Genomic DNA, 66,453 nt, shown 5'->3' on the forward strand with positions numbered 1-66,453 from the left:
TTACATTTAAGGTTAATATTGTTATGTGTGAATTTGATCCTGTCATTATGATGCTAGCTGGTTATTTTGCCCATTAGTTGGTGGAGTTTCTTCATAGTGTCAATGGTCTTTACAATTTAGTATGTTTTTGCCGTGGCTGGTACTGGTTTTTCCTTTCCATATTTAGTGCTTCCTTCAGGAGCTCTTGTAAGGCAGGCCTGGTGGTGACAAAATCTCTCAGCATTTGCTTTCTGTAAAGGATTCTATTTCTCCTTCACATATGAAGCTTAGTTTGGTTGGATACGAAATTCTGGGTTGAAAATTCTTTCCTTTAACAATGTTGAATATTGGCCCCCACTCTCTTCTGGCTTGTAGGGTTTCTGCAGTGAGATCTGCTGTTAGTCTGATGGGTTTCCCTTTGTGGGTAACCCAACCTTTCTCTCTGGCTGCCCTTAACATTTTTTCCTTCATTTCAACCTTGGTGAATCTGATAATTATGTGTCTTGGGGTTGCTCTTCTCGAGGAATATCTTTGTGGTGTTCTCTGTATTTCCTGAATTTGAATGTTGGCCTGGCTTGCTAGGTTGGGGATGTTCTCCTGGATAATATCCTGCAGAGTGTTTTCCAACTTGGTTCCATTCTCCCCGTCACTTTCAGGTACAAACATAGGTTTGGTCTTTTCACATAGTCCCATATTTCTTGGAGGCTTTGTTCATTTCTTTTCATTCTTTTTTCTCTAATGTTGTCTTCAAACATTATTTCACTAAGTTGATCTTCAATCTCTGATATCCTTTCTTCTGCTTGATCAATTCAGCTATTGATACTTGTGTATGCTTCACAAAGCTCTTGTGCTGTGTTTTTCAGCTCCATCAAGTCATTTGTGTTCTTCTCTAAACTGGTTTTTCTAGTTAGCAATTTGTCTAAACATTTTTCCAGGTTCTTAGCTTCCTTGCTTTGGGTTAGAACATGCTCCTTTAGCTTGGAGGAGTTTGTTATTACCCATCTTCTGAAGCCTACTTCTGTCAATTTGTCAAAGTCATTCTCCACCCAGTTTTATGCCCTTGGTGGCGAGGAGCTATGATCCTTTGGAGAAGAGGCATTCTGGTTTTTGGAATTTTCAGCTTTTTTGCTCAGGTTTTTCCTTATCTTCATGGATTTATCTGCCTTTGGTCTTTGATGGTGGTGACATTCAGTTGGGGTTTCTGTGTGGATGTCCTTTTCGTTGATGTTGATGCTATTCCTTTCTGTTAGTTTTCCTTCTAACAGTCAGGCCATCTGCTGCAGGTCAGCTGGAATTTGCTGGAGGTCCACTCCAGACCCTGTTTGCCTGAGTATCACCAGTGGAGGCTGCAGAATAGCAAAGATTGCTGCCTGTTCCTTCCTCTGGAAGCTTCGTCCCAGAGGGGCACCTGCCAGATGCCACCTGGAGCTCTCCTGTATAAGGTGTCTGTCGATCCCTGCTGGGATGTGTCTCCCAGTTAGGAGGCACAGGGATCAGGGACCCACTTGAGGAGGCAGTGAGTCCCTTAGCAGAGCTCAAGTGCTGTGCTGGGAGATCCACTGCTCTCTTCAGAGGCAGCAGGCAGGAACATTTAAGTTTGGTGAAGCTGCGCCCACAGCCATCCCTACCCCCAGGTGCTCTATCTCAGGGAAATGGGAGTTTTGTCTATAAGCCCCTGAATCACACTGCTGCTTTTCTTTCAGAGATGGCCTGCCCAGAGAGAAGGAATCTAGAGAGGCAGTCTGGCTACAGCAGCTTTGCTGAGCTGCGGTGGGCTCTGCCCAGTCTGAACTTCCAGTGGCTTTGATTTCACTGTGAGGGGAAAACCACCTACTCAAGCCTCAGTAATGGTGGACGCCCCTCCCCCCACAAAGCTTGAGCATCCCAGGTCAACTTCAGACTGGTGTGTTGGCAGCGAGAATTTCAAGCCAGTGGATTTTGGCTTGCTGGCCTCCATGGGGGTGGGATCTGCTGAGCTAGACCATTTGGCTCCCTGGCTTCAGCTACCTTTTCGGGGGAGTGAACGGTTCTGTCTCACTGGTGTTCCAGGTGCCACTGGGGTGTGAAGAAAAACTCCTGCAGCTAGCTGGGCGTATGCCCAAATGGCTGCCCAGTTTTGTGCTTGAAACCCAGGACCCTGGTGGTGTAGGCACCCCAGGGAATATTATGGTCTGCGGGTTGCAAAGACCATGGGAAAAGCGTAATATCTCGGCCGAATGCACCATCCCTCAGGGCACAGTACCTCATGGCTTCCCTTGGCTGGGGGAGGGACTTCTCTGATGTGCTTCCTGGATGAGGCGACACCTTGTGCTTCCTGGATGAGGCGACACCCCACCCTGCTTTGGCTTGCCTTCCATGCACTGCGTGCACTGTCTAACCAGTCCCAATGAGATGAGCCAGGTACCTCAGTTGGAAATGCAGAAATCAACCACCTTCTGCACTGATCTCGCTGGGAACTGCAGAGTGAAGCCGTTCCTATTTGACCACCTTGCCAGCCCATCTAGAATAAGTTTTCTTATCTTTGTATTATATCCAATAAGCTAGATTTAGTGGTCAATAGTGATTTTTGGAATGAATGAATAAATAATAAATGTTGCTTTTTTTTTAACTGCACTATAATTGTGTAGAAGTCATGTAATTTAAAATTTATATGTGTTAAAGTGTTGGGTAAAATATTTTTACTCTACTTTAAATATCTAAGTTATTAAACATAGCTGGCTGCATTTATTTTATTAAAACTCACAAAATAATTTTTATAACTATACAAATTAAAGGATCATCTACATATTGTGCCTATTAAAATTTTACTTAAATATGATTTTAGTTTTTTATAGACAGAAGTATAAAGAATGCTTCAAAATCTTAATCATTTAGAACTAAAATAATGTCTGGTGTCTTGAAATCCAGATTTACATATGTGTTAAAGATACTCAAGTCAAATCACGGAATTGAGAGGTAGAGTTGAATGCAGTTTTAATAAATATGCATTAGTTCCTATGTGGCTATTCTTGCTGGAGTAGCACACTAACACTCTACAAAAATCTGTTTTATAAAAAGAAACCTTTGGAAGTAATAATTATATAAATTAATAAAAAAATGAATAAACATATGTAATGTAATAAACATCAAATGATTGATCAGTGGAGATCCTGGATTCTAAGACAATGAAAATATTAAACAGTTTTCTCAGGAAAAACATTTTGGGACAACTATATATATATATATTTATTTATTTATTTCCCTTTTGGGACAACTATATAAATATATATATATTTATTTATTTCCCTCCCTATTATCTCAGGGGCTATAAGGTAAAGAAGAAATAAAAATTGAAAATAAATGTACATTGACTAAGAATTTAACTGTTGAAACTCAAACACCTATATCTTTCATATATATGTACATATGTGAAATATATAGCTATGATAGACATATGTACACACACATGTACACACATACATATATAGTGGCTAAAGATATCTTTATTTCAGATATATATATTTCCATATATCTTTCATAAATATTATTGACATATATTTCATATATGTATGTACATATATTCACATACACATAGCCCTGATTTTATCTTAGCACATACATTTATTATTATCTTACTTTGGAAATATTGGAAATAAAGCATCAGGTGTTTTTTAGCACATGTAGAATTCAGCTAAAAGCAAAAGCAATGGAAACATTTTTCAAGGACAAATTTACTAAGTATCATAGCAATGCCACTTATTTCCATTTAAAAAAAGTATTATTTATACATTTACTATTTGGGTTAATTAAATTTTTTGCCCTGATGAAGACCTGAAGCAATTTCAGGATAGAATTTTTAGAACGGAGAGGAACCATGAAAAGTTGAAATGTATGAACAGAGAAGTTTGCTAATTCTAGACACTTTCATATTTAGACATTGTGTTGTATCTGTGCCTCTATACAAGATACCCAATCTTTTTTTTTTTTTGAGACAGAGTCTCCCACTGTTGCCCAGGCTGGAGTGCAGTGGCTCAATCTCTGCTCACTACAACCTCTGCCTCCCTGGTTCAAGTGATCCTCTTGCTTCAGCCTCCTGAGTAGCTGGGATTACAAGCGTGCGCCACCATGCCTGGCTAATTTTTTTTGTATTTTTAGCAGATACAGGGTTTTAGCATGTTGGTCAGGCTGGTCTCGAACTCCTGACCTCGTGATCCACCCACCTCAGCCTCCCAAAGTGCTGGGATTACAGGCGTGAGCCACCACGCCCGGCCGATACCCAACCTTTCAAAACCTGGATTTCCATACAGAAAATATACATAAAGATGCCTACTGTATTTGGTGAGGAAGTCAATGTGAAAATTAGTGTAAACGCTATACAGTAGATAGAGATTGATGCCCTCTTGGTCTTTTCATAATCATTATCACAGGAAACACAATGCTTATGTTGCTCTACCTAATTCTATTTTTTCCATACAAGAAAATTAGAGCTGGTCACTGGATTAAATTGTGTTTGTTACCTTCCTATTCTAAGTATCCTTAAAAGAATAGGAAGGTAACAAACACAATTTAATAGATATATAGATAACATCTATAAGACATATCTTTAATAGACATGTAGATAATATCTCTAAGAGATCTGGCAGCTTCTCTTCTAAGTAATTAACCTGCACACTTATGGTTTACTTAAACAATATAACATTTTTTGAGTATGGGGAGATTTGAAGCACAAGACTTGATGGGTATACGCTTATAAGTACTATTATTCTATTGAATATTGTTTTTTGGTTTGAAGTAAAATGTTAATTGAATTGGGAATAGTTTTGGTAATAAAAAGATGCTTCTGAATGAACATTATGAAATTTGATTGATTCAATAAGCTTGGTCTTAAGTACTCACATCAATGCTTTTAGCTTTTAAAATAAATTGTAACAATTATTGCTTAAATTTAACATTGATGAAAAACATTTCTAGCCCATGGTTACCATTAATGTCTATATAGTTAACAAAGACGTGAGGAGTTAGCTGCACTGTTATGTGAAGGCTCTTTAAATTAGGTCTACTGTAATGAACACACACACAAGTATTTCTATAGCTCTGAAAATCGGAAAAGGAAATGGCAGTTCTTTAGGATCACTGTCAGCTCTGTTTAAGCCTAGATTCCTTTTCTGTAAAATGGGGATGATAATAATGATATGCCCCTTATTGTTTGTTTTTAGAACAATTGAATAAATGATCAATAAATTTTAGCAATGATTATTATTATACACACACAGGTACTGTGCTATCCTCTATAAAATTGTAGGATGGATGAGATGTAATAATTATCCTTGTATAAATTTCCCATTGCTGCTGAAACAGATTACCACAAATGTAGGGGCTTAGAACACTAATTTATTATCTTACAGTTTTGTATCTCAAAAGTCTGTTGCCGGTCTCATGAGGCTAACGTCAAGGTCTATATGGTGGAGTTCCTTTCAGGAGTCTCTCCAGCAGAATCTGTTTCCTTGCTCATTGAGGTTGTTGGCAGAATTAATTTATCTGCAGTGGCAGGATTTAGATTCCTGTGTTCTTGCTGGCTGTAAACTCTGGGTCATTATTAACTTCCTGAGGCTGCCACATTTCCGGCTTTCTGATTTCTTCCTCTATCTTCAAAATCAGCAATGATGGAGGGAGTCTCTCTCATGTCAAATCTCCCTGACCCACCAGTCAAAGTTCTTAGCTGTTAAGAATTCATGTAATTACAGTGGACCCACCTGTGATAATCCACAATCCTCTCCCCATCAGAAGGGTGGAACCATCTGCAAAGGGCCATCTGCAAAGTCCCTTTTACTGTGTGACATAACACATTCACGGATCCCAGGAACTGGGGCATAACCTCTTTGAGAGAAGCATTATCCTGCCTACCACAAACCCCAACCTTTTCTATATCTGGGAAAGTAAATAAAACAAGTATATAAAACCACATAAGGCCAAATGTGCATCTTGCTTTAAGAAACTACAAATTCATTGTTCAATATCTAATTAGAAGGGAGTAATACAACTCTTCCTTTTATCATATATCATTAGAAAGCTTTTATACTAGGATTTTCCCCTGTATAACGGATTGTTTTCTCTTATCTTGGTCTCCTTGTTCCTCATCGATTGTTGTTCCTGCAGCACTTACTGAGCAGCGAAGATGAAGTGGAATGGCCACTTTACAGGAGGGAAGTCATTTCCCATACTCAGAAAATACAACTCTTAACCTCGTGGGCTTGGGCATCCTGGGTATTTGTTCAGACCATCAACTTTAAGGCTTTAAAAAACATGTTATCTTGTGACATATTTGTATAGAAATGCTCCTGTTCCTTCTTTATTTACCCTTAAGAGATTATGATCAGAGGTTAGTTATGTGACATTGGTTCTCTCCTCTGTGGCTGAATTCTTGAGAACATTGCCAATATTAGAAGACGTATTGTATTTCTCATATCTTATTTATTTTTTTCCTTTTCATATCTCTGTCATTATCATCTGATGCCCTTCATCATAATCTAATTCTATTCTTCAACTCAATCACTGCAGAATGGTGTTTTTTCCCCTGACCTTTATCTAGCTGTACAGAGTTTTTCATTCTTTAAGTATAAAAATATTTCCTCCCACTACTTGAGTATTCTACTTCTAGACATTCCCAATTTAAGCACCTATATGTATCTTCATCTCTTCCTTTCTGATGGAGTTTCACAGAAAAAAAACAATAGTAAAGAATTCTGGCCTAGATCAGACTGGTTAATAGCTAGTTGGTTTCATATGAGCAAAACGATAGCTTGTAAAGTGCTAAGCTTGTGTCCTAAAAAAGACACGAAGCCCTTCTTTAGCAGAACATAAGATAAAGCCAAGGTAAAATAGAACATTGTAGAATAGGATTTAATGAATTAATAAAAAAGAGAGTAAGTCATACAGACAGAGGACATAAGGAATGGTGTGTGAGTACATGGGCTTGGGAATCAGACAACCTGGGCTTGGACCCCAGCTCTACCACCTGCTACTTGTTGACCCTGGACAGGTAACTTAGTGCAAAGCACAGATTTCCTTAGAGGATAAAAGGCTATAAAAATATCCATCTTGGATAGTAGTCATGAAGAGATGATATACATAAAAACTTGGCATATGCTAATTGCTCAAGAACTGAGAGTTTAATATTTGCTCAGACATCATCTAAAAGGACTGGACCTACATCTGCAGTTAACTGCACAATGGAAGAAATGGCCCCTCCTGGGCAGCCTCATGGGTGGGGTTAAGAGACAAAGCTTGGGAGTGTAGCGTGTTGAGCACATCTGCTCAGAGGTAACATTTAAGCAGTAAGTCTTGTGTTTTAAATCATGTTATCAGCCTACATGCATTATCTCTTTTAGTCATCAACATAATTCTGTAATATAAACACTGTAAAATATTTTATAGAGGAGAAAAAACTCCTATGTAATAAGAAGAGAGATAACTTGTCCTAGTACACACTGCTAGTTGGAAATAAACCAAACAAATGAACCCAAGTTTTGCCCCCAGAACCTATATGTTCATATTTCAAACTAAACTACCATCTTTCCTGGAAAGCAACCTCTTCTCCAGACATCTCTATTTCTCTCAATAGAATGAACTTCTTAACAATTTATTTTTTAAAGTTAAATGTCATAAAATAGGCATATGTTGTAGATATAACCAAATTGAAGTAGCATGTTTATCTATTAGAGCACAACTTCAAAATGGAGAGATTTAAACAGCTGTTTCATCAGCTCTTGGCAGGGCTCAGCTGCATGCCTCTTCTGCTGCTCACATGTGTAGTTTCTCACGCAGTTACCATCAGATTGGGCTGAAGCTGCCATGGCTCCAGGTCTAACTTCCTCATGCTCCTCCCAGGGGCTTCACTCTATGTTGTTGTTTTAAATAATCTTTATTTTTTAAGAACAGTTTTCAATATACAGAAAACTTGGGCAATACTACAGAGGGTTCACACATACCCCACACCCAGTTTTCCCTGTTACTAACATCTTGTATCAGTGGTGTACAAGTGTTGCAATTAATATGCCCATATTGAAGCACTGTTATTAACTAAAGTCCAGAGTTTTTTTGGTTTATTTATTTTTTAGTTTTTACAAAATGTCCTTTTCTGTTCCAAGATCTCATCTGGATACCATGTCACATTTAGTTGTCATGTCTCCTTGGGCTCCTCTTGGCTGTGACAACTGTGGCCTTGCTCTTTATGTGGTGTCTTATCCTCCAGGACCACACACACATGCGCGTGCACGTGCGCGCGCGCGCGCACACACACACACACACACACTGTAGTTTGGATTTCTTACTTACTGGCCAAAGGCTCTGAGATGAGGGAAGGAGAAGATGGCACATTCTAAGACCTGGGCTCCAAAATCCCAGAACAGCAATTCCTCTGCTTCATCTTGGCCCAACCAGTCACAGGCCCAGCCTAGATTCAAAGGGGAAGACATAAGTCCCAGCTGTTGATGGGCAGAGAGGCCTGTGTCTGCAGGAAGCATGAGCAGAATAGTGAGATTGTCAAGGGTCATTTTAGGGTCAAGCCACACACAGATGCCCGGAAAATATCACCATTTGTTTAGTTGATTTTAAGCAGAGAATGATGAAATCATTATAAAAAATTGAGAACAAAATGGCATATTGATATTGAATCCAAATTCTTATTTAAGCTATGTACCTCCAAATCAGTGGTTGCCATAGGGTATCACATCGTAACACAAATACCTATTTCTCATGCAATTGAATCACTCATAAAAATGTTTAATGTGCCATGTAATAAATGTAGTAATTTGTTTTCTTTAGTAAATATAACAAATGTGTATATTTAAAATAAAATTAGTCTTCCATTGCCATAGAATTCGGAACTGTGGCCTTTTTTTTTAAGTTTAGGTTGTCTCCAAGCATAAAAATGGAAATACTGATCCTGTGACAACACAGCCTGAATTTTCTGCTTTGCAGATGCCAGATTTATTTTTAAATGGTGTGAATCAAATCTGTGCTGAGAGGCCAACTTCAAAATATAAAAGAAAAATTGGCAATGGGAGGATTGTGCTGGTTTGGCTGAAGTGAAGCGCTCTACAGCATTTCATTCTAGTGGAGCGTCTGACTGTGAAAATCTCTCCAATTGTAATTTTCTTTGGCTTCCCAAAAGAGGATTATGAACGAAAGTCAGTGTTGCAGGAAATGTCACCTGTCCTTTGAAAGAAAATAATAAATCAAAATAGCTTTTGTTCATCATGTTTAAAATGAAAAAAAAATGTTGATCCACCTTGGAGTCTTCTCTCATTTCTTGACAAGGCAGTTAAATAAATAAAACAGAATTTTTTGTAACTGTTAATTCTTGCTCATCTCAAAGGGGGAAAAGGGAATCTTCATTCAATACATATTCATAAAGAGAATATAGAAGACCAGAGACAGAGACAGAAAGAGAAATGAGATGAAGAGTGAAACAAGACCCTGGTAGAGTTCCTCATGTCAGATATTAACTTAAGAAAGGTATCTTTAAATTACAGTTTGTTTCTTTGATAGATACCATATTACAAATTCAAAAATGTGAGGTAAATAAAAAAAAAAGAAGAGGAATAGATAACTATTCCTGAAAAATTCTAAGTGCTTGTATATTTTGCTTTAAGCAAATAAAGACAAACTTATCAAACAAATATAACAGAGCTTGAAATTATCTGAATTCTTTTGCCTTAACAATTTTTTTCAGTTATGTTAGCAATAAACATTGCCTGTGATGAGTACATACCACTTCAGAGAAAGAAAAAGATGTTTCTGGCTTATTGCATGGACATCATGGCCATGCTAACACCATTTCTTTAAAAGAGTAATTGTATGTATTAATCTGAAAATATAGAAGAGCATTTTAATAGTTGATGCCACCACCATAAACTCAATTTCTTGTTGCTGTTGTTATAATCATGTACTAATGATAACATCTGGAATGTTAATGTGGTGACAAATTTAGAAATAGCCATAGATTGCAAAGCTGGAAGATAATGGCTTATGGCATTTGCTATCTAATGTTGCAATGATACGATTTCAGATGTGTTAAATAAGCCAATATGTCAAAGAAGCCAATAAGCCCATCATAAAAGCTATGTAGAATTTTGATAGAGCATTATATCATCGCTGTGCATTTTCTAGTATGGTTTGGGTTGGTATAGTACAGGCAAATTTTAAAGTGTAGTTTTAAAATTAAGAAATACTGCAGCTGGGCATGGTGTCTCATGCCTCTAATCCCAGCACTTTGGGAGGCCAAGGCGGGAGGATCATGAGGTCAGGAGATCAAGACCACCCTGGCTAATACAGTGAAACCTCGTCTCTACTAAAAATACAAAAAATTAGCCGGGCATGGTGGCGAGCGCCTGTAGCCCCAGCTACTCGGGAGGCTGAGGCAGGAGAATGGCGTGAACCTGGGAGGCGCCACTGCTGCAGTCATGGGCGAGTGTCAGCTCAAAAAAAAAAAAAAAAAATTGATTTTACTTCTTGATTTTAACTGTATAAAACTATAAGTCAAATATAACTGGAAATTTTCATTTGAGCAATGTAGAAAAAGAAAACAAACATTCTCTTTTTTTTATCAAGCCAGGTTTAACATGATGACTCTCAAACAAATACCAACACTAGGGTATATGGCACAGCCTTAAGAGTCTTTTTCTGTCCTTTTTCTGGCACTGAAGATGAGAGTACCTTCTTTATGATTGTACTGTGATCATATTGAGATAAACCACAAAATAGGTATCAGGTTAGGAGAAAATTAGCATTCTATTTAAATTCTGACTTTGAATCAAAGAAAATTAATAGATGGAAAGATAAATACATGAATATACAGATAGAACCCTTAGCAAACATTTGTATGGTTTCACATTGCTAGTATGTCTTTATTTCTTCCTTGTTTCAGATTTCCTGGTATAGAGAGCAATTGTTTTTTTAAAACAATTTAATGCCCATTTTAATTTTAACTTTTTAAATTTTTTATTACTGAGTTTTAGGGACTATTTAAATTTTGTATTAGCTATTAACTCTGCGTCAGCTTCTCAGTTGTCATCCTATCTGAATTTTCACTGACATCAAAAGGACTCTTTCCGTTGTAGAAGCACTAGTAGATCATCTTCTCCAAACTGGATACATGTCCCAGAGTTTTTCAGCACTTGTGCACATAATCTACTCACAGCACCCAGTAAAAGTCCAATAAGTCAGTGTTGACTGACTGCTTCCTATCTAGCTCAAAAATGGGGAGAAAATTAAACGTGTTTTCGGTACATTTCCCAGCTTCAATATTTTAACTTCTCAAAGGAGCTTAATGTGCTTGGAAATGGTGTACGACATTTTAATTATGCTACCAGAAGAATCTGAGAATAGTGAACATATTGAGAAACAGGGCAGAACGCAAGAAGAAAGTGGCACTGCTTTAAAGCCAAATGATCTGATGCTTACATCTTTCAACACTTTGGCCCAAGTTCAAGACATTAAATCTAGTTTTTCAAATGCAATTATGTATGGAAAGCACCAAGTATAGTCATGCCTGACAATAGCAGGGGTCAGGCTGAGGGACACACCATTCTTTGGTCAAAACATGAAAGTTAACTGCAAAATCCATAGGGACAAAAAGAAATATTAAACACACAGTTTTTGAAATAGAGCATTTTGATGTCAGTATGTTTCTTTTATCTTAAAAAACCCAATCATTTTGAAATTCTCTGAGTATTATGCAGGTAAAGAAAAAATATGCTTTCTCAACAATTAGGAAACACCAGGCCTAACACCAGGATATTTAGACACAGCTTGCATGACACTTTTAGCTATCACACTAGCAGGTGACATGACAGAATATGGAAGAACTGTAGCTCCTCGTGACGTGATTTCTGTGGTCCTCCTTGTTTGAAACAACCTAAACTTAAAAAGTATATGACTTTGCCAAGATGAGGTGAAAACCTTTTTAAAGTGAAAGATTGCATTAAATCAGTAATTTGGCATCACATTTGAGAAGAATGAACATGAATAATTTTTTATTCTGATGAAATTGACTTGTTCATGCAGATGTAATGAACACTTGTTTGTTAACAAGTTATTAGTCTTTATGAAGAGCTACTAACATTTCTGTTACGATTGAACAAAATGTTATAGACATTTGGGGGTCACTTTCTTCCAGTTCTCTCCATTCTCTTGCCCTTTTTCTTCCCGGTTTCCTCCAATTCACTTCCCACCCATCCTCAAGAGCCTATAAATTGGCATCATAACTCTAGACTAAAATAGTGTTCTGAGAACTGAATGCTCATCCTTCACCCATTTTCTCACACTGTTTGCCAAATACATTTTTTGGCATCTGAAATTAACATTTCAACATTAACAGAAATTGCTGAATATTTAATAACATGTTTAGAACTGTGCTTGCAGTCGCTGGAAGCCATGCATGAGTACCAGCCCCTGATGAAACTGTCCAGCCTCATGCGAACTGACGGCTTCCATCAGAGCTGTGCTGCCCATTCTCATGGCTAATCTTCCCATGAATAATTAGGCTGCCCTGCTACTTAAAGTATGGCGCATTGGCATCACCTGGGAGTGTGTTAGAAATGCAGAACTACTGAATCAGAATCTGTATTTTCATAAGACTACAGGTGACACACGTGCAAATGAGAGAGTGAGAAGCATTGGCCTGGATCTATCCACCCTCCTGGAAAATAGACCAATGCCGTCCCCAACCCACTGCTCTCTTTCTGGTGCTTGTCTGAATGGCCTCCTTCACATCTCCTGTCCTTTTCCCCTGCTCAGACCCTTCCCTTTTCTAGGCAGCACAAAGAGGCCAGTTGCACACCCCATGGGCATGGAGAGACACCTGCCTCTATCCCATGCCCCTGTTGTGAGCACCACACTCACAAGGATAATAATGTTTAAGGATTACTTCAATAATCTAAAAAGAAAAATTGATTTTCTTTCCCCATTTTGAACCTCATCATTTTCTACATAGCTAAAATAGTTGAAATTCACTATTAAATATTTGTAATATGAAGATTTTTTTACAAATATTACCACATTGTCTTCATGCCATTGTCTTTATACCATTCCTATGAGAGCGATCAGCAGCTTTATCCTGACTTACAGGTTTGGAGTGGACCATAAATAAATTGGGAAGGTATCGTAAATTAGCTTTTCCAAACTGGAATCAGTGTCCTGTCTTAAAGTCTGCAGGAATTATAGGACTCGAGGAAGAGAATCATTGGTGGTTTGGGAAGCTCTGACAAACAATTAAGTAGAGAATGATTTAGTACACAGCTCAGTTCCTGAACATTCTCATTGCTGACTCTGGTTACAAAAAAAACTTGCCAAGACAAAAATGTTACTTCTATATAAATCCCTCTCATTCGAACTTAAACATAATAACTAATAATATCCAGAATGATGACTTGAATTATATAATCAGTGTTAAGTGGATTTTAAATACAGAAAATTTCATGAACTTTCATGGCTTTAACTAAACATGATTTGAATATGGTAAGGATTTTTCTATGTGTATATTACTATGCAGTGTGGCTCTGACTCTGATTGCATTCAATATTCCATCTGGTTAAACCATGTTTACTCATTTCTCCCTTCACTAGATGCTCTTCTCGAAACCTTCCCTCAATACTCCTATGAGGAGCCTTTAAATGCTCTGAATCTATTACAAAGATAAATGCCAGGGAAGTCAATTGTAACAAACCTTGAAATAACCTAAATATCTATTAGTAAGAAAGTAATTAAATTTAAAGTGTTGTATACTCATGTGATGTAATATTTTGCGACTGGAAAAAAGTAAAATAGAATACAGTTGTTTATTTGGAAAAATGTCCATATATGTTGCTAATTTCTAAAACACAAAAGTTTCAGAATGAAGTGTATAATGGTTGCACTTATGTTAAAACTCTATATGCCCATAGCTTGAGAAACACGAAGGTAAATAGATTAATATCTACAGCTATAGATAGATTAAAACAAAGAAAGGTGGATGGATAGATGGGTAGAAAGACAGATAGGAAGTAGACATGAAGATATTCATGAGAATTTTTGAAAAAGAATCAAAAGATTCTGATAAGTAATGTTAATTTCTGGGGATTTCAAATGAAATGTGAGAAGAGACTTTCACTTTCTTCTAAATACTTTTATAGAGTGTTTGAATATTTTGTAAATGCGTATTACACTTAAAATTTTTAATTATTAATTTTCCTAGGTATGTGACTGAGTATCCCATTTTTCTAAGAGATAGCTTATTATTTTTCTCTCTCTTCTTTTTCCTCTCCTCCTTTTCCTCACTTCTTACTTAGCTCTTTAGAAATGCAATTATAGCCTTTTACCTCCCATTTACCAGGCACTCCTTACAGGGCAAGTTCATCTCCAGAGCAGAACCCTCGCCCATCAGGAGGTTGCCTTGGGAGATAATAGTTGATTGACAACCCAGCATATGCCTGCTAGAGTTTTTGGCCACCTTTACAGCCTGTTTCTGCCCATGAAGAAGCCAACTCGATGGCCTGGTATTTAAGGCACCAAAGTAAGTATGCAGCCCTCTTACCTGCTCCCTTCCATCTCCCATAGGTCCCCCCTATAAAAGGGCCCACTTTCTGCTCCAAAAGGGAAGCAGTACCCTTATGGTAGGAACCTGTGCTTCTTCCCCGCAGGTAGCTTTGGAAAAAAAAAAAAAAAAATCATTTTCTTTATACCAGATCTCACTCTTTTTAACTGGACTCTGCAAGCGGCAAGGGACTAAACCTGCATTTTGGTTCCAACTACAGAGTAGGTATATATACTTATGGGGTAGGTGAGATATTTTGATACAGGCATACGGTGTGTAATAATCATAAAACAGGGTATCCATCACCTCAACCATTTAACTTTTGTGTTACAGACAATCCAATTATACTCTTTTAGTTATTTTTAAATGTACAATTAAATTATTATTGATTATAGTCACCCTGTTGTGATATCAAACACTAGATCTAATTTATTCTTTCTATCTTTGTACCCAGTAAGACACTTAAATGTTTACTGTTATATCTTTTCAGAGTACCTAGCATTTGCTTTGTATCCCAAATATTCTGCCTGTCTCATTGCTAGACATTTGCACTGACTCAGTCGCTTATTCCCCAACTAGTCATCTTAGCTATTTCTACTCACTGCCTGTTGTCTGAAATAGCTTCCTACCTCGATTTTGCCTTTCTTTGCATTTTCAAACTCTAAAGTTTACTTCTCCTAGGAAAGAAACTAGTTATATAAATGTGGGTAATCATTCATTCCCATCTACTGAGCATAACTTCAGACATTTTCCCTCTTAGTCCAAAGACCAATTAACTTTATTTTTAAATTAAATATAGGTTGGTGCAAAAATAATTGCATTTTTTGCCATTGAAAGTAAATGGCAAAAACAGCAATTACTTTTGCACCAATCTAATATTTAAATTACATGCTTCCAACATGAGGCACATAACCTTCAATAAAGATATTTTCTCTAACAACCATGCATACATGTTAAAGATTCAACAATGGGAAGAACTGTCTTGGAAGAATCATGTTATAGGAAAGAATAGAATTATATTTACATTCCTAATTAAGGAATGTAAATATAATTTAGAATACAGTCTCTCAAGAGAATTGATCCTGTACTTAGCCAATTATTACCATAGCATCCCGGTTGCTTCAGGAATATTATCCAACTTCTAAACTGTTATCCTTTGAATTAAATTGGTATTTTATTAATTTGCAGAGGACTGGCAGATTCCTTGAAACCTGCACCCCACCCCACTAGAAATTTCCTCTTTAGTAACCACTTCATTGCAGGCATGCCACAGCCGCCCCTCCATCCCTTCCCACAGCCCCACTAGGCTTATGACTTTAATAGAGTCGTCTGCTTCTGGGTTATCTGCCTCACACTGTGATTGCCTCACTTCCATTCCATTTGCTTAGCATCTAGCACTGTTGCGCATAGAGGTGGGCACTTAATAAATGCTGCCAACCATGTAAAGGTAATGAGAGCAGTTAAATTGAGCAGCTGAACTCCATTTATTCAGAAGTGCTTGTTGCAAATTTACTGTGTACATTGTGTTATATGTTAATGGGAGGCTGTAAAATGATTCCATTTACTCGTCATTGCAATGAGGCCGTTGAACTGGATGATCTCTACAGTGAATTGCGCATCTAGTACTCTGTGATTCTAAATGTAAATTTCCACATGACAGAACAAAGTTTCTTTCCTTGATTTAAACTTATGTATGCAGAAATACAATATTTGTATGTAAAAATACTAGAAAATATGAGCAAATATTTAAGTAGTATGAAAAGTGCTAATGGAATCTAAAGTAATTTGAGAGAGATGGGTGGAGAATGCTTTTTGGACAAGGTAGGTCTTTAGCAGAGTCTTTAACAATGTGATGAATGGGACTTAACAGAGTAAATTTGAATTAATTCCAAGTAGTGAGTGATTGGAGGAGAAATCCAATGTTCATTCTTGTCCCTTCCACACCCAGAAATGAAACCATGACCCCTTTACTTAGAGGCAGGATGATTTGCATTTACAATCAGTGATAGACAATGCAACAATTGACAAAATATAAAGGTAGAGTTGCCATTTAGTGAACCCTAAGAAATGCAGTAGTGCATCTGGCACAAGGGGGAAGGCTGGAATTTCAGAATGGAAAGAACTGGGGCTGGGCGCGGTGGCTCACACCTGTAATCCCAGCACTTTGGGAGGCTGAGGCAGGCAGATCACAAGGTCAGGAGATTGAGACCATCCTGGCTAACATGGTGAAACCCCATCTCTAATAAAAATACAAAAAATTAGCTGGGCATGGTGGCGCACACCTGTAGTCCCAGCTACTCAGGAGGCAGAGACAGGAGAGTCGCTTGAACCCAGGAGGCGGAGGTTGCAGTGAGCCGAGAACGCACCACTGCACTCCAGCCTGGGTGACAGAGCGAGATTCCATCTCCCAAAAATAAATAAATAAATAAATAAATAAATAAGAGAAAAGAAAAAAGAACTGGGGAGGAAAAGGCAGTGGTGTGAAGAAGAAAAGAGAGGAGCTCTGTGTGAAAGCTACAGACACCCAGGGAAGACCTGAATACCTCCACTTCACAGCTCTGCTTTTACATGATGCTGGTAGAAAAGAGATCTAGAAAGAGGCATGTTAATTTCTCCACTCTCCAACTCAACTCTGTACAACTGAGATTTACAAAAGATAACTCGAGTTAAAGGCTGCTTAAAATTCTAGGTCTTTTATGGTAAGAAGCTGGACATGGATGGAGGAAATGGTAGCCAGGGACTTCTCTGGTTCAGGATGGCTAATCAAGATTGTTTCCTAGTCAAAAAGACAAGAGTGAAGAAAGCAATCCGACTTCCCCCCAAGAGCATCCTAGCAGCCCTACATGAGACTAACTCCAGGAACAGAAACAAATCCAGTGAAGCAGTCATGCTCATTTAAAAAATTTTAAAAATCTGTAACATCTTTCAAGAAAACACTAAATTTGTTGACCCATTTTCAAGACTTTGTCTTTAATGATTGCTCATAAAATTTTAGAAGCTGACACAAACTAATAGAAATAGGTGCAACTCAATATACCCTATTCTTTACTACCACTAACTGAAAACCTGAGTGAGCCAAACTCTCTTTTTTATACTGGATTAAATAGACATTGTTACTTTCTCTGCCTCTCCAGAGACAACTCAAAACTGAACATAAGCTACAAAAACTTAACATTTTCAACAGAATGCAGTTTTCTTTTGTGTTAAACCTTCTAGATATTTATTCTCTAGCTTCATTTGTTCACCTGCTTGCTTGGAAAAAATGATTTATAAGAAGTCTCTCGGCCAGGCGCGGTGGCTCACGCTTGTAATCCCAGCACTTTGGGAGGCCGAGGTGGGCAGATCACGAGGTCAGGAGATCGAGACCACGGTGAAACCCCGTCTCTACTAAAAATACAAAAAATTAGCCAGGCGTGGTGGCGGGCGCCTGTAGTCCCAGGTACTTGGAGAGGCTGAGGCAGGAGAACGGCGTGAACCCGGAAGGCGGAGCTTGCAGTGAGCCGAGATAGCGCCACTGCACTCCAGCCTGGGCCACAGAGCGAGACTCCGTCTCAAAACAAAAACAAAAACAAACAAAAAAAAAAGAAGTCTCTCTGGCCAGGTTGCCCAATGTAGTTAGCAAACTAGCAAGATGAAACAGCTGAGGCTATCCATTAGCTTCCTAATTTTCCAAAGATCACCTTACAAAACAATTAAAATTCATGATGAATTATGAGCAGGACTATGGTGTGTCTAGAATTAGAGGTCATAATTTAAGCCCCCAAAAATCTATGATATTAGACAAATTATGAATTCTGAGATTTGTTAGCAGCATACTCTGAAAGGAAGGCACAGATTCTCCAGTTCAAACCCTTTTATTAATATTACAGATGTGGAAACAGTTGGATTGTTCTGAGTGAAAATTCCCCCCTTAATTGTGACCTTAAAATTATACTTGATGTATCTGTCCTGCCAAATGCGTAAGAGCTATTATGACAAAAAAAATAACAGAAAAGCAGAATATTTCTTCTAAATAGCCAAAATGGGTATAACATTTCCATGTGTACTAACCTAGCCGACATGTGACATTGTTCTGGGCCAAGTGAAGGTTTTGCTGATTTATTTTTTGTCTCAGCACTTCTCATAGAAACTCATACAGAGACCATGATTGAACAAGTTTCTTTCAATGGATACATATGTAACAAACCCGCACATTGTGCACATGTACCCTAAAACCCTAAAGTATAATAAAAAAAAAAAAAAGAAAAAGTTTCTTTCAGCTGTGTGATTTCATCGACCTGACCTCCTAAGCCTCTCAAGACTTTAAGAACAGGCCGGCCGGGTGAGGTGACTCACACTTCTGGTCCCAGCACTTTGGGAGGCCGAGGCGGTAGATCATGAGGTCAGGAGTTCAAGACCAGCCTGGCCAACATGGTGAAACCCTGTCTCTACTAAAAATACAAAAAAAATTTAGCTGGGCGTGGTGGTGGGCACCTGTAATCCCAGCTACTCAGGAGGCTGAGGCAGGTAATTGCTTGAACCTGTGAGGTGGAGGTTGCAGTGAGCCGAGATCGTGCCACTGCACTCCAGCCTGTGCAACAGAGTGAGACTCCATCTCAAAAAAAAAAAAAAACAGGTTGATGTAATTCCTTCCTAGACAAGATTTCAGTTGAAGAACTACTTGATACCGTTCATTTGGAGCTGTTCTTTGTCCTTTACTTGTAATAGACTTAGATGGAGTTGGCTTGGCAGGTTATAAAACTACTACAGGGACAGACTACTGTGGTGGTTTTTGTTGAATAAAACCTGAGAATCTACTTCCTAAGATTCTACTGTAGAGATGTATATCTGTGTATATGTGTGTGTGTATATATGTATGTGTAAAATTATACATAAATAATTTGTGTGTGTGTGTGTATATATATATATATGAAAAAACATTTTGAAAGCTTTCCCAGCGGGCACAGTGGCTCATGCCTGTAATCCCAGCACTTTTGAGGGCCGAAGCAGGTGGATCACGAGGTCAAGAGATCGAAACCATCCTGGCCAATACGGTGAAACCCTGTCTCTATGAAAAATACAAAAATTAGCCTGGCATGGTGGCAGGCACCTGTAGTCCCACCTACTCAGGAGGCTGAGGCAGAATTGCTTGAACCCGGGAGGTGGATGTTGCAGTGAGCTGAGATCGTGCCACTGCACTCCAGCCTGGTGACAGAGCGAGACTCCATCTCAAAAAAAAAAAAGGGTTTCCCGTGATTAAATAACAAGCAAAATACTATTTTGTCTTATAAATTTATTCTTCTTTCTATCTTAAATTTTAGGCCTAAATGACTGATCCTCAAACCACCTACTTTCACAAATGCTATTAAATATGTTCACGTTTCCACTCACATATATCATGATTTTATAATATATTTTAATTGAAGTCCTCATTCCTTCTTTTAATCATTCATCCAACAAAAGGTAGAGGACCACTCTGTGCTGGGCACAGGCCTGGGCTCTGAGGGTTCATCAGAGGCACAGAGCAGACATTTCACTCCACAATAAATATCCTAACACACCGTAAATGAGTAAATATAAATGAGTAAACTATATACACTATCAGAAGGTGATAAGTACTATGGAGAAACATACAGTATAGCAAGTGGGAAGGGGACAGAAAATCTGGGGATGTTGCAGTATTAAATAGGGTGGCCAGCCGAAGATATCAGTGAAAGGATAACATTAGAACCCAAAAAAATGAATGTAGTGAGGGAGTAGTGGGAAAAGTGGATTTCAAGTAAGGCACCAGCAAATGCAGAAGTCCTGAGGCAGGAGCATGTGAGGCTGCAAGCCACTAGACAACCTAAGGAGAGATGTCATACGGCCTAAAAATGGACAAAGGACATGAGCAGCCACTTTTCAAAAGAAGACATACGAACAGCCAACAGGCATATGTAAAAATGTTCAACATCACTAATCATCAGAGAAATGCAAATTGAAACCACAATGAGACAGCATCTCACGCCAGTTAGAATGGCTATTACCAAAAAGACATAAAATAACAGAGAAAAGGGAACTCATACACTGTTGGTAGGAATGTAAATTAGTTCAACCTCTTTGGAAAACAGTATGGTTTAACGTAAACTTGAGTAGAATCACTCTTGACGACTGTGTTGTGAACAGGCTGTTCCGGGATAAGGCTAAGAGGAGGTGAGACTCGTAGGACTCTAAAAGGCATGACAGTATGCATTATTTTTCTAAAGGCTGTGTGTTAGTCCATTTTGTATTGCTATCAAGGAGAACCTGAGGCTGGATAATTTATAAAGAAAAGAGGTTTAACTGACTCACAGTTCTGCAGGCTGTGCCAGTATGGCTCCAGCATCTGCTTCTGGTGAGGGGCTCAGGGGGCTTAGAATCATGGTAGAAAGCAAATGGGGAGCAGGTGTGTCACATGGTGAGAGGAAGCAAGAGTGAGAGGAGGGAGGTCCCAGACTCTTTCTAACAACCAGATCTCAGGTGAATCATTACCGTGAGGGCACTAAGCCGTTCATGAGGGATCTGCCCCTACGACCCAAACTCCTTCCACCAGGCCCTGCCTCCAACTTTGGGGATCCCATTTCAATATTTGGAGGGGACACATATCAAAGCCATATCAAACTGGAAAGCAGAGGAGAAAATCAGAGATTTTCTCTGATTTGGCTCTTGCCATTTAAGAAACCTCAGACTGTTAAAAAAACAAGTGTGACGTTAAAATATTCAGTTATAAAGCATTGATGATTTAAACTTAGAAATTAGTGCTGGCTCTAGAAAGAAGTTCAAGATTCTTCAGGGCAGGAGCGATGAGAAAGCAGACAATGTTGAGCAGGCTACAAAATCCCTTAAATGGACCAAAAACTTCAGATTATTTTAAAAAATAAACAAACAATGAAACAATAGTGAAAAATAGCATACTGATGAACAGTTAAGACTTTAGAGTCAGGGAGACCTAAATTTTGATTCATGATACTTGCCTGTTACCTGTGAGACCCCGTGATAAGTTACTTTACAGCTTTGAGCCTCAGCTTCCACATCTGCTCATGCTGATAGTAACAGCACCAAACTCAAAGTGTTATTAAAAGGATTAAATACAACAATTATTAAAAACACTTAACACAGTATCTGTTGTGAGTGCCCAATAATGATAATTGTTAGTTCTCAGCTACAATAATTGAAATGTCTCAATTATTTAAAGGCAAAAGAAACTTCATTTTTGGGAACTGCACAGTATCAAAATACCTCATATATATTATATGAACTTGAAATTAGTTACTGTCTTAGAGGTTCATTAAGAACACACTGCTGACAAAATTGGGAAAGAATAAACTTAGTTAATCAACCTCTAGCTAACTGACCCAACAATTATCTGATAATCTCCACTTCCTGTGTTCAACACGCCTGCCCTGGCATGCTGAGACCCTGTCGCTGGTCAGCTCTACTCCATGCCACTCATAAGTTGGGGCCTATGCATATTAAATGCTATGTGTATTTTTTCCTAAGATTGTTTATTCCAATTGCACTTATTACTATAATTATATATTCTAATTAGCTGTTTAATAAAGTGATGAATTACGAGTACAAAAAAGGAGAGCTGTTTGCACAAAAACTAATAAAAATTCTTTTGAAGTCTTTTCAATATAAACTGTTATGCTGTTGATTATATGTGGGTAAGACGACAACAAGCCCCAACTGGCATGGGGAGGAACGTTCCGTAGGATTCTACATCCATATTGCTGGGGCAGTGTTAAATTGTCATTCAGCCTGAAGAAATAATAGTTCTAAAATTGTAGATGTATTATGAGTGTGGCTTATGAAAAAAAGCGGATCCGCAATCTGGGAACCCACATTCAAAAATGGATCTGGCCTCCTATAAAAAATTAACAATTAAATAGATAGGTGAATAATAAAATATAAAGGTATGTAAGTATCACATTTTATGACTTTCCAATTTATTGTCTCTAATCAGTCAGCAAGTAGACTTGACTGAATCAGGTAAGAGGACATAACTTTTTGTCTACTTTTATTGGGGCCCTTCCAGGCCTCCACGTGAGTGTCAGTGGCCACGGAGAAGCAAGATTGACAAGTTGTTCGACTTCAGAAGCATCTACTCCTAGGCCTTCACTGTTGAAGGCATTCCCTAGTAACCACTTTCATAGTCGTCCCTTTCTTTTGCTCAAGGCCTGTGGCTCACGATAAAAGGGCAGGTAAAAATGGGATGAGTGAGGCATTTCTCTAAGAGAGGAGATATCTCTTCAGCTCTAAGGGAGGTATGGGGGTACAGATCTCTTCCTCTTTCCAAGATTGTCAGTCTTAAAAGATATGAAAACTTAGTAGTTTCTTGATAGAAACCTAAGTGAAGGGAAAAAAAATGCAATCACAATCCATTACATAAAGAGTAGACAATTTTGTAAAGCTCTAATATAAGCTTGCAAATTATCATTTGTCAAGACTCCTGGGGTAAGTAGAAAACAGTATGTTTTAGTCATGTTAATAATATCAGAAAAGCCATGTAAGGAGAGGAGACCTGTTAATTGTAGTCATTACATTTACAAGGATTCTTTTTTATTTTTTTATTATTGTACTTTAAGTTTTAGGGTACACGTGCACAATGTGCAGGTTTGTTACATATGTATCCATGTGCCATGTTGGTGTGCTGCACCCATTAACTCGACATTTAGCATTAGGTATATCTCCTAATGCTATCCCTCCCCCCTCCCCCCACCCCACAACTAACATCACACACAAGGATTCTTTATAGTCATCAATGAACACTTGTGCTAATTAATGCTTAAATGATTAACTCGGTCTAGTTTTATTTAATTTAGTCCCACTACACATACACCCAAAACTGAACTGAAGCAGGGAAGAAATTTTGCAAAAAGACTCGCCAAATGATTTTACAAGGGATTGTGGAAGAAACTTTTTTTGAAAGACTTTGTATAAGTTTTTTGAGGCTATGTAATTACAGTATTGTTTGACCAGAGTATCATACTTCCTAGCAAAAGCTTGGATGTAAAATATATTGGAGCTTTGATTGAATATGTGGAAATAAATGAAAATAAAACATAAAACAGGGCCATTCTGCCAATAACATGGATATTTTAATGTACTGGATTATAGTTTTGGTGATGTGAACAAAAACATTCCTGTTCCTTAATCTGTGTTCTATAATAGTATTATATTTTTGTCAGGATTACTCTAATTCTTGTCAACTCAAGTACATTAGATTCTATTATGGGTCAGCAGAGCATTTTTCCATATTTTTCCAAACTTAAACTATTATTTATTTATTTATTTTATTTTATATTTTATTTTATTTATTTATTAGTGTTTTTTTTTTTTTGAGACAGAGTCTCTGTCACCAGGCTGGAGTGCAGTTGCACGACCTCTGCTCACTGCAACTTCCACCTCCCAGGTTCAAGCCATTCTCCTGCCTCAGCCTCCTGAGTAGCTGGGACTACAGGTGCCCGCCACCACACCCAGCTAATTTTTGTATTTTTAGTAGAGACAGGGTTTCACCAAGTTGTCCAGGATGATCTCGATCTCTTAACCTTGTGATCCGCCTGCCTCAGCCTCTCAGAGTGCTGGGATTACAGCTATGAGCCACTGCACCCGCCCTAAACTATTATTCATTAACTCAATAAGCACACTAATAGGTGAACAAGGGTGCCACCAAGTCTACCAAGCAAAGATGCAGATTTGTCCCTTCAGTGATTTAGACAGGAATGACGGCAATTCCTTACTAGTTGACCTCCCTTTTTCTTTTTCCCTGCCAAACCATCTGCTGTCAGAGCTCTGGGGTGGTCATCCTCTGCTTAAAACTCCCAACGGCTGCCCATTGCTCCAAGCCACAGTCCAGTGCTCAGCCTGGCCCCACAGCCCTCATCAGGGAGCACTTACCTACCGGGAAATTGCTCCCGACCTCCCACCTCTTCTTCTGTATCCCTACACTCCAGCAAAGCTGCTGTGGCTCACTTAAGTATTTTATGTTCCCCCAACTTGATCGAGATCTCTCTTTTCTCCTCCATTTCTGCGCATCCAAATTCTAAACCCACATCTTCCAAGTTCTTTCCTAATTCCCCAACCAGAAGTAATGTTTCGATTCCAGCAGCATTTTACTAGTATCTTCAGAAGATACATGATCACTTTCTACCTGGGATTAGAAGTTTTATGTGCACACCTGGCTCTTTTTACTGGGATGTGGCATTCCTGAGAGCAGGATTGATACTGCTTTATTTCTTTAACTCTCTTTATAGTTGTCATAGTTTATATGTTTAGAAAGAAAATCAATATTTATTCATGGATAAGGTAGCAAGGATTCATTTAGAATACAAAAGACAGAAGCTTAGATCAGACAAAATCTAATGCTAACTATATAACTGAGTCAAATATTTCAACGTGAAAGGATGCTAAAAGATGATCTGGTCTATTCATTTTACAAATTAGAAAATTAAGAGCAGAATATTAACAGATTTTTTTTGCAATTCTATATTGTGTACCCCCAGATAGGATGAAATTTTAAATAATTTTCAAAATGCGATCACTTTTATTTCACTTTCTTAACTCATTCCCACAAACGTATCCTAAATCATCAGCTGAAATGACCTCACCAGAACCAGCCCTCTTGTTCCCCTTCCTCATGTACCTAACCAGCACAATGACCTGATTGTTTTTCTAATTTTATTTTGACCTGTATACATGGCAACAATATGGTGATGTGGAAAAGAATATGTACTTTGGTATCAGGTATCTCAGGGTTTTATTCCCTGCCCTGTTACTTTCATAATTTGTAGCACTCAGGCTCTCTGAGCTTCAGTTTGCTGATTTGTAAATTTAGGATATTGAAAAGATTATAATAGCTGATATTATTGAGACCTTGCTAAATATATACTGTTCTGAATGCTTTACATTTATTGTCTGAAATCTCAAAACTCTATGAAGTAGGCAGTATTATTATCCACACACTTATAGATGAAGTAGATACTATAATTATCCCCATATGATAGATGGAGAAGTGACGGCTTAGAGAGAAGTTAGATGGCATCTAGAGTCACACAGTTACTGAAGAGTGGAGCTGGAACCGAAACCCCATTCTTATGACTTGAGAGCCCATGAACGAATGATTATTGTGAGGATGATCTGCAAAGGCCAGTCCTACTATTTGCTATAAAGAGTGTTTCTCAGGACTCCGGTTGAATGCTGTTATTTTAAGTATGTATGAGTTAATTTTACTCCAATTACAGAAACTCTCTAGTTGTGAATTTAAGGAACAAATGTTACATTCCATATCATGAGCACTCCCCATCTGTTGACATTAGGAACCTTAGCTAATTTTTCTTTTAATGTTGCAATTTCTTAAATTATGGCAACTCTTTTGAGTTAAATTGATAGTGCTTGTCCATTTTGCCAACTGAAGAATCTCACTAGTGACTGAATGTCCTAGAGTACTATCTTCAAGTTTGAAACCCAGTCCTTCCCCACACCCCACACTCTGCCCTCAAGCAGAGGAAGAAACATCCTACCAGGCGCAACAACCACCAGGTAGTTCAATAGATTTTGCAAAGCACATTTTTCCGAACTATTTAGTAGAAGCTTCTAAACATATCTTTATATGTTCTGAAACATATAAAACAAAGTGCATTTTTCTGAATTATTCAGTAGAAGCTTTGAAACATAACTTTCTCTATAAAGTTTCCTTGTTCAAGCTTTTATGTTAATATCATAGTTTAAATGAATGACATTCCTTAACATTATTTTTAAAAACAAGGCTTTGATGAAGCAATAAGTCACTTGTGAAGCACAGCACAGTCTTTAAAAATTAGCAAGGAGAGAACAGAATTACCAAATACACTCATTTACTGGCATTTTATTTCTACAGACATCAGCTCAATTTCTTCTAAAATAAAAGCTAATGAGGACAGTGGCACGTCCAAATGCCTTTACTGGATTATATATGCCCCAGGTATACTATGTGAGCCCTATAGCAAATTGGATATAATATTGTTGATTCTGTATTGCTGGTACATTGGGAATGGGTTTTTATAGATTTGAATTTTCCAGGAAGATTACTAGGGCTGTAAGAAGATACATCCAACCATGCTATTTGTCCTTTTGTCTATAAATTTGTCTTTCATTTATAAAAAAGGTGATTGTGTGAGGAGTCCGGCAGACCTTACAACTATAAAACATTGTGAATCTGTGATCCAGAGAGGTAGATAGATAGGACAAACCAATGAATCACCTAAATAGCATCCAGGCCTCTCTGTGTGTGCTAAACTGTGCCATAAATGAAAGTAATCATCTTCTCTTCTTTTCCCCCACCTCTCTGTAAAGTAACCTCCTGACAGAAGCTTCACCTCTTCTTGTTGTGCTCATGTATTCCAGATATCAGCTGAGGTTTCCCAAGCTCCCTAAAATCTACAGAAGGTCGGCTTGAACCCCTATCCCAGATGCTGGAGATGACCAAGTTCTCCACAAACACATAGCAAATTCCAGGGTGGGAAGGAGAATCTGAGCAAGGAGACGATTACATTCTCATGGTCACTAGTGTCTTGAGCTAGTGCTTTACTGGAATTAGTTTGTTCTGTAAAGAGTTTCCCACATGTCCTGTCTTTATGTTACACTCACGACAAAACAGACATAAAGCACTGGCTTAGCCTCCAGTCCCACAGGAGCCTCACCAACCCATGCCCTCAACTGACGCCTAAGCTGAGACTAAAGAAGATGGTAACCAAGTGAAGAAATGGAGGTTTGGAGTGTCCAAGCAAAGAAACTACACGTGGAAAGGCATCGAAGCAAAAAAGAGCATGACATGTTCTTAGTACTGAAAGAAAATACGATTGGACTTCAAATATTTTCTCATTCGTGAGGTAAGAGGTGGGTGTTTCTTTACTCCTCCTTTTCAATACATCCCAACAAAACATCTGTGCACTTCTTTAGACAAGACCAAAATGCAAATATTTTCGTTGCTATTCTTTGTACTATCACCAAATCAAAATAGTACCTTAATTTGGTATAATTCTTTACAGTTTTCAAAGCAATTTCCACTGTCTCATTTGAAACTCTCAGAGGCCCCTCACCACCAAAGATAATCAGTGAATATCTTTTTCATGGATCCATTTGTGGGTTTCAACAAAAATTAACTATAGAACTTACTGAAACATCAAACATTTTAAGAAATGAAAAATATTATTTTTTTAACCAAAAAGTGAAAAGAGTGATTTTTCAGACACACTTATTGCATATAGCAAAGCAGCTCATTTGGTGGGTGGGGGTGAGGTATGGCATTTTTTGTCTTACAGCCATAAGAAACAGCACTTTAGAATAATTATTTACAAATTTGCAAAACTTTAAAAAGAATAGACTATATAACATATTGAAATAGAATCATTGTTACACTTTGATAAAACATTAAACAAAATCCAGGTCTCCCTTTTCACCTTTCTAACCTCCCCTTTGGTCTGATGACAGTCATGGGGGTGAGGGATTCACGGGGATTCAGGTAGGGGCTCTGGGCCTGCCTAAGCCTTGCCAAGAAGCAGTTACCAGCTTGGCAGTGCATACCTGAAAAAGGACAATTGAACATAAGGCTCTGTTGACGTGCCTGTAAATTGTTCTGTTAGAGTTGGTCTATTTAAAGCAATTATGAATGCATGGGTCAGTGCTATTGGAAAAGAGCACTTCTGTACCCTTTCAGAGGCCTCAGAAGCAGTGTATTCTCCCCATCTGACCCTCTGGATGGTTCCAGGCCAAGCGTCTCTCAGGGAAGGCTGGTTTCTCTCAACGCCCCCTTTCTGTCTGTGTTTCTTGGTTACCAGGCTTGCTTACTTTGTACTACCCTCAGAGCCCATGACTTCCTCTACTTTTTTCCCTAAGGAACCTTCCTTTTCTCAAAAGTGCTCACAACCTTCTCTGTGTCTTAGCGATCACAAGACTGAGCACATTTCCTGTTTGCTGAATAAGCTCTATTCAATACAAATAAATTAAAGAGGAATAAGCAAATTGCTTTAATGTTGTGATTGCTCATTAAGACTCTGAAAAACACTCACGAGCCTAGACTTGTTCCCTTAGAAATACAATCAACAGGTCATTGAAATCTTTGAACATTAAGTGTCTGCTATGTGCAGAAGTGTTATATTGACATTGTTACTGTGGATTTCATTTTCTCACTGTTTTGATAATTTTCACGCCACACTCCATTAAAATTATTATCTTAAAAAATTAACACAAAGGCTTTCCCTTCCTCTGTAATGGGCACCAGATCAAAGTTGATGTGCAATAGAAAGGAAATATTAATCAGAGCGCAAAGCAGTGGAAAGATCCCCACTGCTTTGCAGATTAGAAATGGATGTCAGGAAGTTTCCTGCAGGAGGCCATGTTATTTCTTTACCCTCTATAAAGAAACAATTTACAAAAAATGTTGAGTCTTGCCCTAGGAGGAAGGCAGTCCTGGAGGCAATGGCTTTGCCCTGAAGAAGACCATGCTGTTGAACACCATATAAATGACGTGGTAGTGAGAGCTGTAGGTTGTGGGATATGAGAGCTGGCTCAGCCTCACTGCCCACCAGTCATGGGATCTTGGTGAAATCACCAATTCCTCTGAGCCCCAGTTTCCTCATCTGTAACGTGAATTTCATAAAAATGACTTCTTGTATTGTAAGGGTTGAAAGCATGAATATACATATAATGTAAATAATTTCTCACTGGATAAATCACATGAAAAGTACTCAATAAATAAAACATTATTGTTTGTTAGTTCTTGATTTAGAGCCATCTGAGTCTTTTCTGTACCCTTGTAGATACCTTGGTCAGCTCCATGGAGCAGAGCTGAGTTGATAGTTTTGGTGGTGGTGAACTGTTAAGGAACAGAATGTTTGATGAACTAATATCCCCTATTCCGTAAGTCAACATATCCATTCCTGCAATGTTACTGAGGGAAGGCCCTGGGTTGTCATCACTGTGACAATGCTGGTGCAATAATTCAATGAATTCTTTCTGCTTGTTGCACAGACAAAACAAATTCACTGAGATGGTGACATTGCAGTAAAAAAAAAAAAGGTTTAATTAACACAAGACTGGCCATGCGAGAGAACTAGAGTTATCACTCAAATCAGTCTCTCCAAGAACTCAGAGGCTAGGGTTTCTGTGGATTATTTGGTGTGCAGGAGGCTAACGAATGGGTGCTGCTGATTGGTTGGGGAAGCAATCACAGGGTGTGGAAAATGGTCCTTGTGCAGTGAGTATGCCTGTGGGTGGGGCCACAGAACCAATTGTCATGAGTCACAGCTCCAGCATGGGTCTGTCAGTTGCCAGAATGCAAAACTCTGAAAAATATCTCAAAAGACCAGTCTTAAGTTCTACAATAGAGATGTCATCTGCCGGAGCAATTGGGGAAGTCACAAATCTTCTGACCTCTGGCCACATGATTCGTGGGCAGTAAGGGATAATAGAAACTATAATTCTGCTATATTTTAGAATTCAGGCCCCTCTCATGATCTTAAACTTATGGCCTTTCATTAGTTTCTGGTCCTTGAGCAAGGATGGGGTTGGTTTTAGGGAGGACCTGTCGTCATTCTTGCTTTTAAGTTACTATTAACTGAATTCCTCCCATGGTTAGCTTGGCCTACACCTAGGAATGAGCAAAGACAACCAGCCTATTAACGCTAGAAGCAAGATGGAGTCAGCCATATTAGATTTTTCTCACTGTCATAATCTTTGCAAAGCCAGGGTTTCACTAGCACCCGGTATAATGCTAGAAATAGCATAGGGCCCAATTGAGATCTACTAACATGAAATGTTCTGACATACTTGGTAGTAAATTTTTTTAGTAGTAGAAAATCTAAAGTTTAACTGTTGCACACATTGTTTTTTTTTATCATGTAGGAATAAAATTAATTCTGAATGGAAATGAAAAATAACCAAGAGCAACAGATCATCTGCATTGTTATCCAAACATATTAAGTTGTTTGCCAAGAAACTGTAAGTTAACCTTTGTGAATAAGAACAATGTCTTTGTTCTGTTTATTATAGATGGAACATAAATTCTGTGAGGATTCCCCAATGCCATCCATGGAACTGTGTGTGCTAACATGAATTTTAAAAATGTTGAAATTATATTTAGAAATGATAAGAAAACCAAATACCACATGTTCTCACTTACAAGTGGGAACTAAACATTGCGTACTCATGGACACTGGGGACTAATGAAGGGAAGAAGGAGGAGACAAGGGTTGAAACACTAATGATTTGGTACTATCCTCACTCTCTGAGTGATGAGATCATTCATATCCCAAACCTCAACATCATGCAATATAGCATGTAACAAACCTGCACGGGTACCTCTGAATCTAAAATAAAAGTTGGGATTTTTTTTTTTAAAGAAATGATACAAATGGAACAGCATTTAGAGAGTTCATATGCGAGGTGCAGAACAATGACCCTTGTTTTCTTCATTCTCCTTTTGTATTATTTACAATGAGCTGAAATCCTGTTCATTTATACTGTATCATGAAGGTTTTACCAGATAAATTTTAGATTTATAAAAGAGAAATCAAGACTAACATTTAATAGTTTCATACATTTAATACGCAAGTCTGATTAAGCTAATAAAGGTAAGTTTTAATGTGTATTTTTGTTTAGAAATGCTTATTTATATTCATCTTTAATAGTTACAGGTTGAATTAGCATTTTAGTCGATTGGGTAAACGTGACCTTCAACTTGCTGATCTAGCTTTTGCTTTTCCTGTATTAATTTATGAATAATTTACATTTGGCCCATGGGCATTCTACAACACACAATGACATGGATATCTTGATAAACTGCTAATTAACAATTTTATCAGCAACCTTTCCCCAAAACAGAGCAGATATCATGCTTTAGTAACTTTGTGCTTTTAACTATGCCTAACATCATGCTTTGCAGGGGGTGGTAAAGGATAAACATTAAGAAATTATTAATTTCCATGAGCTACTCCATGAATATTTCAAATGTCATTTCAAGTACTTTTCACGGAAAACTAAAACCTTGTTCTTTTCTTCGTAAAGGATTGTATTCATTGTTTATTAGTCTATGCATTTGGACTGTGTGACTTAGCTGCTGATAACTTTAAGCAAACTGAAAATTTTTTAACTAAAGACAATTTTCTTGTAATGGCAAAATAAATAAAATACATGTAAGAAATGCAACTCAAGCACAAACCTTTATAGAAAATACTTGTAATAAAGTCAATAGAAGTTTTTCTTTAAATTGAGACATAATTTTCTGTTGTCCAATTAGAAAATATTTTAAAAATTAAGAAAATCCATTCTTAGGAAGAGCAAAAAAAAATGGGCATGGTCATATTCTTCTTGAGAAGTGGGCAGTAGCATTATCCTTTAGATAGTAATTGGGCATTATGTAGTAATCATTCCAAAATTGTGCATATTTTTTGACCTAATAATTACATAAGTAGAAAAATTTAAGGAAGTAACTCAAAATTCAGAAAATGCTTTACAGAAAACAGTGTAAATATTATTTATATAGAAAATATTATTTATATAGAAAGGAATCAAAGCCTAATTCTCCATCAGAAAGGAAATAATTACTTGTGATATAGCCACATGATTGAATAATGTGGACTCATTAAAATGGCTACAATAATCTGGAAAAATATTTAAAATTAAATTACATAAAAATACAGTATAAAACTCTATTCAACAATGTTGATAATACTTTCTTTGAAAATTGAATTATGGATTTTTTTTCTCTTTTCTAATTTTATGTATTTAATATCTTTTAACTACTATATGTTTTATAGTTTAAGAAAAATAAATTACTGAGTTCATTGCAGGAATCCTTTTGGAGATTATGCTCTGAATTACTTTGTAGCCCAAGAGGTTATATCATGTGAACTCAAGATAGCAAAGTATGGTTTTAAGAGCCCTCAGATGCAAGGGGGCCCATTAAAGATTCTTTTTCTAACCCAGTCAAAGGCAGAGGCGAGGTAATCTGTGAAACTCCTGGTCATGTGTAGAGATCTGTGTGTCTGAAGAAATCAGTATAACTACAGCTTAAACAAAAACAGATGGAATATCCACAGATGAACTGAATATATAGACAAGGAACAGATCAAACTTGCCCATGTTCCTCCTCAGGGAAATGGAAAGATTTCAAAAAAGTTTTGTAAAGAAAAATGACAACATCCAATTTACATTCTACAGAGCTCAATGTGATTGTTTTTTAAAGGACTGTGGATTGAATCTAGGAGACCAGTTGAGGAGCTATGGTTATAGTAGATGGACGTAGTAATGGGGCCTGAATTATGATGGGGAGTGGCAGTGGAGATGGAGGGAGGTAGAGACATTTGAAACATATTGTGAAGATAAAATTAGCAAGACTTTGTGATGGATTGATGGTGGGAAATAAATGAAAGTAAGATATCAAGAAATTTACTTTGATTTATAGTTAAGAATTTTGTGTTTTTTTTAAATCACAAGTGAGTGCTGAATTTGATTAAATACTGTTTTAGCATCTATAATATGATTATATGATTTTCTTATTATTTGTTAGTGTGACGTCATATTTATTGATACTTAAATGTGAAACCACTGTGTATTTTCAATATAAATTTCACTAGGTTGTAATGTAATTATTCTTTTTATATATCACTATTAAATCATTCATTTATGTTTTGCTTAAGAATTTTTTATCTATGTTTAAGAGAGATACTGGGCTATAATTTTCTTTACTTATCATGTTCTCCTTAAGGTTGGGTATCAACTGATGTTTGCCTCATAATAGTAGTTCGGAAGAATTTTTTTCTTTTTCTATTCTTTGGGACAGTTTCTATAAGGCTGAGGTTATTTCTTTCCTAAATATTTGGAAAAATTCACAGTTGATCCATTTATATCTGGAGTTTTCTTGGTGAGAATGTTTCTTAATAAAAGACTCAATTTTTCAATAGATAATCACATCTTGTATTTATTTGTTTCAATTGTGACATCTCAGGATGTCTGTTAGCTTCAGTTGTAACGAGACGTTTACAGAATCCTCTTCTTGTGACCTCATATCCTTGTTACACTGCAGTCTCTTGGTCCATGGCTTTCAGCTGCTTATAAAGTGCTTTCTGTTTCAGCATCTCCCGATCAGTGTTATGAAGCGTGGCTGGGTTATATATTATAATTTTCAGGGTCATTATAAAAACTAACTATACCATTCTTTTGCTTAATACTTGCAAAAATTTTGCCATCTTCTATCATGCTTTGACATATTTTTCTGCCTTTTAAGGTCTAGCTATCTGCACATGTTTTGCCATACCTTGTAAGGATAGAGCTAAAAAGTCTTTGTAAGCCATTGAGTGTTGTTCTTATAAAGAGATAACAAGCGTTGCTTCACCAGCCTTTTTTTGTTATCATAAGTAATAACTTCACTGTGCTTGTTTTACCAGGTTCAGATTTTGGAGTTCTGAGAGATTACTGGTTGAATAGACTTGGGCTAACTCATACTATGCATTGCTAAGGAGCTTAATGAATCTACCAGTAAATTGAGATCTATATTTGGTAGCTATTGTACTCTGACAAGTAATATCAAAAAAACTATCATCAACTTTTTACATGATTTTGAAGTCATCCTCACAGAGTTATCAAGAATTCTCGACAGAAATGTAGTTATAATTAAGCATTTATCAGGCTGCCCCTTTGACCCATTTCCTTGAAACCGAAACTCCCGTTGCACTGGGTACTGACCACTTGCATCCCCACTGTTCCTATAGGTAGGATTTATGACCTTAGAATCATAGGGCTTTTGCTTAAGACAGGATCTCTGACATCGGAATCGTAAAGCTTTTGCTTAAGAGTTGCTTAAGCAGATCCTGACTTCCAGCAGGACAATAGAGGTTAACCAGCTTCAAGGCCCCACAGAAGACCTGAATGAGCATGAGAATATGGTTTCTTCATCTCCTGGCCCCATGACTTCACCCTGCACAATTCAGCCAATCAGTGATCTCCACACTCCAGCCCATGCCAAAACTCTTAAAATTCCTAGTACCAAACTACACAGGGAGACAAATTTTGAGGTTTCCTCCCATCTCCTCATTTGGCAGCCCTACAATTAAACCTCTTTCTCTGCTCTAACTGGGTGTATCTATGTATTGATTTGCCATATTCATGGGGCAACAAACTTATGATTTCAATCCAACATGATGTAACGACCTGACATGGCAAGAGTGGGTTCAGCTTTTTCAGAAGGTAAAGTGCTCTTCAGCTAGTGCAGCTCATCCCTCCATTAGAGGAGTAACATAAACAGTGCTTTGCATCATCGTTTCCTATTTTACAATGTGCCTAGGATTTTGTCTTTAATTCAGGTATGGTAATGTCAATAGATCAGGAGTCAACTACCATTGAAAAGATAGTTGGGACCGGGCGAGGTGGCTCATGCCTGTAATCCCAGCACTTTGAGAGGCCAAGGAGGGCAGATCACTCCAGAGGTCAGGAGTTCGAGACCAGCCTGGCCAACATGGTGAAACCCGTATCTATTAAAAATATATAAAAATTAGTCAGATGTGGTGGCACGCACCTGTAATCCCAGCTACTCAGGAGGCTGAGGCAGGAGAATTCCTTGAGTCTGGGAGGCGGAGGTTGCAGTGAGCCAAGATCGCGCCACTGCACTCCAGCCTGGGCGACAGAACAGACAGAACATCTCAATAAATAAATAAATAAATAATAAATAAATAGAAAAGATACTTTGTCATTCATGGTTCCCAAGAGAGGGGCAGGACACACTGAGGGCCACAAGAGGAGGCGCAGGGACAGTCAGGAGGGAGAAGGGGAGGGGAAAGTATGGACCAGAGCCAATACTGTCTTTGTTGAGGCAGTAAATGATCAAGGTAGGGTAGAAAAGCTGAGCGGGGGTAGGACTGGCTTGTTAGAATAATTTCAGCAGACTCTGGGACATGAGGGTCATCCCTAGTTATCTGGCACCCTGCCCTGGGGTGATTTAGGGCAGGAGGAGAATGCCCTGTACTGCAGGAGCCTGATGAAGGAAAGCGGATGTGGGTATGTACTTGGAATTGGTTGGCTTGCATATCAAAGCTGTGCTCATAGGAAACTTGTTAGCCATCTCTAGGAAATTAGCTAATTAGCAGTCCCCCGCCCCCAGGGCCATAAGGCTCCAAATATGTCAAAGCATCGTAAAACATAGAAAGTAGAAAATATGATTAATACAGCTCCATTCTCTTTACAGATATCCATCATAGCCATGTCAAGAGCTGGAAGGGCAGGCTTAAAGCATTTTGCCTGCAAACAAAGCTGGCAGAAATCAGCATGTATTCAGGTCAGCTGGTTTGTATTCATCCGCAACTTGTTATAGCTCCTTTAAGAATGCCGATTCCTCCCAGGGGCTGTTTTCTTTCCACAAATGCGTTAGTTAACTGATGGCAAAGCCCATCATAAGTACTGATGAAAAGTGAAACCTGTGAGAATAGTGTTTCCACGTCAGGAACAGTAGGCATAGAAGACCTCACAAACAAAGCAGCAAGAACCCTCAAAAGGTGTTCCTGTACATCAGGAGCCCCAAGCACAATACCCAGATGATGTCAGTTCTTTGCAAGGAATTCTCTACTCCAGTCAATCAGTTCACAAAGCTGAGTCATTTGCCCTTGAGTTGAGAGCTGTGGTTCACTGGTCACATATTGCTTTGGGGCAGTCATCATTTCCTGACACAACCCAAGTGGTAGAGGCAGCTTGGGCAGAACTAGGTGGCCACTCTGGGAGGAAGGACTGCAGCAATTTAGCAAAGGGATGCAAACATTTTTCCAGGAGTGGATAAGCTGATTTGCAAGGGACCAAGACAATAATCCAGATTGTGCGGCACTGGCAAAAAGATAAACCTGTAAATCAGTTGAATAGAATTGTGAGTTCACAAATAAACTCATACATTCACAGTTCGTTGACTTTGACAACAGTGCCCAAAATCAATCAATGGGGAAAAAATAGTGTTCACCAAATGGTTCTGGGACAACTGAATAGATACAGGCAGAAGAATAAATTGGGACCCCCTTGCTCATCCTGTTTGTAAACATTAACTCAAAATATACCATAGCCCTAAATATGAGAGCACCCCAAAAGCACAAGCAACAACAGCAACAAATATAAATTGGACTACATTAAAATTTAAAAATTTTAAAAATTCAAAAATTTATTGATACCATCAAGAAAATGAAAAGACAATCCAGAGAATGGGAAAAAAGTATTTGAAAACTCATATATCTGACAATGAACTTGTATTTACCTACACTATGTAAAGAACTCTTACAGCTCCATAACAAAAAGACAAATAATCCAATTAAAAAATGAGTGTAGAACCTGAACAGACATTTCTACAAAGTAGATACACAAATGGCCAATAAACACATAAAAAGATGTTCAACATCATTAGTCATTAGAAAAACGCAACTCAGAAACACAATGAAATACCAATCCACCCTCACTAGGGAGATTATAATGAAAGAAACAGACAACAACGTGTGTTAACAAGGACGTAGAGAAACTCGACTTCCCATTCCTTGCTGAGAATATAAAATAGTCCACCTGCTTTGGAAACATTTTGGCAGTTCCTCAAAATGTTAAACCCAGAGTTACCATATGACCTACCTAGCATTTCAATCCCGGGTATATACCCAAGAGAAATGAATACATATATCCATACAAAAGTTTGTACAGCAATGTTCATAGCAGTGTTATCCAAAATAGCAAAAAGTGGAAACAGCACAAATGTCCTTAAACTGATGAGTGGATAAATAAATGTGGTCTGCTCATATGATGGATTATTATTCGAATCAAATAAATGAATATAAAAGGAATAAAAATACTGATATATGCTACAACAGGGATGGACCTGGAAAACATTACACTAAGTGAAAGAAGCCAGTCACAAAAGCCACATATTTATATAAAGTATTCAGAGTATTCAGAAAGGCAAGTTTATAAAGACAGAAAGCACACTAGCCCTAATGTATAGGGCTGAAGACTGTAGGGAAGAAGGATTATGGGTGAATGCTAATGATGATAGGATTTATTTTTGAGTTAATAAAAGTTTTCCAAACTTGGATTGTGATCATGCTGCACAATTCTATGAATATACCAAAAACCACTTGTTTGTAAACTTCAAGTGTTGATTTTATGGCATGTCAATTATGCACTAATAAAACTGCTAAAAACGTTACTCAGAAAATGCAATAAAAATTACCTTGAAGTTTGAAAATACAATGATTTAAGTTTATTTAAATTACATCAGATTATAATACTTAAATTGTATGTAGTAATACTTATGTTTATTTTAAAGTTATCACCACTTATTTAAATATACAATCATGAGCCTGGCAGTTGGTTACCAACCCAATTTCTGTGCTTTGACCAACATCATTGAATTTGGAAGGCAATGTAATACAAGGTCATGAGGGCCTTCCACATTTTTCCACCAGAAATGATGGCGAACCTAGTTAAAGATGGTCTCTTACACAGTTGACAGGAAATCCTGATCTACCTGGAAAAATCTCTCACTGATATTATAAGAGCACGTCTCTTCAAAGGTAGTAATTCATTGCTAGAGAAGGGTAACCTACCATTTTCATAGCACACTTTTTTGAGAAGTCCTTGATAAGACTCATTTCTATATGTGAGTCAAAATTTTTCCCTATAAGTTCACACTCTCAATTATTTAGTGCCCACAATATAGGGATAATGATACAGAGCTCAATAGTAAAAATGTATATGGTGTCTCTCCTCCTGTGGCTATAGGCCTGACAGTGAAGAATGGAAAATTCAGATAATTAAGAATCTTCACAATGTGTGATAACATTTAAGGCCCCAAAGAATATGAAACTAGACAGAGAATAAATCTATTGATAGTTTCTAGTTTTAAGTAGCTATGGGTGGCAGAAACCGTATACAGTTGTATATAATCCTCAAGAAAAGCCTGTACAGATACAAATGAAAAAACATAAAAGCAGAGAGGCCAAGCATGTAGTCTAAGGCTACACAATAAGCATATATAGACTGTAAATAAAAATTTTAAAAAGGCCGGGCGCGGTGGCTCATGCTTGTAATCCCAGCACTTTGGGAGGCCAAGGCGGGCGGATCACGAGGTCAGGAGATCGAGACCACGGTGAAACCCCGTCTCTACTAAAAATACAAAAAATTAGCTGGGCGTGGTGGCGGGCGCCTGTAGTCCCAGCTACTCGGAGAGGCTGAGGCAGGAGAATGGCGTGAACCCGGGAGGCGGAGCTTGCAGTGAGCCGAGATCACGCCACTGCACTCCAGCCTGGGGGACAGAGAGAGACTCCGTCGCAAAAAAAAAAAAAAAAATTTAAAAATATCACCAGCTCATGTCAAATACAGTAAAAAATGTTGACAAGAATGGGTAGAAATTGGAATTCTCATTCCTTGTTGAGAATATAAAATGATGCCCCCACTTTGGAAACATGTCAGCAGTTCCTCAAAATGTTAGACATAGAATCACCGTGTGACCCACTGTTTCAATCCCAGATACATACCCTGAAGACATGAGAACATAAGCCCATACAAGAATTATAAATATATACATATAGATGCATATATGTACACATATTTAACCAGTAGTAGAGTTTCAAAATAAGAGCTTTAATTAATGTTTCATGTCAGTTTACAAAGTTTATTCAGCAAGGCTCAGAGACGGTCAGTGGCTTGTTACCAGTTAACTAGCTAGTTCAATTAGAACCAAGACTAGACTCCAGTGTAAGACTTTTGGTGAAAAAGTATTTAGAAATGTATCAAGGGATTCCTGTGGTATAATACCTTACCTCTGATGAATACTGAGATTTCTGTTCTAGGTCAAGGAGCTGACATCTTTTGTTAACTTTTCTTTTCTCTCTTCTTGGTCCTGTTTCACTCTAGGAGTTTGAATTGTAAATTCCATCATAAATATTCACTTTGATTTTTCCATCTTTTACAATTTGCCCCCTTTCTATCCAGAAGCTGATTATTAAGAGCTAAATGTGCCTATTCAAATGAACGAGGAAGTTGAATAATTGTATAGTGGAATTTGAGCCCCAGTTCTTTTGGGAAGGTGATAATAGTCTAACCTGACCAACCAACTTTTAAAAAAAATCCACTGAGCAATACTATTCAACTGTACTTCACTTAAGTAATGTAGATTTGGAACCAGTCAAAACTGCCTACTTTACAAAAACACTTCTTCTTAACTTACTGCTTCCAAAATATAAAAAGAGCACCTTTCAGAATGTCTTCAGTAATGAGTTCTGCCAATTTAAAAGTAAGAAAGTCTAGCAGAATGTGTGAATGCCAAAAGAAGAATAATAGATGAAATTCAAGAAATCTTTAGGACTTACGGTCTTTAGATTCAGTATTTTTCGTATTCTCGGTACATTGGCTCATTTCTTTCTCTTTCTTGTTTCTAAACTCCCAAGAAACATAATGATGTATTGTTAACCAATTTGGTGAGATTTTTACAATCATTAGAGTACTACAGGCTATATTATGTAAAATATTTCTTTGTACCCTGTTACTTTGGCTTGCTTTAGTTTTACTTCTTTTCCTTTATTTTTAATGGCTTTAGTGTTTAACTCTCTCAAAAGAAATATGGTGCTAGTGAATATTGTCAATTTCAGGCCCTTACCTTCCTGGACACAATAACTGGCCAGAAACGGGCCCAAACTAGACCCATTTAAAGTCCCTTTTTTCTTTTGAGACTTTTCTAAATGGAGCTGGCAGAATGGTTTGTTTGGACTATGATTCTACTGAAGCATGACTCTAGCTGTGTCTCTCCTTCAAATATCATACTTATGACAGTGAGGACCCTCTGGCTCCTCCTCTCCATTTCTAGATGGTTTCCCCAGTCTCCTCCATAAAACCATCTGGTTTGGAATCACATATTGTCAGACCACCTGCTACCACTTCGAGTTGTAGGCATCTACTGGCCTTTGGCTCACTCTTCTCCTTTCCAGGAGATTTTAGTTCTTGGCTTAATGACTTGCTTTCTAACACTATACATTCATTATTCTTGGTGATTTCAATATCCACATAGATAATCTTCCTAAAACAGACCACTTGGTTCTTTGACTTCCTCTCAAGTACACTTGTTCTCACCAATTTAGCATCTCCCTTCCACCCTTATAGCCTAGACTGTCATTACGTATAATGACATTCTTCATAATGGAAATTTCAAGCATTGCATCCTACCATTTATTGTTCTAAAATGCCCACTCTAAAACACAATCCTCCCACCTCCTCAAAACAAAGAACTCGCCTTTTCATGATCTAATCACCTCTTCTAACTGTTCTCATTACCCAGCTGAAATTACATGATCGGTATTTTATAATCAGTCTCTCATCCACACTTTCAACTCCTTCCTTCTTTTTCATGCTACTGTGCTAGCAAAACCCAAACAGATCTTATCTATCTTTCCACTCACCCCACCCTAGCATAGGTACACGTAAACAATCTGGACCCACTGGACTACCCAAGGCCAAATGGGTCAACATTAAAACACACCTTCCTTTGGCCAGGCGCGGTGGCTCACGCCTGTAATCCCAGCATTTTTGGAGTCCGGATCATCTGAGGTCGGGAGTTTGAGACCAGCCTGAACAACATGGTGAAACCCTCTCTCTACTAGAAATACAAAAATTAGCCGGGCATGGTGGCACATGCCTGTAATCCCAGCTACTCGAGAGGCTGAGGCAGGAGAATCAATTGAACCCAGGAGGCGGAAGCTGCAGTGAGCCGAGATCTTACCCCTGCACTCCAGCCTGGGCGACAGAGGGAGACGTTGTCTCAAAAACAAAACAAAACAAAACAAACAAAAATACATTCTTCCTGAGGAGTCATTTAAAGTGCATGACCATTAACCTCAAGCTGGCCCTGAATGCAGCCAGGCAGTCAGCTGAGCTTCCCTTGCCCTTTTATTCTTCTCCCCTCAAACCTACAATACATCCTCATTCTGTTCACTGTTATCTGATGATTTTGCATTCTATTTCTCTGAGAAATATGGAAACAAGGTGCATTAATCAGGGTTCTCCACAGAATCAGAATCAAATATATGTGTGTGTGTGGAAGGATGGATGGATACACAGATAGATGATAGGTAGATAGATAGATAGATAGATAGATAGATAGATAGATAGATAGATAGACAGACAGATAGATAGATAGATAGATAATACATAGATAGAAACAGACAGAATTAAGGCAAGAGTTGATAGTGCAGTCTCAAGTCCAAAATGTGCAGGTTGGAACTCAGGCAAGGTTTCTGTGTTGCCATCTTAAAGCAGTATTGCTTCTCCTTTCGGAAATCTCATTTTTGCTCTTAGGGCCTTCAACTAATTGGATGAGGCTCACCCACATTACAAAGAGGAATCTGCCTTACTCGGTCTATTGATTTAAATGTTAATCGCATCTAAAAAAATCACAGCAGCCCCTAGTGTTTTACCAAACAGCCAGGCAGTGTAGCCTAGCCAAGTTGATGTGCAAAATTAACCATCATACAATGAGAAGAAGGATTCTCAAGTTCCCACCATCACTTCTACTCCCACGGACGACAGTGCCCACATCCTTTTTCTTTCCTTATGTTGCTGTGCGTCAGGCTTCTCAGCCTCAGCACTATCCATGTTGGGAGGATCCTCTCATTGTGGGGAAGCTGTACTCTGCCTTGTAGGATGTTTAGCAGCCTGTCTGGCCTCTATCCACCAGATTTCAGTAGCACTCCCACTTGTGACAATTAAAATATGTCTCCAGACATTGCCAAATGTTCTATGGGGAACAAACTTCCCCCAGTTTTAAATAAACTCTTTGTGCTCCCAGAGTCAGGCCCTCAAGTTGAGCATGAGATTCCTTCTTCTCTCAGGTTGTTGCTCCAGCAATTCTCTTCTCACTTCATGCTATCCCCAATCTCATCGGTTTTCCCCTCTTTATTGGATCATTCCCACTATATGCAAACATGCTTTTTTCTTTCCCAAAAATAACTCATAGCCCACTTTACTTTTTATCTATCCCATAATTTCTTTTGTTCTCTTTGTAGTAAAATTCCTTGCAAATGTTTGTACTTATTACCAATTATGTTGTTCTATCTTAAATTCACTTCGATCAGACTTTCCCTTGCTACTCCAACAAAGCAGCTCTCATCAATGTCACCAATGACCCTCACATTACTAAATCCAATAGTTCTTCTCTCACTTGTCTTATATGCAATATTTCACAGTCGATCACTTTCTCCCCCTTGACATAATGATATAATGAGATCTTCCTCATTGTCTTGACCATATAAATTTTGAGTTCCAAGATAATCAGACCTTGAAACTCTTGTCTATCACACTCACTCATTTGATAATCTTATCTAATCTAGTCCCTTAGCATTTAATGCCACTTACATGCTGATGAAACCTCAATTTATATCTTCAGCCCAAGCTGCTCCCATGAACTCCAGACTCATACGCCCTTGCCCTTAGCCATGGGACTTTGCAGTTCCTTCGTCTGGTGACAGCCCCTTGATTTGGGGTTTGATCACATGACTTTTGTTAGCTGATGAGATGTGATGGGAAGTCGCAGGGTGCCAGTTCTAAGCCTAGGCCTTAAGAAAAATTGACGCTCCTGTCTTCCAAATTCCCATAGTGGTTTTACATTCCATGAAGACATTCCCCAGTTACCCTGCTTGTCCAAAGATGGTAAAAGAGACATTGGAGTAACTAGGACCTAACCAGCAGCTTAGAGTTATGAACTATGAGCTCAGCCGCACTCAGCCAAGACCAAGCAGCTCAGTCAAGAGCGAGTCATGGCTTTTCTCTGCAGTCACTCAGTTTTGGAATCAGTTTTGGGATGCTGGAATGCTGTGTTACGTGGCATTATTATGGCAATTGTAAATGAAACACAACCCCTAATTTTCCTCCTGCACCTGTTTTGCCCTCAATGATCCTCAATTCTGTGGATAATAATTCCAGCCTTCTAATTTCTCAGGCCAAAACATATTAGAGTTTTCCTGACATCACTCTTCTTCTCATAGCTCACATCCAAACCATTATACAATCTTACCTTTTGTACCTTTAAAATATTTCTACCATACTCCCATTTCTCGGACTCTCCGTGGAGACGAAAGTGATCCCACCTTGGATGCTAGTCTGCCACAGTCCTGTGAATGCCTCCTGATTCCTACTTTACTTACTCTCCCTCGTGTAAGAACATGTCAACCTTGATAATGTTATTGCACAAATTATAGGCTGTGACACACCTGGCATCCTTGCCTGTTCTGCAGGGCTGCACTTAGTTGTCCATACAGAGGACATACACCCTCTCTCTATGGTATACGAGCCCTGGGTCTGGGGGTAACAGTGTGGAAATCTACCCGACCTGCTGCCGCCCAAGACTGTGCTGCCATTCATAAGTTTTCCAATAAATTGCCCTCTACCAACAAACCAAGTTTCTCTGCCTAGTTCTTTGGCTTCTCTGTTCCTTCTGTGTTTGGTGGTCTTTTTGCATATATGGCCCTTTTATGGGACACTCATTAACCTGATGCAAGCTATCACCATATGCCAACTGGAGTGTCACAATGGGTTGCCAAATGGACTCCCTGATTCTATTTGCCCCGTTCCCTATAGTTGTTTTTCAACATAGAAACAAATTGATCTTGCTGAGTAAAAATTATATCTATCTCCTGCCCAAACCCTCCAGGATCTTTCTGCCTCGCTCAGAGTAAAAGCTAAGGCCCTAACCATGGCACGCAAGGCCTCATTGGATCTGTGGCTCCCAACATCCCTCATCTCTCCGATCTCATCTTCTTCCCTTATCTCACTCCCCTGCAGCCACACCCACCCTGCAGAAGACATGGGCAGAGCACATGCCTGGCCTGAGTTCTTCATGCTGACACTGCTCTCTGCTCCAAATAGCTCTATAACTCGCACTCCCGCTGCTCTCATGTCCTCACTCAAATGCTGCCTTCATGCTGAAGCTCTCCATGTGAGTCGGCTAGCGCTGCTGCGATCACAAAGTACCATGAAGCAGGTGGCTTAAGCTACAGAAATATCTGGTCTCATTGTTCTGGAGGCTAGAAGTCCGAAGTTAAGTTGTCATCGAGGTTGGCTCCCTGTGAGGCCTGTTCCAGGCCCCTCTCCTTGTCATGTAGATGGCTGTCTTCATGCTCACTTGGGGTTTGTCCTGTATCTTCACATTGTCTTCCCTTTTGTGTCCAAATTTCCCCTATTTATAAGGACATCAGTCACACTGGATTAAGGCCCATCCTAAGGTCCTCGTTTTAATTTCATTACCTCTGTCAAGATCTTTTCTCCGTCTGAGGTGCTGTGAGTTGCGATTTCAACATATAAATTTTGAGGAGAAACAATTCAAGCCCAAACACCTTCTCTAACCATCTATGTTAAACTACATCCTCATCTGCACCTTATGTCTAGTCATCTATGTTAAACTACATCCTCACCTGCACCTTATCTTTTTTCTTATAGTACTTATCACCTTCTAGCATACTATAAAAATCATGTCTTTACCAACAAGAAGTTAGGACAAATACCTTCCCCAGAATATAAAAGTTTCAGGGCACATAGTAGGTGCTTCATAATTGTTAATTGAATGAACTCATTTTTCCAAACACCTAACATCTGCTTTCTCCAGAATTTACTTCTTCCAGGACAGAGACTAAGTAGCCTTTCACTTAACAAACCCAAAGGTCAAGAAGGCCTGCCCGGACTGCTCAGCTCTTTCCTATGACTCCGCCTACTTTGAATCCACCCACAAAATGCAGAGATCTGACCTTATCCTGTGAACAGGCTAAGATGTAACACTGCCGTTATAAGAACAATTGCCCAAAAGCAATGGCAACAAAAGCCAAAATTGATGAATGGGATCTAATTAAACTAAAGAGCTTCTGCACAGCAAAAGAAACTACCATCAGAGTGAACAGGCAACCTACAAAATGGGAGAAAATTTTCACAACCTACTCATCTGACAAAGGGCTAATATCCAGAATCTACAATGAACTCAAAAAACAACCCCATCAAAAGTGAAGGACATGAACAGACATTCTCAGAAGAAGACATTTATGCAGCCAAAAAACACATGCAAAATGTCATCATCATGGATCAGAGAATGCAATCAAAACCACAATGAGTACCATCTCACACCATTAGAATGCCATCTTAAAAGTCGAAACAACAGGATGAGAGGATGTGAGAATAGAACATTTTACATTTCAACCATTGTGGAAGTCAGTGTGGCAATTCCTCAGGGATCTAGAACTAGAAATACCATTTGACCCAGCCATCTCATTACTGGGTATATACCCAAAGGACTATAAGTCATGCTGCTATAAAGACACATGCACACGTATGTTTATTGCGGCACTATTCACAATAGCAAAGACTTGGAACCAACCCAAATGTCCAACAACGATAGACTGGATTAAGAAAATGTGGCACATATACACCATGGTATACTATGCAGCCATAAAAAATGATGAGTTCATGTGCTTTGTAGGGACATGGATGAAACTGGAAATCATCATTCTCAGTAAACTATCGCAAGGACAAAAAACCAAACACCGCATGTTCTCACTCATAGGTGGGAATTGAACAATGAGAACACATGGACACAGGAAGGGGAACATCACACTCTGGGGACTGTTGTGGGGTGGGGGGAGGGGGGAGGGACAGCATTAGGAGATATACCTAATGCTAAATGACGAGTTAATGGGTGCAGCACACCAACATGGCTTATGGATACATAGGTAACAAACCTGCACATTGTGCACATGGACCCTAAAACTTAAATTACAATAATTAAAAAAAAGAACAATTGCCAGCTACTTGAAAATTCACCTTTTAAACACCTTAAAAATGTAATAGTAACTTTGCATTAAAGTTACTTTTCTGCTAAGTTTGACAAGTTCAGTTTATTTTTAATATCATTACAAAATGTCAACCTATTCTTTTCCTCATATCCTTCTATGCATAGCGCAGTTACACACACACACACACACAGGTTTGCCTGTTCATGAGACAGTGTCTGTTAGAACCAAGAGCAGCCTGACCTGAAGTGAAGTCATAGCTCAGCTGCACAAGCATGGGCAACTTTAACTTCTCTGCATTCACTCAAATCATCTGTAAAATGAGCATCATTCCAAAAGGTCCTTTTCTCATTTATACTCTTCTCTCTCTATGAATGGAAATTGTCAGGTGTCTCCCAGAATTATGTAGATATCCTTGGTTTTAATTTATTTACTTGACAGACAGAACTTGTAGTTCAGACAATCCAAAAGAATACCAAGAAAGTAACATACAATAGCCTTGGAAATACCAAAAGAGAGTATTTATTGCTATAAATACTAAAGGCTAAAACCCTTTGCAAATCCCAGCACCTTCAATTCTGCCCCGTTTGTAGACAATAGACATGGAAGGGAAGCAGCTTATTAACTTAAAAGGGAGGAGGCGCTGTTAACATAAGTCACTACAAATAATATAATATTGTTAGGCAGAGTATAATAACAATAAATCTCTAGATAACTTTGTGGCCAATATTCGAATGATCTTTGTATTTAGAGATGACAGTTACTACACTGATACACAACTATCAGTGTGTGCTTACCTTTTATGCAAAGAATGAATAATATTTTGTAATATGAGCTTGAAACTATCATCTTTTGATTTGTGGCTGTAACATTCACTGAAGTTCTTAGAACAGGGGATTTAACTTCTTTTTTCACCTTTAGCCTAAAATATTATAATTCCATTTAAGAACTTTTGTTTTTTAAAAAAAGGCATGAAGCTTATAGCTCATATCTTCCTAACCCTCCAAGTAATTAATGAATAAACAGTTATAATGCACAAAGGTGTAGAACAAGCTTTGCAGTATGCAACCTTTTGCTAAGAAACTAGAAAAATGATATATATTTATATCTATATATAAACACTAAAGCATACAAAGAAACTCACAAATGTGGTTATTTTCCATATGTATATTTTATATGCTGTTTTGATTTTCAAACCATGTGAATACATTACCTATATAAAAAATACAAAACTTATTATTTTACCTTATCAGATATAAACAAAACATATAGACAAGAAAAAGAGGGCTTGCTTTCACCTCACTTCTCCTGAAGCAAATTAACATAAATGAGAATCAAAGCTTGCTCCTGTGTATTTTCCAACTATTGTCTTCACTTTTATGAGAATGAGAGTATAAAAAGAGTGATGCTATTTTAGCCAGAGTACTATGTATTGTAAACTGAATGTTTTTAGAAGAGCCCTTTTTGTATTCACTCAGAATGAGGACTTATTTTTGTCCCCAGCTGCTTTTGGAAGCGTGTGCCTATAATCGGAGGGCTGCAGATACCCAGGCGTCTGCCAGGAGTCCCCGGAACAAAGCCGCAGAAGCTGGTGCCCTCTGCTTGTTTGTGTTCATGCTTGGTTCTGGATGTTGTTTTTCTTGAAAGAGTTGACATTAAGTGGAGTGAAATAAATCCATTTTGTGTGACATTAAATATTTTTATCTGCTGTGTAATCATATATATAAAATCTCCATTCCTGATGAATCCCGAAATATGCTTATAAGGATGACCACATTTATTGTAGAGCAGGAAGACAGCAATGCCAGTTCTATAAAAGGCAAGTTGAAAGAAGCAAGTTTATGTATAGTGATCTGGAATGTCCTTAGTTTATTTTTCATGTACCTCACTTTCATCTTGGTGACCAATTTATCTATAATATATTTGACTAATATATGTATACAAAAATAAGTTCTGCATAATGCATAATAAAAACATCAAAACTATAAAGGACTTTGTAAGTGAGGTTTCAACTTAATGCTTCACGATTTGTTGACCCTAAATATTGCTACAGATATTAGCAAAGAGATTGTAGAATAAGAATTTGGAATAAACTACTCTCTGTGTAATTGGCTCCAAAACTTTTAGAAAAAAAATGAGTTCCAAGAGAAGATGAATTGTGAAAATTTGTTGAATGGAACCAGTAGACAGAAAAAAATGCTAAAAAAAAAAAAAGTTTAAGAATTAGGTTTTCTCCATAGATGAATGACATTTCAGTATAAAACGGTCCTCACGGAATTGCTAATTAAGCAAGAGTTATACAAGCAAAGACTGAATTACAATACTCCATTTCAGTTTATCCACCACCTTAGTGCCTAACTTGAAATTTTTTCATCTATTAATTCAGTGTTAACCTGATCAAAATTTTAAAATAATCTGATAAAATTTAATGAAATGGTCATCTCTCTAATTTTGCAGAAATTCATCATGTCTATGCCTCTAGTTCTATAAAATTGTAGTCTGAAATCTGGAGAAGAGAAAGAGAAGGAATAAGAGTAAGTTTTTTTTATTGTGTTATTTATAACAACAAATGGTCTTTTGAGTACCAAATATATAGTCCTTCTACGTACAGGGAGGCAAAATTCTAGCTGTTTCAGTAAATGCTTGCTTGTAGGTAATTCAAACAATGGAATATTCCAATAACCATTTTATGTATTAGCAGATAATTTCACAGTGACCTTGAATCACTGCAGCATTCCAAAGTGCTTTCTGAATTATCAGAGTTACAGTTATGGTCAATTTAGTTTTAGTGCTAAGAATATGTTATTAATATGAACTATTTGAAATTGTTACATTAGACTAATAATCTCTATAAGTTGCTTATTAATGTTAGAAGTTCATAGATATCCTTACCGATCATGTTTGAAATTTGCTATACTTGAAATTTGAAAATAAAGAATAATGATAATGCTCTAGAGATGTTCTTTTGAAGCACAAGTTTCGACTCTTTCAGAATGCCTTTAAAAATCTTTTTATATTGAAATAAATGATCCTGTCATGGAGGCTCCCCCCCGGGTTCTCATGCAGCCTCTTTACTGCATGTCATACTGCAATGTTTGTTGACATGTTCATGCCTCCACTAAGACATGCAGCATCTAGAGGGCAGGGACTGCCTGTGCGTGTATAATGCATGAACACCTGTTGCATGTAATTGCATAATATGGCCATTTCCCATTTCAGTTTTATGGGTGCCCAGACTTTTATTCAACAAACATTTATTGAACTCCTGTAATATGATTTTCAGAGTGTCAGGATAAGAACAAGAAAATTAAAAGATCAAAAATCCAGAGATGTTTGTTGATCTCCATTCAGTGTCATCTGGTGAACGAAGTAACTAGGCCATAGTTATAATGTAAGATCAATGCTACAAAGGCTGCCTGGAATGCAGAGAATGAAGAACCCTAGTGTGAAGAAGAGGTGACACATAAATATCACCCTAGACATTGAACTAGGGTTCTCATATAGTGGACAGAGTAGCAAATGCAAAAATGTGGACTGAGAAGAGGTCAATGGTGTGGACTGGGAAAAGATCAGTGGGCCTGGATGATAGAGTGGATGAGGGGCTGATGGGAGCTGAAGCAGGAGAAGGACACAGTGGGCTTTGTGCACCTCTATTCTTACACTGTGGGATGCAGATGGGAAAGCAGGAGAGTCAGTGAACGGTGTAGAGTATTGACTGGAAGCAAAGACGAAATGCAGAAAAACAAACTTTACAGCTGCTTATTGAAAACAGCTACCATTTATATAGCACTAGACAATTTGCTAGGCTACCTGCATATACCATTTAATGTAATCCTTGCAATAGTCCTGTGGGGAGGGACCATTCCCACTAGTTTCCATTTACAGGTGAGAAAAATGAAGCTTAGTGGTGCTCAGTGACTTGCCCAGCTATGAAGGGAGAAAATAGTACTGTCTGTTTTCAAATCCGGAGGCATATGACTCCAAAGTAAATTCCTATGATCACTGTTCTATGCCTTATGGCCAATGTCTGTTTCTGGGAACGTGATCAGACGGGATTACAAAACAAAGGAAGGTATATGTGCCCTGGCCACTACTCTCCTCAGGCGTCTGGCCATTGCGGCTGGTGGCACGTCAGAACGTCTGTCATGGAGCAGCGAGCCTCAGAGTGTGACAACTGCAGTGAGTGTGTGACATTGAGGTGATTAACGGTCACACTTGTTACACTAAGGCAATTTTTAAATAAAGGCACATAGTAGAGAGTTTTCCATAATCTGCACGGTTTAGAATTTTAGCGGAACCCAAAAACCACTAGGAACAAGAGAAAACGTGATTACAGTAACAAGGCGGCCTATGCAAACAGACCCAAGGTCACCCCGAATATGCACTTTTGTGGTCAACTGCCTGACATCCTTGCTGTTTTATGTTCACTATTTTTGAAGATCCATATTATTAGTTTGCTCTCCTTTGGCCTGTGAAATTGATCTTACGAATTTTCTTTTCAATCCGTTTCAGTAGGCATCCTAATTTACACTGAAAATATATGGCCAGTGAAGTAACAGCCTGGAGAGATCTACACTCACATGGATCTTGGTGAGTACGAACATGTGTACATTGTGTTTACTAATCTTTCAGCGGAGGGCGAAAGGGGGCCCAGAAGAGATGAAGGCCTCTCAACCATGACATATTTGGTTATGTTTTCCATCATCTGATTTGCTATTGCAGTCAAAAAGTAAAGCATTAAGTAGATGTTAAGGGCAGAGATGTATTTATTTATGCATTTTCTGGCAGCTGAAAAGTAGAGATGGATTAAATGTGTGGTCTTAGAGCTGGATAGCTACTTATATCTATCATCACATGGGTTTGATTTTGTGGATGGGAGTCTCAATCCACATTTAATTAAACTCCTTTGCTCTTTCAAATGAAAGCTCAGGAACACATAAAAAAGTGTTTGCTTTTAGTGCAGTGCTTCTGTGGCTTCCAGAATTGGATTGATTTCATCGCATCCTGACTGATCTATCTCAACAGGAAAAATTTAATTGATTCCATTTTTGCCTGTGCCTTCTCTTAATTTATTTTAGAGGGATTTAGAATTTGAGTTGTCTGAATGCTTTTGAAGGCTCAGAGCTCCAGTTTAGTGCGAATTTATATTGTAAATTTGCAAAATTCTAGCAATAATATAAATGTGAGTGAATAAAATGTTGATCCAAAACATTTGATTTCATAAAAGATATTTGCATAGTATCTAAAAATTAGTGTCAATATTAGTGTCTTTCATGAAGCTCTGAAACTTCCAATAGTTAAAAGAGATAAAGAATATAGAGAAGATTTTAATAAGTTACGTTTCCCTCATATCCCCACTACCCAATGTAAACCCAAATATATTATGACCTGAGTGAGATGAGATTAGAAATGTGATTGAATACAAATAAGTGGAACATAATATATTTTATGATCAAAATATCATAAATTCTCTAATTTCCATGTATACAGCATTGTCCTTCTGAGGATCTCAAATAATTTTATATCAATTCATAAGACAAATCAACACATGAAAAGTAGAAATTACATTGTTGTTATAATATGGTCTGCCTTGAAACAAGCAAGTTTGTATATTCAATTAACTTTTATCATGAAGAATAAGTGTAGATTATTACTCCTACCAATTTTCTCTAATATTTTGGTGAAAATTAATACTTTTTATAAATATATCCAAATATCTGCCTTTTATTGCTCTTTCATATTTTCAGTCTATTAGAACAAAATATAGTCTATTTCCTGATAATTAAGAATTGTAATTATAAATGCATATTTAAAAATAAAAAATTGAAATAAGAAGCAGCATTCACTAAAATTTAGAAAATAAGAAAAATTAATATAATCATGCCTGAATTATTACTGGTATATGAAGAAATCACACTAACCAAATTTTATGATCCACATGCAAAAAAATTGGAATATTAGGCAAATATTTTAGGTCAGAACACATAAACTGTTTTGCACATTATTTTCGTTGCTATTAATGTGAAAAATACATAGTTTCCAAGATGCAAACCGTTGCAGCCATATGAATCATTCCTTTGATGTCAGCTCAGCCCAGAGTCCATGTTAGAGTCCCATCATACATCTGATTACCCAACCAGTCAGGGATTTTGTGTTTTTTTTGTTTTTTTAAAACAGGGTCTTGCTCTGTCGTCCAGACTGAGTGCAGTGGCACAATAATGGCTCACTGCAGTCTCGACCTCCAGGCTCAAGCGGTCCATCCTCCCACCTCACTTCCTGAGTCGCTACGATTAAAAGTGCATGCCACCACACCCGGCTAATTTTTGTATTTTTTTGTAGTGATGGGGGTCTCACTAAGTTGCCCAGACTGATCTCAAATGCCTGGGCTCAAGCAGTCCTCTCTCACTGCAGCCTCTGAAAGTGCTGGGATTACAGATGTGAGCCAACACGATCCCCCAGGATTTTTTTTTTAACGATTTTTTTTCAAACTAGCCTAGAAATATTGGAAACTAATATAATGAATCCACAAGATATATTTATTTATTTATTTCATGGTTCAGCCATCTTATCAATTAAGGGAAATATTGATAGGATGGCTGAACCATGAAATAAATAAATGTATTGTGTGGATTCATTATATATTTGCCAAAATCTTTTGGTGTAATTAATTATGCAAATATTTTGTCTAGTCTTAACAAACATTAAAACTTGCTCACCATATGTGAAACAGTTTGCCAGATTTGGACAGCAGTAAGTCCTATGAGGGCAAAGTGGCCAGGGCAAAACTCGGGGGATCATCTGGAAGCATTGCCTTTAGGACAGAGCCTCACCAAAGTAAGCTCATAACTATGACGTGCAGAAGACATTGCCCTAGTCATGGTTTGTGCTTGGGCATCGCATGAGACCTGGCTTGCCCCAGGGCTGTTGGGTTCCATCAGGGAATATTTGGCCTGTGCAAACAGGATTTTGAAGGAGAGTTGAATGGAAAGCGTATTTACAGAAGTATGGGCAGAGCTGTGGGAACCCAGGGGGGATACTGAAGCCTCCTGGTAGCAGCAGAAAGCCATCACCACTCCTAGACTCAAAGGATCACAGCTGTGGGAGAGGGATGCTGAAGAGAATCTGTGGCTTTTGGCAGAGCCCCACTACCAGTCCATTACTCAGTAGGAAAGGAGTCTGGGAATAAATAGTCCAATCTCATTATTGTTGTGTCCTCTGACAATCTGCCTAAATTTCCCATTGGTTACGCCTAATAGAGAAGTCTGAGAGAAAGGGAGACCATTAATGCAAGTCGTTAAAGGTCAGCCTCCCAGGGCACAAAACAAGTTGGAAAAGGGTGAAGACAGAATTTGGTTGAACAAACAGATCTCAGCCAGTACACCAGGCCTGCTGGAGGATGGTCACCAGGGCTGTGCTAAGCCATGCTGGACCCAAGACTAAAGGAAATATCTGTGATGATGATGCTGTCTTGCTTAAAACTTTGATATTGTTGTTTATCACAGTTTTCTTGCCATTGATCTTATTTTTAAGATGTGGCATTACAATATTATTTATCCTGATTACTGAGTTTTTTTGGTAACCCCTTAAATTTTGCACTCAAGATGAATATCTCACTCTCCAAACTCGAATCTCAGCCCAGGTAATTAGAATCAATATACTGCATTTTGCTTTTTGATGATTACCCATAATTTTACAGTGTGTTTCATTATGTGTGTTTCTTTCATTAATACATTGTTAATAACTCTTTTGAAACCCAAGTTCTGAAAAACTGTGTGCACACCTGATGTATTTTATAATATGAAGTCTGGAGAGCATCCCTGTTTTCTGAAACAAGCAAGGTTATGTATCCTCATAAACTTTCTTTCCCGGAAACTGCTGTATTTGGATCCTTTGTTTGTGACCTGACCCCTAGAGATCAGCTCATCCTTGAATGACAGCTGGTAATTAAATGACCAGCAACAGTTTATTCTGTGGCTTCTCTGCCCCTTGACCCCGCCAGAGTCGAAGATTTATGAGGGCAAGGATAGCGGTTTTTGTTGTTGATGTTGTTGACCTCACCACTGTAGCAATACATACCGATTAATACAACAAATGAACTAATCAACAATCATATCGTACAGGAACCATGGATATCAGATAATATATCTCCAGCTAAAGTAAAATAGGATAACAACCTCATTAGGTGCTCCAGATAATCTTTTGTCTTCTTGTTTGTGATTATTTAGAATCAAAACATTCAGCTTGGAAAAACTGGGGGATTTATTACAAGTGGCCGGAGAGCCTTATGAAGCTACATACAAATGCTAGAGCATTCAATTTCTTTTGCTTGGGACATATCTCCTCCCAGCTAATCTCCATTCATCCATAGGTACTACATACTACAGAATCAAAAGGAGAGCGGAAATGATGTCATGAGCGTCTGTGAAGCTCCTTACGTAAGTCACTAAAGTAAAGTAGGAATTCTTGACGCTGTCACTAGAATACAACAATTTAACACTTGACTACCTAAAATTCTTAAATATCTAAAGCACTGGGATTTTGAATTAAAATACTTTTATTATTTAGAATGTCACATGCTTTTTATTAGCTGTTGGTAGGTATGTTCACAGTGAATGAGACATGAATTGAGGTAAGCTCAAATTTGAAAACTAGACATTTCGATTTTGGACTTTGTTATTTGAAGGTATCCTAAGGAAAGATCTCTGACACAGCAGTTGTGGACACACTTTATAATGATCTAACTAGCTCACACTAGAATTTCCCAAATGTGTTTCTGTGGGATGTTAATAGGTGATGTATGAGGGTGTGTGTGTGTGCGTGTGTGTGTGTGTGCGCGTGATGGTAGTGAAGGTGATTACGTGGTTGAATACTTTTGCTAAGTGCTGGGCTAAACAGATTCTTTCAACCTACTGGGAGCCTAATATGATTATTTGAATTTTGAATCTTTAAGAAGGATGTGCGACATTTGCCAAAAAGTATGTGACTATAGTACCCGTTTTCCCATAGCATTTCACAAGATTTTGAATTCCCAGAAAACATTCTGGAAAGTGCTGGTGTCTTCAATAGTAATACTTCTAGTTCTGTATTAGTTTCCAATTGCTGCTGCAACAAAAATTACCACAACTTAGATACTTGCAACCACACAAATTAACTTCGCTGTAGCTCTGGAGGTCCCAACTCTGAGGTGAGTTTTACACAACTAAGATTGAGGTGTCCACAAGGCCGCGTTCCTTCTGGAGGCTCTGCGGAGACGCCCTTGTCTTGCCGTTTCCAGCTCCTCTGGGCTGCCCGTGCACTCTTTGGCCCTGGCACTCCAACTTCCAATTCCGTCATCAGATCTCCTTTTTCCTATAAAATTGTCAAAGATGCTCCAAGAGTCACGTTTGAACAGGTCTCATTCATTTTAAAGTAATCTCATGTAATTTCAAAAGCATGTTGAATGTCCACTCTGGGGATGACTTTCACTCATGCGATGTGAGGTGTTAATCCGAATGAAATGCAATCTAGCCCTTAAATAATGAATTATTTAATTGTAGATGTAAAATTAGTTCCCAGATATTTAAACTTCAAAGAAGTATATAAATGGCCTAAAAACAACTCACAAAAGTGCTTCAGGGGCCAGATGCGGCGGCTCACGCCTGTAATCCAGCACTTTGGGAGGCCGAGGCAGGTGGATCACGAGGTCAGGAGTTCGAGACCAGGCTGGCTAACATGGTGAAACCCCATCTCTACTAAAAATACAAAAATTAGCTGGGTGTGGTGGCAGCTACTCAGGAGGCCGAAGCAGGAGAATGGAGTGAACTCGGGAGGCAGAGGTTACAGTGAGCCGAGATCACGCCATTGCACTCCAGCCTGGGCCACAGGGTGAGACTTCGCCTCAAAAACAAAACAAAACAAAAAAAGTGCTTGAGGGTGCATGCCAGGGGTCAAACAATGGGTAGTGTTCTGACCTGTTAAAATTTGGAGAAGCAGCCAGGGCTGAGACAACAGTGCAAAATGAATGCCCGAAAATACCTCAGTTAAACGCAAGAACTTGGTGTTTCAAATGTGTTGCTAGGAGCCAAATGTGAGAGTAAGGTATGATACATGTGACAGAATGGGAATGAAGAAGTCTGGAAAAGCAGACTGAGGCCAGATGGTATTTTCTTTTATGCTTTGAATGAGGTAATTTGTCTTAACATGGTTGGTAGTTAATTTGGTTGTTTATAATTTTTTCAACAAATAATTATGAGCACCTACCAGTGTCTAATCTCACCCTGGGCATGGAGGTAATGGAGAGCCATCAAAGGCGTTTCACCGGGGCAGTGGTAAAATCATACAGAGCTTTAGAAAGTCAATTCTGGCAACAAATTCGAATAAATGGGGGGCTGTGTATTAGTTTGCTAGGACTGCTGTAGCAAAGCGCTACCAATGAAGGGGCTTAAACACAGGAGTTTATTGTCATAGTCCTGGAGGCCAGAAGTCCAACGTCAAGGTGCGAGCAGGGTCGTGCTCCCCCTGAAGGTGCCAGGGAACGATCTGTGCTGGGCCTCTCTCCTGGCTGCCTGCAGTTCCAGTGGCAGTGTAACTGCAATCCTCACATGCTATTCTCTGTGTGTGTGTCTCTGTGGCTGTGTCCAAATTTTCCCTTTTTAGGGGGACATGTTTTATTAAGTCATATTGGATGACTGTGCCCACCCTAACGATTTCCTCTTAACTGACCATCTGCAAAGACCCTGCTGTGGTCTGAATGTTTATGTTCCCCCCAATACCTATGTGAAACCTAACCCCCAAGGTGATGGTATTAAGAGGTGGGACCTTTGGGAGGTGATGGGTCAGGAGGACTCCCACCCTCATGAATGGAATCAGTGGCCCATAAAAGAGGCCTGAGGGCACTTGTTCACTCCTTGTGCCATGTGGGCACACATAGAAGGCACCATCTATGAGGAATGGGTCCCTACCAGAAAGGGAATCTTGATTTTGGACTTCCCAGTCTCCAGAACTGTGAGCAATCAATTTCTGTTTATAAAATTATCCAGTTTTGTTTATTTTGCTATTTTGCATGAATGGACTAAGACAGACCCTATTTGCAGATAAGGTCAAATTCATAGGTTCTAGCAGTTAGTGCTTCAACGTCTCTTTGGGGAGATATAATTCAACCCATGACCCACTGGAAGTGGAGAATGGAGGAAGTGGGAAATCTAGTTAATTTTCAGTGGTTTTGGAAGATGTGCCTGGGCAGAAACGAGGAACTTGCAGTGTCCTTAGGAAATAACGGGAGCCCAAATGAGGGCAATGGCAGCAGGATGGGAGGAGGTCTGGGTGCCATATCGAGCATCCACACCACAGCACTATTCATCATGAATCTACTTCTGAAAACTTCAGCATAGGCAGCACAACTTCTCATTTATTGCTTTTTGCTAAGATGAAATAGAACTAAAAATGTGCTGAAAATTGTAACTCTCCCATACATTTCTCATCATGATTCTCTTTCTACTACTGACCAGATAATGAAAATAATCAGCACTATCTACACAGCATGGATATTTTCATTTATATTAAATTGGATATGCTTTTTCTTTTTTTTAAATGACCAGCATTGCATTTTAAAGTGACTTTTTTTTTATTTTTTCTACTGACTGTACATTTCTGACTTTATGTATTGGCAACTGGAAGATTTCAACATTATTCTATATTTGAATCAAATGCATATACTTTTCTTTCCAAATGTAAGCAAATTGAGATCATCTGGGAGTGAATGTTTTTAAGAATCATGTAATACTTAGTCTTCAAGAAACTTGTCATGCAGAAAATCCTTGGTGTATGAATTTTTGCAGCCCCTGTCTTATTTAATGAATGTTCTAAGAAGACTTCAAAAAGACAAATTAAAATCAGTTGTCCCTGACATGCGTATCTGAGGAATATCAAGAGCTTTTTAATAAATTTATTTAAGACTGAATATGGGTCAAAATATTTTTATACCCATTCTTAGAACTGACAGATTGTCACATTTGTTAGTGTGGGTGAAAATAATATTGTAAGTCAAAAATCAATGAAAAATAAAAGTTAAATTGAAATGTCACATATGGTATTATAAGCAATTGTGCCACTCCTGCATATTAAAATTAAACATAAGCATATGCAACCAGCCCTTGGTTTCTGAAAGTCTTCACAATTTAGCCTGAGAAATACAGAACCATCTTCCCTCTTGTCCCCTTCACCAACTTTTGACTCAAATCCCTTTTTCTTTGCTTCTGAAACTGCCCCAGGTCACCCCCTAGGCAGCCAGCCAGTCTAAAAGAATCAAAGTAGCTATTTTACAGGGCTTTGCTCATTATGATTTCTGCAAACCCTTTCCATGCTCCTGTTTCTCTCTGACGCACTTCTCAGAAGAGAGATATTGGCTTACACTTGTGCATCTGTGTCCTCAGAAATTACTGTTCATACATAATTGCCTTGTATTTAGAGTGCCCTGACAAGATTCTTCTTGCTCTCACAATTAGAAGTAGTAGAATGTATTTTGCCATTCCAATGCCAAGAACAAAACTCAAGTCTCACAAGATTCATGGAGAGCTGGCAAGCCAGGAACTCTTACTGCAAAGGAAAGAGATTTAAGGAGGCTTAGAAGAAAAGTTGTAAGGAATTGGAATGCTAATATTTCTTGCCAAATCAAACTTTCTGGAGGTATAATTACTGTAATTAGAAATAGGTGACATTTTCCTTGAGCTACTTATATACAGAGCTCAAATCCAAAGGAAAAGCACTCGTTTTGCACCATCTCCCTTCTCAGTATCTCTCTCTGTTTTTGTCTCTTTCTTGTCCTATTAGGAAATTTAGTGGTAGCTAAAAAACAACTTTGCCTACTTCAGAATTTTGTCTGTGGCTAAGCCCCAGACTACAATTTTTAATAACTCCCAGCCTCCTTGAAAAGGTGATAACAAGACGGCTTTGACATTTCGTGCAAAATTCATCCTTACTGCTGGGAAAACCACAAAACCTGGAGTCTGCTAATGGCGCATCGATAATCTTTGTGTCAAGGTGAAGACCAGTAAAATTAGCACTTAAGACAATTCTTCCTGGCTTTCCCAAACAAATTTGCGAAAAGAAGTGGATTAGTCTTTCTCTACTCTTAGCTCTTCTATTTGGGTATATACTTTCTTCTTTGACGACATCGTTCGTTTTCATGGATTTCTTACCAACCTCTTTGTGGCTGACTTCTAGCCCTTTCATTAGCATGGTCTGCAAGTCTAAATCATCTGACCCCTGTTTAGCTTTCCAGCTTTGTCTCTTGCCTTCCTTCCTCCCCTCCCGCTTCACCCCTGCCCCTCTTTGTCTAGGTACAGTGGAGTTCCTCTGATTCTCAAACCGATGTTCTTTCCCATGGCTGTGCTTACTATTCTAATGTCCTTTAATTTCTCTATTTTCAAAAAATGCATTCTACTTGGTAGTTTTCTCTCTATGAAGGCTTCGTCTGAAGACTTCTATCTCAAAACAAATTTTTCTCTTTTTTTTTAACTCCTGAAAACTTTGTTCTAGTATTTACCATATTTCATTGAAATGATACAATAATTCACACAGAGTAGATAATAAATATCTCTTCAATTAATTAATCATGTATATTTTATTCTCAGCACTCTGTTTACCAAATTGCCAGGGCATTAGAAACTCCCTCCTCTGTAACCCATAGAAGCTCTACATATCGCCTTTATCGTATTACATGGCAGCTAATCATTGGCATTGCTTCTCCTCGGATACCCCAGGTATCAGAAACTCCTTGAGGTTAAAGCTCGCGTTGCACTCATCTTTATATTCTGAATCTAACATTGTGATTGGCACACAGCAGACACCTGGTGAGTATTAAATGAATGAGTGACTAAACTCAAAGGGCAGCACATACAGTCTCCAGGGTATGTGGTTATGACTGCATTAGGCTGTTTTTGTATTGCTGTAAAGAAATACCTGTCACTAGGTAATGTAAAAAGAAAAGAGGGTTAATTGGCTCATGGTTCTGCAGACAGTACAAGGAGCGTGATGCTAGCATCTGCTTCTGGGGAGGCCTCAGGAAGTTTACAATCATGGTGGAAGGCGAAGGAGGAGCAGTCATTTCACATGGCGAAAGCAGCAGCAAGAGGAAGATGTGGACAGAGCCACTTTTAAACAACCGGATCTCTTGAGAACCCATTCATGATCTCGAGGACAGCACCAAGCCATGAGGGATCCACCCCTCTGGCCCACACACCTCCCCCAGGCCCCACCCCAGCATTGAGGACATTTCCACATGAGATTTGGAGGGGTCAGACATCCAAACCATGTCAATGACCTTTCTCTCCCACTGATGTCAGAGGACACTCACCATTTGTGCCACGCTAACCTGTGGGTACAGCCTGATTCTTATTTTCCCTTTATTTATATACTCATTTTTTTTGTTTGTGAATTTTGTCTCTCCACTGGGCCATTAATTAATTCATTATATTAGTTAGAATTCTCCAGAGAAACAGAACCAACAGGAGATGATAGATAGATAGATAGATAGATAGATAGATAGATAGACAGACAGACAGACAGACAGACAGACAGACAGACAGACAGGAGGGGTTCAATATTATGGGAACTGGTTTGCATGGTAGTAGAGGCTGAAATATTGTGCTGCCTGAAAACTGGAGAACCAGGGAAGTTGTGGTACAAATCAGTCCAGGGCTGACAGCCCAAGAAGCTCCGTCTCTGACAGTGGGTGTCCCAGCTCCAGAGACAGAGTGTTCGCCCTTGCTCTGCCTTTTGTTCTCTCAGAGCCCCGGATGGATTGGGGGGTGCTTGCCCACACTGGTGAGGGTGATCTTCTTTACTGAGTCCACTGATTCACATGCTACCCCTTCTGGAAACAGCCTCACACACACACCCAGAAAGAATGTTTTACCAGCTGTATGGCCATCTCTTAACCCAGTCAAGATGATGCATAAAATTAATGCTCACACTCACCTAGGTCTTACAGCTCACATTTTCCTAGCAGAGAAGAATGGATTGCTATAGCAATGAGGGTTCTTAGAGACTGAGGATGTTCCCCCTGCAGAAATCACCACTAAATTAATCCCAACTGGAAGTCAGGGAGCCTGTATAAAACATAGCCTGTGTTCAGCCACATTGACTTTTATTATGGGAAATATATGAAAATTCAGCAAAAGTGATGGAGTGCCTTCTGAAGAGAACCCATTGGAGATTCTTACCACCATTAAAAACAAGCTCATCATCAGTTCATCGTATTGGTGTGAGATTTGCTTCACAATCTTCAAATAATGTTACAGAAGATTTCATCTGAAATCTAGGCTTTCTGAAATTTAGGCTTTCATTTAAAACACCGTACACTGAATAAAAGAATCTAAGCCTATTATCTATATATCCATGGCAAAGTTTCTTCACTTTATTGTCACAAGTTTACATAAAGTTGAAACCAGAAAAAAAAGATTTTTTTCTTAACTATCTAATATTGGTGAGAAATTGAGAGATACTTTTGGCTCACAGGAACCTCCATCACCTGGTTCAACATTCTCCTGCCTCACCCAATGGTGGTGGTTACAGGCATGTACCACCATCCCCGCTAATTTTTTGTTTCTCCATGTTGGTCAGGGTGGTCTCGAACTCCTGACCTCAGGTGATTCGCTCGCCTCAGCGTCCCAAAGTGTTGAGATTACAGGCATGAGCCACCACGCCCGGCTGAGAGATAACTTTTTACCTTGAGGTATATTTAGAGTTGACCTCGACATACCGCTGCACTCAGTTGAACAGATATAATTAGATTTATAATTATCTTTTAAAAAGTTGTTCTAATACTAACCGTTTAAATAATGTGAGTATCCAATTACTTGGTTTTATTATTATACATATTTAACACTTACATCCAGGAACATGCAGGTTTTCTTTTAAGCTTAGCTTTGTTTTCTGGGGTAACAATGAAGAAAATAATCTCTAGGGAATAAAGGATAAGAAACCATGGACTACCTGAAAGACTTAAGGTTTATATCATTTGGAGCCTGAACTTAAATGATGTTTTTGCAGGAGAAAAACAATTCTAGAAGGCCATTCAACTTAAATGGAGCTTGTACTAAAGTGTTGAAAACCTGCAAAATGTGGCTTATTTTTAAGTTTAAGGCAGCTATACCTGGAATAATTACCATGACAATTTAAGGCCAAGTTCAAGAATCCGAGTGAAAAACAGAATCAGTTCTATAATTGATTCTCTTTGAAACTACTAAATTCACAGTTGCAGAATTGCACTTTAACTTACTCTTTGTCTGAATTATATGCAGATTGTACAGGTTATGTGTTTTTACTGTAACTTTGGTATTTCATTTCTGAAGAAGAAAACAAGGTTGTTAGTCAAATATCTTAAACTATGAAATAGTACATCGACTCACAGAGCTCTACTTCACACGAATAGTGTGAGAGATGAACAGAAAGTGGCCATTGGCATGACAAGAACATCTGCTACTTACTATGTGGCCATAAGCAAGATAATTAACCTCTTTAAACTTTCTTTTTTATCTGTATAAATAAGGGTGTCAATGAATTCCTTATACAGATATAATGATAAAATGAGATAATATATTTAAAGGGTATAGAAAGGTGCCTAGCATATTTAAATCATCTAAAAAAGTTTTGCTTTTATGTATAGAAAAGTTCAGTTGCACCAAAGTCATTGCAAAAGTGACTAGTCAAAGGCAAGTAACACAAAACTTAAAAACGATTGGATTACATAAGATTTGTAGTTCTCCCCCTACAAATATGGAGTTGGCTCAGGACAGAGTTAGCTCTTCAAGAATGTTTTCAAGGACTTAGGCTCCTCATCTCTCCATTCCTAACCCTTGGTCGTGACTTTCATCCTCATGATTCCAAGACGGCTGCTGCACAGCCAATGCCATGTCTGCATTCCAACCACAAAGAAGGAAAAAGGATAAAAAGCCAAACATCTTCCTCACATAAGGAGGTTTTTTTCTTTTTCATTTGGAAAAATAACCACTTTCTAGCTAACTTTTAATTATACTCTATTAGTGAGAAGAAACATACCAAATTGCCATTTAACACAAAGAGGGGTAGGAGGTTTTCGGTCTTAACTGGAAACATAGCTATTCCTTTCTCTGTATCTGTATCTGTTTCTGTCTCTATCTCTACCCCTCTCTCTCTCTCTTTCTTTCTCTCTCTCTGTGTGTGTGTGTGTGTGTGTGTGTGTGTGTGTGTAGAGGGAGAGAGACACATAGAGAGAGAGAGAGAGAAAGAGAGAGAGAGAGAACAAAAGAAGAAAGGGGAAGGTATATTGGATAGCCAACCAGCAATGTTAGCTGCGGTTATATTTAGACAATTCGTTTTGCAGCTTATAAGAGGGCATGCTTGAATATAAACTCAAACGACAAGCATAGTTAAAATATTTTCATTCAATTTTTCATTCCATGAAGCTTCATTATATACTCTAATCCAGTTTAGCAAGGAGCATTAGACTGGGCTAGAATCTGGACAGCCTGTGTCTGTCTCTAGTTTACTGCTTAGCTTTGTGCAAATTACCTAATTATTCTGCATATGATTTTCCTCTCCCATTAAATGTGGAGGTCAGATGAGAGGCTACCAATTTCAGATCTTAAATTTGGCGGTTTCATGAATGTGATATTTCTCCCTATTCTTTTAAAAAACAGTTTTATATTTTCAAAAACTTAATAATTTTCTGGAACTATTGAACTTTGGTTAAGACAGTCTTGCAAAGGTTATTTATTGTTCTCAGCACTATGCCAGGCTGCATGTAAGACACAAAACCAGTTAAAGACATGCCCACCACTCTCCATGTACAACACTAAGCACCTGCAGTGTGGCCATGACTCACTGTTGGTGCCAAGGTTCCAAGAAGAGATAGGTCAGAATGACATGAGGAATTTAAACATGGCTTCACAGATGAAATGGAACTGGAACTCAATGCCATCTCACTAGCATTTGAAAATTAAATACAAGGTAGAATGAAAAGATATGGTTAGGTGGATAAAATATGAAGGAACATCTCAAACAAAGGGAGATGCACCAACAGAAACACAGATTAGAAGGCAGGTGCTATGATTTGGATGTTTGTCTCTCCAACCCCTACACTGAAATCTCATCCCAGTGTTGGAGGTTGGGCCTAATGAGAGGAGTCTGGGTCATGGGGGCAGATCCCTCATGAATAGATTAATGGCCCCCATTGGGGATGAGTTCTCACCTCAGAGTTCCCACAAGAGCTGGTTGTTCAAAAGAGCCTGGCACCTGTGTCCACCCACTTGCCATGTCCTCTCGCCATGTGATCTCTATGTGCCAGTTCCCCCTCACCTTCTCCTTGCACCATGGTGGACACTCCCTGAGGCCTCACAAAGCCAGGCATTGTCAGCACCGTGCTTCTTGTCCAGCCTGCAGAACCATAGGCCAAATAAACCCTTCTTTATAAATTACCCACCTCAGGGATTCCCTTATAATACCAAATGAGACTCAGACAGTAAGCTTGATAAGTTGGGGGCCGAGGAAAGAGCCTCTCCCAGTTAGGTGAGAAAGCATATGCTAGTGACTGATAAAAATAAGGTTGCCCGAAGACTTTGTAAACCTGTTTCCTGCAATTCTTACTCTAACACAAATACACAGCTAGGACCAGGAGGCTGCTTCACCATAAGTGTCTCTACCACTTGCACACACAGTGCACACAAATTCAATCAGAGCAACTTGCTGTACTGGACCCGGGTTCCTGTGAGCAGAAAGTACAATACACTCCTCAGTATCCGTGCCATGTATCTGACTCAGTGTCACTTGGTGTTGCTAATACTGTATCTGGACTTAGCCAACTCCTGGATCCAAAGCTGGCCAAAATAAGCAAAAAACAACAAAAAAAAAAACCTACCTGAATGCCTTTGTTGAACCTTCAGTTGTGAACTAATCAATCATAAATCTCAACCTAACTCTTTCTAACTCTTGCCTATAACTGTTCCTGTCACTTATGCATTGGTATCACAAATGGGAGAGGCCTAGTGTTATTTCATTGAGTAATGAGAAGCCACTATCAATACTTGAAGCAAAAAGGAACTGTTTTACGAAGTTCTGTTCCTTGGCAGCATTTGAAATAAAAAATAATGTAGTCATCTCACTAGGCAGATGAGATAAAGGATTGCTGTTTCTATTATCTTGGAGAAAGACCATAAAGATCTAGATTGAGGTGGTAGACTTTCAAGTGAGGGTGAAAATAAATAGGATTTGAGCTACAGATTGGAAACACAGAATGAATTGGAACAGAGTGTGCAAATGTGTTTACTTCAGATTTCTGTTTGCCCAGTGTTTGTCCATTTTTCACCTGGGGAACAGGATCCTGAGGTGCCAGAAGTGACATTCAAGCTGAGGGAGGGCACCAAGTCTATACGACTGGGAGGAAGTCAAAGGTCACTCTTTGTCATGGCAGCTCATCTGACATAAATGCAAGCATCAAGGGGGGCTTTTGGCTAGCACTGAGATTTAGCTTTTTCAACTGCCTAAAATTTCGATCATGACAAAAACAGTTTAGTGGGGATATATTTTAGGTAGTTATGCTTAAAAATAAGAAAATAGGAACATGGGAGAGGTTGGTCAAAGGATACATCATTACAGTTAGGAAGAATGAACTCAAAAGACCTAGTGTATAGCAAGGTTATGATAATTAATGACAATTTATTGTATTCTTGAAAAATGCAGAGAGTAGGGTTAAATGCTCTTGCCACAAAATAACTATGTGAGATAACACAGTTGTTAATTAGCTAGATTTAACCGTTCAAAATATGATATGGTAAACAATAAATAGCTACAATGTTATCTGTCAAATTAAAAAAATTTAAAAGTAAAATAAATAAGGAAACAGGCAAACAAAACTTTTAAAAGTCTGAATTTTAATATTCTAGCAGTGTTTTAATCTATTTTATCTTATCTATAGATTTTGTTTCTCTCTATATAAAGACTATAAAGATATCAAAAAATAATCTCTCTGATCTCTTTATAGTCTCCTCAATTTACAAACTATTCAATTTTAAAAATAATTGACCATATATATCCATATTATGCTGCTATGTGTGACAACCATAATCTTACTTTTTTTTTTTTTTTTTTTTTTTTTTTTTT

The 66,453-nt window shown here is 38.4% G+C and overlaps 1 pseudogene; it reads right to left on the reverse strand.

The window, feature by feature from the left end:
* Positions 1–33,579: 33,579 nt before the first annotated feature.
* LOC116481540 (COP9 signalosome complex subunit 3-like) lies at positions 33,580–36,213 on the reverse strand (annotated as a pseudogene).
* Positions 36,214–66,453: the final 30,240 nt, after the last annotated feature.

The sequence above is a fragment of the Hylobates moloch genome, unplaced genomic scaffold (assembly GCF_009828535.3).
Source record: "Hylobates moloch isolate HMO894 unplaced genomic scaffold, HMol_V3 SCAFFOLD_3, whole genome shotgun sequence".
NCBI lineage: Eukaryota > Metazoa > Chordata > Mammalia > Primates > Hylobatidae > Hylobates > Hylobates moloch.